Below are 72,089 nucleotides of genomic sequence, written 5' to 3'. Positions count from 1 at the left end.
GCCTCCGAACGAGTGGCAAACTCCACTTTCTACTGGATAAGTAAAGCCCAGGCCACTTCATCCCTTTGGTCTCGACCTTCATCCTAAGACCGGGACACCATCTTCATCCTCTCTTCCTCGAAGATCAAGTACCCTTCCTCGGGAAGGGCTGGGTTGATAGGAAGTCTGGGCACATCCGGAAGCTGCTGCGTGACAATCAGGCTCTCCCTAGAGGAGTGCTCCTCGACCAAGGAAAGATCCCTTGTGTTGATGCTCAAAATCTCATCAATAGAAAGTACGAAGCCGAGGCAAGGCCCTTAGGCCACCGATGTCCCAGGAAGCCATCGTGCCATCGCAACACAAGTCTGGGTTCGTTTCTCGTGGGGGCGATGCCGAGTGGCCCACGTTGGCAAGGCATAGATGCCAAGGCTCAGTAGCCTCATGAGACCCATCTCGCCCATGCACTCGGCCCCATTGCCTCGCGAGGCGCCTAGGCCACGCCTCCCAAAGTGGCCTCGCGAGATGCCTAGACCACGCCACCCAAGTGGCCTCGCGAGATGCCTAGGCCATGCCTCCCAAGTGGCCTTGCGAGTTGCCTAGGCCATGCCTCCCTAAGTGACCTCGCGAGATGCCTAGGCCATGCCACCCAAGTGGCCTCGCGAGTTGTCTAGGCCACACCTCCCAAAGTGGCCTCGCGAAATGCCTAGGCCATGCCTCCCAAGTTGCCTCGCGAGTTGCCTAGGCCATGCCTCCCTAAGTGGCCTCGCGAGATGCCTAGGCCATGCCACCCAAGTGGCCTCGCGAGATGCCTAGGCCATGCCACCCAAGTGGCCTCACGAGTTGCCTAGGCCACACCTCTCAAGTAGCCTCGCGAGACGCCTAAGCCACACCACCCAAGTGGCCTCGCGAGATGCCTAGGCCATGCCACCCAAGTGGCCTCGCGAGTTGCCTAGGCCACACCTCTCAAGTGGCCTCGCGAGACGCCTAGGGCACACCTCCCAAAGTGGCCTCGCGAGTTGCCTAGGCCATGCCTCCCAAAGTGGCCTCGTGAGTTGCCTAGGCCATGCCACCCAAGTGGCCTCGCGAGATGCCTAGGCCATGCCACCCAAGTGGCCTCACGAGTTACCTAGGCCACACCTCTCAAGTAGCCTCGCGAGACGCCTAAGCCACACCACCCAAGTGGCCTCGCGAGATGCCTAGGCCATGCCACCCAAGTGGCCTCGCGAGTTGCCTAGGCCACACCTCTCAAGTGGCCTCGCGAGACGCCTAAGCCACACCTCCCAAAGTGGCCTCGCGAGTTTCCTAGGCCATGCCTCCCAAAGTGGCCTCGCGAGTTGCCTAGGCCATGCCTCCCAAAGTGGCCTCGCGAGTTGCCTAGGCCACACCTCTCAAGTGGCCTCGCGAGACGCTTAGGCCACACCTCCCGAAGTGGCCTCGCAAGATGTCCAGACCACACCACGCCTCCCTAGACATCTATCAGGACCACATGCCTATCGCTCATACTCGTGAGTGACCTCAGGGGGCTTCGGATATCTCATACCAAGGACCCAGGATCTCCACCTCACTCCAAGGGTCCCATTCCTTACACCTTGAGATTCCTATGCTTAGGAGATCCAGTACGAGTCGAAGGGGACATACTTGTACGACCAAGTACTAAGTACAGATACTAGTGCCAGTGAGGCTGCTGGGGTAAGGATTATGGTCCGTACGTCTACGGCCGTAGGTCAGAGCCGACACCACTACCTCCTGCCCCACTACGCCTGCCACCATGCATCAGATACAGGTACAGATGAGTAGTGGAGACATCCTCCTGACACCTGCTCCTGTACAGGATGTACAACCACAACCTCTGAAGCCACTCCCCTAGTACAGTACGTATGTACCACTTGGTCCCCTGGACCACTATGTACCTAAGGCCATTAGAGCCTACTATAAAATGAAATCCAAGGCCACCTGAAAGGGGGTTGGAAATTTTACGGTAGCAGAAGCTTAAGTGTGAATGAAAGACTAAATTCTCCATTATTGATCCATCATTGTTCTTAAGTTTTTGTTCAAGTTTTTACAGCTTTCCGATTAGCGATCTTAATTTGATAATTTTTCCAACTTAACTTCGTTGATGAGTTCTCACCGTCAACACTTGGTCCTGGCCCTCTCGGGCCGCTTCGTGGACTTTGCGATGACCGATTCCTCCATCCTTCCACCTTCAGAGGGCTCCTGTTCCAAGTTAATAACTTGAAGAGGAGCAGATTGGGGAGAACTTGGTCTGATAGGTGCTATCGGAATGGAGCTCGCTGCCAGAACTCTCTCGAGATCCTCTGGGAATGGTTGTGAGCCCCCGAGGATCAGCTCTATGACTTTCTTCTTGACCGGGCCCTTGACGACCCTCTTCGCCGAAGCCTTGGCTGCGACTTCCCTGGCCTCGATCACTTGAGATAGACAGAATAAAGAAACTAATCAATAAAATATATGAATGGGGATAGAAGTCAAAAAATAGAGAAATACTATTCTAAAGTCCTCCAGGACGAACCCTTATCTAAAGAATGAGCACGACTTAACGCCCCTAGTGCGAGAGCATGAATTCGATCCCCCATGTCATTCGGGTCTAAAAAACTAACATAATGAAGGATCCAGGATGAATGCACGAGGGACAAAAGATCCACGACAATGGGGCAAGGAAGCCCCATGTCGCTAAAAGTCCCGGACAGATAATGGTGATATTGTTGCATATTCCTAGCTAAGCCCTCAAGGCGAGGGGAATAAGTAAAAATTAGAGGCATTTTAACTTTCCCGAAATTCTAGCTCTGGGAGCCCTAGTGTTAGGCTGCCTCCCCTTGAGAAGGGCGTCCAGGTCTTCAGACTCAGCCCTCTCTTCCTGACGGGCCTGCTCTCTCTTTGCCTTCTCCGCATCCGCCTTGGCTGCAGCCTCCACAGCCTCGATGTGGATGAGGGCCAGCTCCTCCCTCAGGGGAGGATCCCTCTCACATTGCAACCCTTGGAAGCTAGGGGCGTTTATCGACTGGTTGGCGACAAGTATCCCAACCACTCGAAGGTTGTCCATGGTCACAAAGCCCCCCATGTCCAGTTCCTGGGCGCTAAGGGTAGCATAGTATTTCTTGCTGTCAAGGATGGATTTGGTGAGCTAAGTCTGGGCGTACAGACCTATTTTCCAGGAACATGAGTGTGCGGAAAACAAAACTAAGGATCTAAGTGAACAAGGAAGAAAAATGACTTACCCACGTGCTGGAAGTCTAACACCAATGTGGGGTTCTTCTCCAAGAAGAACTCGGATGTCATAAACCAATAATGTCTTACATCTGGGGGGTGCTTCCAAGTGCTGAATGGAGCCAAATGGATACCATGGTATTTCAGTCTATAAAACTCGTTCCGCGTCTTGTCCTTAGAATTAAGTTGTGGCTCCAGCTTGTAAAAATAAAACACCTCCATGAGAGTAGGCACCGAGATCTCCTTCGATGCGCAGAATATGCGCCATCCTGTGAGTAACTTGTACGCTTGGGGTAGAAGTAGGAACGACTCGATCCCCATGAATTTAAGGAACCGCGCGAAGTAATAATGGAGTGGGAGAGTAGCTCCCACACTGATGTGGCCTATGCTGCAGGCCCCGAACTTGCCCACGTCAGTATGAGCCTTCTCCTTCTTCTGGGCCAATCTGTTGTAAAAGGCCCTGGAGTTGGCTCCACTCCTAGGTGTTTCTCCAGGGCATCCAACATTCGGTAGTTCCAGAACTCATTCTTCTCCCTGTCCATTTCCCATGTATTACCAGTGGGAAGACTGTGCCCTTCCAGGACTATGGGGCCCGATTGAACAAAGTCTTTCAAATGAAGAGTCATGCTGCGACATATGATCAGGGACCTGGAAGCGACAAAGAAAACGAGAACCAAGCACCTAGCACCGAAATCGAAGAAAATTGGTTAAGGTACGGGGGTTCTCCTAAAACTTCTTGGAGAAGTCCCCTCCGGACCCAGATCTGAGATCAATAAAGATCCCAAGATCTTTAGTCGGGAACTAAAAATCAAAGGTTTTTCTAACTCGACCAAAACAATCTGGGGGCGTCCGAATTGATCTGGGACAACCAGACTAATAGGAGTTATTGTTGGTTTCTATAGATCAAATCAGAGATTATACGCAGCGGAACAACAATCAAAATTGTTAATCTAACCCCACAAGATTTCTAGATCTACTTGTTCACATACATATATATATATTGAATCAAAGAGATGAATAGAAAAAGTACCTCAAGTCCTTCCTTGTTGCTATCTTTTTGTACGACAAAATCCTTGAGATCTCACACCAAGATCTTCCAAAATATTCTCAACACACAAAGAACAAGTGTAGGCTTGTTATACAAAACAACAGGCAAGATCTATTTATCAGATGTTCTCAACACATTAGATCTGATAAAGTTTAGACCTAAATTTGTGAAGAACAGTGACCTATGCTTGTAGCACTGTTCTATTTCTCTCAGGGAGATTTCACGATATATTTTCTATCTCTGAAAAGTATCGCTCTAGAAAAACCGATCTCCTATATTTAATACATCCAATATATTTTAAAATAAATAATATTAGTTATTTTAAACAATTTAAAAACAACTAATCAATTATTAGATTTTTGTTTAAATAATAATATTTTAATCATATTAAAATATTTCATTATTTATTTAATATTTAAATAACTAAAATTGTCGAACCAAGATTCTTCTAGAATCTTCTTGTGCGTGTAGCATAGTGTCTGTGCACTGTGCTACACACCCAACCCATGCCAGGGAGGGCATGTGATTTTCCCAATTTTTTCATCATTATTTAAATACCAAAATTCCCAAAAATAAATTAATTCAAAATTAATTATATTTTTGTTAAATCAAATAATTAATTAAATCTCATTTAATTAATTACACATAATTATACAATAATTATGTTTAGTGCATAGAAAAATATTTTACTTATCAAATAAGTTATTTTCCCCATTTTTGTATTTATCTTTGTCAGTGTTTGTTTGAGTCATTTTGGGGACTATGAACCTATAACATTAAGCTCCAATACATTAAAGCTAAATAATCAAACTCTTTAATCATAATAATTAATTTATTAATTATGATATTTCTCTACTATAAATTCAGAATTGAACTCTTTATGTTATAGATATACTTTTAGAGAAATATTATTTTAAGTTGTCCATTGATATAATCATCTTACAATAGTTCAACCCTCTAATTAATTGGTTCATAAATTAGAATGGAAGAATTACCATTTTACCTTTCTAATTTACTTCTTATTCCTTAAGTACCATTAATTCACTAGTGAATAATTAATCTATAATCTAATTATAGATTTGAGCTCAAAATCATTCAATCCCAGAATTAACCCTTAAGGGAACCAATATACGATTTGTTAGGAAAGATTAGACTTAGTATTGTTGATACATGTTCCCAGCCATCCATGATATTAAATCTCCAAAACAAAAGTCATTAGCCTCATTCTATGAAGAGACCTTAATGAATGAATCAAAAGATTTAATAAACATAAACAGGAGTTCATGAACACTCAGGATTTAGGTTGATCTATAAATGATCATCAGTTATGATATGAATTACAAATATTTATTATTAAATAGTTTTTGGATAAAGACTTTTATTCATATCGGTCCTTGTCATATATAATCATATTATATAAATCACATTTACCGAGATGTCTTACCACATCAATAATCTGAATCTAGATTATTTGTATCAACATGATACTCAGTAAACCGTACTTACAACCCTAATTAATGAATTCCATAACTTCAATTTGTTGTTGACTATTTTTATTCATTCATGTGATCTTAATTTTCTCGTACTAATACAAGATCACATTCTCAATAATGAATATGGAATTTTTCTGATATTTACAAAGAAAATTATTCAAACAATAATTTAATAATCTAAATATAACAATAATAGACCATTGTATTTATTTATTCATTGGAATAATAAATATCTTTTACATGCTTTTAGGACATGCTCCTAATAGTTATCACCTAGAAAATCTACAATTCAGGCCTACCACTATCCTACCTAGAACTACCCTACACGGTGGTCACGACCCTAACCGTTTTATGGTGAGCAGTAATAGCATTATAGTGAAAAAGACTAAAAATAGGGAATAAACAGAGAAGAAAACGACCTGGAACTTACTGAGAGGTAATGGATTTGAAATTAGAAAAGTCTCAAGCGACAAAGTCGGTAGAATCTCAGCCTTAAATATAAGAAGATGATGCAGCAGTTCGTCCGTTGGTTGAACTAGGACAAAGCTATCTGATGGCTGAACGGAAAGAGGTCTGGTCGGAAACAGATGGACACAAAGGTGAACTAATCATCGGAGAATCTCGTCGGCAAATTGAAACATAAAAAGCTCTCTTTTCTGCTCTAAATATATAGAATATGTAAATTTTGAAATGAGCCTGTCGAAGTATTTATAGGGTAGAAATTCACTTGTTGATCCAATGGTCCACAATGGGGATCCCAAGATTATCCTCCGACAGTCCCGGATGACGCATAGGCTTTAATTGGCCTAGTCAAACACTGAATCGTGGATTCGTCAATCCACCATCCACACCTACCTCATCCAATGATCCATGTTGAAAATCCCAAGGCTCTCCCCATCCAACGGTTCTAGATGGTGCAGAGACATTAAACAACCCACTCGAGTACCTGATAAACCTTTTTCGTACAGACGGGAAGCCTTGAGAATTACGCTAACACCCATCTGTCACTTGAACAATCAAAAGATTCTTTCCAGATCTTTAACGTGTGAGTGGCACAGAAACACCATCAACCTGGATACACGTGTCTGAAACATCGAGAATGTGAAAGGACGAGGACCGCCCAAATGGTCCCCAAGTAAATGAACTCGACTTCTGGAAAACGAACTGGGGTATTTGGATTTGATCTGGGAGAGTAAGGCAAGTCTCCACCATGCAAACATGGCTGAAGACTTGGGGGTAAATGTTATCCCTATTTTCCACTTATGACATGTGGCATGAATCAATGGGCCCGTGAGCCCTCTTAGAAAGGTCCGGGCCCATCCTGAGCCTAATGAACAGGGAAGGAAGAAGTCCTGATAGCCCAATTGTCATCGAGCCCAACAACATTCAATGGGCGCGATCATAACAAGGGAACATGGATTAAGATGCAGGCTCGACTCATCTTCCCGGTCCTAACCTACCTGTATCCTCCGGGATGCCAATAGAAGTGGCATACTAACTAGTCGATGGAAATAGACCTGGTCAAGAATCCAGGGGAGATATTTAGTGTCACAATGTCCTTCTTGGAAAATGAACCCGAGTTCTGGTAAACGAACCAGGACTCCGGTAAATAAACCGGGACATTAGTAAATGAACCCGAACAAGACATCCGGATAAGATAAGCCTGATCTTCCCTGACGCTGACATGTCTCCAAGAAACACAGAAGTTGGTCTCCTTAACTAACTTGCAGAAGAGGGTACACTCGGAACGTACGCTGTTCCTAGGAAATAGTACTGCCACCGCTCTGATAGATCCTGTCCCCAGGATCTCCTTAGAAGCCCACGCGGACCAGTCCGAGCTAACGTACTATGGTCAGCTGTAAGGCTTGGCCATGTCCAAGCTGGCCCAATGGGCTCAGATTGCTACATTTTATTATATAACATTCTTTGTATTATGACTCCATTAGTGAGTAAACTGTGATTATATCCCTACTGGGCCTGGATTAGTTCAGCCCAAGCCCACTGCACTTGACTGCCTATAAATAGGGTCAATTGTGCACTGTAGCGGGGATCCCCAGATTTTCTCTTGTAAGTAATTAATCTGCAAAAACTTGTAGAAAAATCCATTGTCAAAAGCTCTCTAAAGTTTAATACAATAGGCCCGTGGACTAAGGCTCATTAACGTCCCAACCACGTAAAAACTCGATTTTTTTACTTTTATCCTTTCTTTCCAGCTCTTATTTCTTAATCTATTTCTAGTTTCTAAAAAACTCAGTAAACAATTTATATATGTGCATATCTATGTGAATCAATACCCTATAAACTTGACAGCCTCACACCCTCTTCCATTTGGAATGAGATTGAAGCACATTGTTACTAATGATTTTGGGTATGGTAGCTTGTGGTGTCCAATTTTGTTCGACTATTAAAGTTTGGGTTATTTGCGTCATAAATACCTAATATTTTCAGTTTTATACACTTATATACTACATCTTTTTTTCGACGGATTAAATACCAAATGTTATGATTTGGAAAATTTCATCACTACCACTCCGTTAAATACTATACTGGTTGATTAGGATGACATGTGTCATGATCTTATTAGTCCATATTATATTAATTTTTTAAAAAATAATTTCAACATTATTTAAAATAAAAAAAATAATTAAAAATATGTTTTAAATTATAAAAATTAAAATTTATCAAAAAAATTATTAAAAATAATTTAATTAAATTTAAAAATAAGTTTAATTAGTTTTAAATTACCATATCAACACATTTAAAATAAAAATTAAACCATATTATATATTTTACAATAATTTAATAAAGTTAAAAAAAAATTAATTTTATTTTATTTTCCTCCTTCCACTACGATTAGTCTTCATCATCATTTCAAATTCCCAGTTTCAAGCGCACCCCAAACAGATCCAAATGCAAACAATTGAAAGACACACACCTAAATATTTCCAAAATTCATATCCTAAATCAATTTATCAACATCAATCCCATTTTATAAATCAAACCTAGATATGCCAAGATCAAACCAAAAAATCACAAATCCCAAATCAATCTTAGATATCCCAAAGCCACAAATCAAATCTCAGATCAATCCTAGATTTCGTTCGACCCAAAAAAGTCATCCTTGTCCCAAGGTACCATTTATGGTGAGAAGCTCTACCCTTCGCCTGAAGCCAAGATTGTCGAAAACTTCGTCGACTATGCCTACAACCAAACCCTAGATTTGCCTCCATGTTAGAAGTCGTGCCCACTTGTTTCAACATAGGGAAGAAGAAGTAGAATAGATGAAGAAGATGAAGAAGGGAGAAGAAAGACCTGGAAGAAGATGAAGAAGAAGGGAGAAGAGAGAGAGAGACAGGAAGAAGAGAGAGAGAGAGGAAGAGAGGAAGGAGAGAGAGAGAGAGAGAGCGAAATATCAGGGAGAGTAGGGAAAAAATATCAGAAAAGTCAGTTTTGATATTTTTAACTGATTTATTTTTTTTAATTTAGTTTTTTATTATTTGAAAATCAATTAATATTTTTTTTTGGGTAAAATATACCCCTTTGATTTTAAGTTTTTTATTAGGAATTGTTTTAGTTTTATGTTTTAATTTTGTTTTATAAGTTTTTGACAAAAAATATTGTGTTTTTTATTGAGAGTCTTACATGTGTCTTTTTTTCCTAGGTAACGGAATGGTAGTGATGGAATTGCCCAAATCATAACGTTTGATATTTAATCCGTCGAAAAAAAAGATGTGGTACATAAGTGTATAGAACTGAATACATGTGGTTATTTATGCTGCAAATACCCCTTAAGGATTTGTAGTACATATATTTTGTCTTTGGCTAGAGTACTTTTGTTTCACACTAATCATAATATAGTGTATGTATGGTGGTTCAATCATGTTACTACATTATAATTACTATGCTATAAAACTATCACAATCAGTAGAATAAAACGCATTGGTTTACGGTGCAACAAAGAAAGAAGAACTAGAGATAAATATATTTACAATTGTGATTACTTGGTAGGTTTGGTATTGCACGATTAATGAGATTGATCGAAAATCAAATTCCAACTCCTTTGACTCTGATAGATATATTGCAGATTATAAGAATACAGTTGTTGCCAACAATAATTGGGAGCCTCCAGATAATAGACATGCTGCTGGTTTTTGTGATTTTGATATTTTTATTCAGCAACTTAGAACTTTAATTTCTTATATTGAACATATCAGGGGAACTTCTATGTGTTGGTATGGAGGGGTTCCCTCTAAATGTAATGAAAAGTTGCTTTGCAAAATGCACTAATGGTGGACATTTCCATATATGAAGAATGTTACAAAATTTTCTCATTTGTTGTTGGAGAAAAGGGAACTAGAAGTGTAGTTAACACGTATTAGTTTATGGTAGAACGCAATATTTGTTAGTAAATTAAATTTAACATCATACAATATTTGTAAATTAAAATATAATATTATAAATTATTTGTTAAAAAATATATTAAAGTAAAATAGTTTTTAAATTTAGCTCACTCAATCACATATTATGTTTATGTTATATTTTTATATTTTTTACTAACCACAGATTCAATTTTTTAAAATCCAGAAACTGTTTATAAATGGTGAACCAATCACATTTTCAATTAATAAATTCAAATTTTTATTTCAGAATCACACTTTTTTTACAATAAAGTTTTCTAATCTCGAACCAATATGTTACTTTTGCTAAACTAAGAAAAAAATGTTTTGATCTTTATTGATTGTATATTTCAGAAAACAAAGTACAATGCCTTTTGAGAAGACATTTTTATAATGGAGCACAGCTATGTATACAGCTGTCACAAGCTGTAACAAAAAGTCAAAGAAAACAAAATAGAAAAAACAACTAAAAACTAACTAAACCTGTTATAATATACTAACTAATTGAATATTTAATAGGTCCCTTCAAGATGGAGTGTATATGTTTTTGACACCCATCTTGGATACAATATCATGAAAATGAGTGGGGAATAAGGCTTTAGTGAATACATCAGCTAAGTTTGTTTTTTAGGAAACATGTATCATCTTGATGGTGCCATTTGAGACATTTTCACGAACTAAGTGATAGTCTATTTCGACATGCTTGGTCCTTTCATGATAAAGTGGATTTTTGGAGATGTGAATTGCGGCATTGTTGTCGCAATAAAGAAAAGCCGGAAGAGATAATTCTTGCTGAAAGTCTTTGATGACGGCAGTTAGCCATAGTAATTCACATGTTGCATTTGCCATAGCTCGATATTCAGCTTCAGCTGAAGAGCGAGAGATTGTTTGTTGCTTCTCCGACTTCCATGAGATGAGAGATTGGCCAAGAAAGACACAATACCCAAAAATGGAATGACGAGTGTCAACACATGTACCCCAATCTTGCCTCAACAAACACTTTTAGTTGTAGAGGAACATTAGTGTTAGCGTAAAAATATAAACCTTAACCCAGAGTGCCTTTAAGGTATTGTAGGATTCTATAAGTTGCTGTTAAATGTGGTTTCCAAAGAGAATGGAGGTATTGACTTAGCCTATTTACAGCGTAAATGATGTCAGATCTTGTAATAGTGAGGTATATCAGCTTGCCAATAAGACTTCTATAGCTTGTGGGGTCTGAAAGGAGAGTACCCTCATCAGAACTCAGCTTTAGATTTGGCTCCATTGGTGTTGAGGTAGGTTTTGAGCCAAGATATCCTGTTTCTTGTAAAAGATGCAATGTGAATGGCCTTTGGGAAACAAAAATTCCTTTGTTAGAGTAGCCTATTTCAAGTCCAAGAAAGAAATGTAAACAACCACTGTCTAGGGGCTTGTTTTAAGCCATATAAGCTCTTGTTTAATTTGCATACGACATTGATAGGAAGCTTCCCTTTAGGGCTATATCCTTGAGGTAGTTTCATGTAAACATCCTCATTTAGTTCACCATGTAGAAATGCATTATTAATATACATGGGATGCAAGTGCCATTAATTAATGGCAGCAAGAGCAATGAGTAATTTAAGAGTATTAAATTTAGCTACTGGTGCAAAAGTATCAAAATAGTCGATGCCTTGTTGTTGAGTATCTCCTTTAGCAACTAGTCGTACTTTGTACCTTTCAATGTCACCATTGGGATTGTATTTGATTCGGTAAACCCATTTGTTTCCTATGGCATGTTGATTGGAAGGGAGTGTGGTAATTTTCCAAGTGTTGTTTTGCTCCAAAGTTGCAAGTTCAGTCAGCATAGCCTGTTTCCATTTGTTGTCTTTACATGCCTTAGAGTAACTTGTGGTTTCCATATTTGTGTTGGCTGCCAAAAAACAGCTTGGAATGTTGTAGATAATCTTTTGTAAGAAAGGTGATTAGTGATAGGATGAGCTGTAGATGAAGAAAGTTGAACATAATCACATAAATAATCATTTAAGTGAGTTCGTATAGTGATGGTTCAGCCTGCTCTTGTTTGAATAGTAGGCAGTGTGTGAGTTGTGGATGATGGTTTTGTGATGAAGGCAGGGACATCCAAGGCACCTGGAATAGAGGAATGTGTAGATTCTATTTGTTGACCTTGAGATAATGTACCTGCAGTATAATCATTAGTAGTACTAGGCAACATAGAAGTGTGATAGAAAGAGTCAATATTGCGGATGCGATTGGAATCTTGAAATGGATATATATTCTCATGAAAGATAGTATCTCTTGAGTAAAAATTTTGATTTGTTTGTAAATCATGTATGCCTTCATGTTTGCAGGGTAACCTATGAATACACAAGCATGAGACCATGGTGAAAATTTGTGTCTTTTGGAATCTAAAGTACAAGCATAAGTAAGGCAGCCATAGTTTCTTAAATGATCATAAGAGGGTTGTTTATTATACAAAATTTCAAAAGGTGTTTTTTCATGTAATAGAATAGAGGGAGTTCTATTAATTAAGTAGACTGTAGTTTGTGTTATATAACTCCAATAACACAATGGTAAATGTGATTGAAAAGCTAGAGCTCTAGCAACATTAAGAATATGTTGGTGTTTTCATTCAACCACAAAGTTTTGTTGTGGTCTATCCACACAAGAATGATAGTGAATGACACCTTTGGTTGCATAAAAAGTAGCAAGATTAAGCTCTTTTGCATTGTTAGTTCGAACTGATTTTATGCATGCTTTGTATTGAGTGTAGATGAGAGTGAATTTTTTTTGAATGACAATAGAAGCATCAGATTTGAGTTTTAACATATATATCCAAGTATATCTAGACTTGTCATAAACTATTGTGAGAAAATATCGGTATCCTTCAATGCTCAAGGTTTGATATGGACCCCAAATATCCACGTGTATTAGGTCAAACACAGCAGATGCAAACTTATTGTTTGAAATAAAAGGCAACTTTTTTTGCTTAGCTAAATGACAGATTGAATAATGAAAAGGAGCAAAAATATCATGGGAAGAATGCAATATTTTATTGATTTTATTGGTAATAAAAAAAGAGGAATGACCAAGGCATGTATGCCATTGGTTTTTGTTACAATGAACATTACAAGAAGCATGTGTAATAGAAGATCTTGAAGGAGGAAAAAGTCTTGGCTGAGATAGTATAGACTACCAAAACTTTTAGCAATCCCAATCTTCGAAGTAATTGAATGTTCTTGTAGGAAACATGTATTTTCAGTGAATGTAATGCTATGGGAAGAATCTCTAAGAGAAGAGCTCACAGATAGAAGATTAAATTGGAATTATGGCACAAAAAGAACATTGTATTAGGTTAATGTAGAGTTGATTGTAACAGTTCCTATTTGTTCAATTTGAACAGTTTTTCCATTTGGTAAAAACACATGTTTGGCAGGAATATGATCATGAAAGGAAGAGAAACATTTAATATCACAACATACATGGTGTGTTGCTCCATTGTCTATAATCCATTGATTAGAAGAGAAAGGTAAGATTTTACCAGTAAAGTTTGTTGTGATAGGTTGCTCAGAAGATGAAGATGGAACATCTTTGTGGAATTGTTGGCTCAATAGTGAGATGAGTTGTTGGCAATGTGGTGTGATCGAAGATGTAGTCGATTTTGCAGAGTCTTGGAGTTACTGAGAAGTGGCAGCAACTAGTTTTTTGAGGTGTTTCTTCCAAACATGTTGGCTAGGAGTTTCAATAGTGGGCTTCCGAGTACCATATCCAGGAGGAAACCCATGTAGAAAATAACATTTGTCCTTGAGATGGCTTGGCTTGTGACAGTGGGAGCTAGTGGGTCGAATCTTCTTGTTTCTTGAACTTTGGTTGTGGTTGAAATTTGGTGCTAAATTTGAAGCAGCCATTGGAGTAGTGTTGTAGGAAGGACCAAGTTTTCATTGTCTTTCTTCTTGAGCAACCATAGAGAATAATATGGGCAAGCATGGGAAGGGATCAATGAGCAATATTTGCGCTCGAACAGCATGGAAATACTCATTTAGACTAGTTAGAAATTGTAAAACTTGATATTGATTGTGAAAAGTAAGAGAATCAGCCAAAGCTGCACAGGTACAGGGTGTACGGGGGTGGAGTTCAACAATTTCATCCCAAATGACCTTCAGTTTTGTGAAATAAGCACTTACAGAGTCATGGCCTTGGTGAAGGGTGATGAGAGTTTCATTCATTCCGAATATTCTTGGTCCATTTCCTTGATCAAATATATGATTGAGTTCACTCCACATTGCAGTAGCTGAGTCTAGATACATGGTGTTGCTTTTGATTTCTTCAGAAACAGAGTGGAGAATCCATGACATTACTATTTGGTTGCAGCGGAGCCAAGAATTGAGCAGAGGATCGTCTGGTCCTAGCTGAGGAAGAGCTCCAGTGAGGAAGGTTGTTTTGTTTTTGGCTCCAATGGAAATCTTGAAGTCGCATCTCCATGCTTGAAAATTCTTGCCGGTCAGGGGAGGAGAAGTTAGGACGAGCCTTGGATGGTCAATATTGCTGAGGAAGTAGGGACTGGTGATATCCTCATGAACAAGGCGTTCCTATGTTTGTAGAGCAACAAAATGATTTGAAGAGGAAGGGTTTTGACCATTGACAATTGAGCTTCGAGGTGGGGGAGTTTCAACGTTTGTTGCTGGTATGTTTGGTATTTCCGAAACTGGAGCTTCTGCGTTTGGAGCTGAGGTTCTTGTTCATGGTCTTGCCATGGTCATCAATGGTCAGTTAGGGTTTTCTCTGATACCATGTTACTTTTGCTAAACCAAGAAAAAAATGTTTTCATCTTTATTGATTATATATTTTAGAATACAGAGTACAATGCCTTTTGAGAAGACATTTTTATAATGGAGCACAACTGTGTATACAACTGTCATGAGCTGTAACAAAAAGTCAAAGAAAAAAAAACAAAAAAAACAACTAACTAAAAACTAACTAAGACTGTTATAATATATACTAACTAATTGAATATTTAATACAATCAAATTTAAAGAATTTAAAGTTGTTATAACAAATTGTGATAGTGTCAAAACAACTCAAAAGAAAATAGGCTTTCTACAATAAGCCTCTAGGTAATATTGTGTAACGACCCAAATTTACTAATAAGGCTTAAGGGCCTTGATTAGTGTGCCGGGAGGGCATAACTGGAATATATGTGATTTAATGATTTAAAGCATGTTATATGGCTATTTGAATATTTTAGATGCATGACTATGTGTATAAGTATGCATGTAGGCCCTGAATAGGTTAGAAGGGCATAATCGTAATTTCGGCCCGTTGTGGGCATAAATGTATATATATATATGCGATAATTGTTGAGACCACATTATTATGTGGATATATCTGTGATCTGTGATTCGAGATGATCCTAGTGAGCAGATCAGCGAAAAAGCCACAGCGGGGATTTATACCCGGCTCGGGGCGAGCCTGGGGGTATAAATGGGAATTTCGAGAATATATTGGGGTATATTCTGACATCGAGGAGTATAACTGGTGATTAATTAGGTATCGGGAAGTAAGCGGAAAATATTAGAGACACTTGAGGAATTAGCAAGAATTGGGTAAAATGACCAAAATGCTCCTAAGTGGATTAAAAGACTTAGGATTAAAGGGGAGGGCATTATGGTCATTTATCTTTTAAGAGATAGGTATTGCTAAGGCTTTATGTTTAGTGGAAGTTGTAGAATAAGGTGGAAGTCTGAGAAAAGAAGGGAAAAGAAAGAAAAAGAAAGGGAAGAAAGCAGGGCATATCTCCAAGGGTCGGTTTATGCTTTCCTTCATCATTTTCTTGTGTTGTCTTCGAGCAAAGCTCAGAGGGGAGTTAGGGTAGGCTGAGCAACAAGAATTCTGAGCTAGGCTTGAAGGATTGGAAAGGGCTTAGCAAGAACACACTATCACTTAAGGTAAGACTTTGGAGTTTTCAGTTTCTGGTTTGGATTGCTTGAACTATGGTGTCTAAGCTGAAATGATGGGAACTTTAGGGGAATTCAAGCCAAGGATTGAGGAAGAGCAAGTTAAGGAGGTCTAGAGGCTAGCTTAAAGTCGAATCTCCATCAAAGGTATAAAATTCTAAGCTTTAAGCTTTAAACTTTGAAGTTTTGATTGTTTTGTTGAGTTTCTGAAGTCTAGGAGCAATTATGGTGAATTTTGGGATTAGGGGTGCATGTGGCTAGGTTTTGTATGATTGTGATGCTTGGGATGAGTGGAATATGTTAATAAGCTTGTTTTTAAGTTTGGTTGAGGATTGGAAGAGTTTTGGTAAGGGTTGGCTCGGGGAAATTGCAGGAAGGGAAAATGCAGTGTTTCTTGTTTATGACTAGCATTACAGCGCTAGCCTTTGGGCGTTGTAGCGCTAGGCCATGCATGCTGAGGGTGTTATGGTTCTGCTTGTAGCGCTGTAGCGCCTCCTTAGAGTGTTGTAGTGCTACCCTATCTCCAGAAAGGGGTTTTTGAGTTATTTTCAAGGGTATTTGCCTGGGGGTCGGGGTTTGATTCCACCACCCCGCTTGGTGGATTTGGAGCTTCCCGAGGGCTCAGGATTGGTCCCGAGGCTAGGGTTCGGACTTGAGGTTTGGTGATGATTTTGATCTATGGTTGTGATTAGGTGAGCGTTAGGGCTCAAAGGGGGATCGTTCTCAAGGATCACAGCGAACAAAGCTAGCAAATCCAAAGGTAAGAAAACTGCACCCGGTTATATGTTTGTGATGGGACCAAGAGCTCCCAATATCTGTATAATGTCAATGATGGTATTGTGCCATGGTACATGTGATAGCGGCCTAAGGGTGTCGTACACAATATTTGTGCACAGGGCGCGGCTTGGCCACTGGTAGCCAAGGACAACTTTATATTCACTGAGCTCGGCTTAAGCGGGCCTGAGTCAGTGGGATAACGGAGGGCCTTAGTTATTATTTGTGATATGGTGTATGATATGAGTTGATATGTTTAGTATGCTGAATACTTGGTTATTCTGAATATTTATATGGTTGAGAACATGTTTATGAAATATTGGATTGCCTGTTGATTGCTTATGCTCTGTTATTATGTTTTCTTGCTGGGCCTTAGCTCACAGGTGCTACGTGGTGCAGGTAAAGGCAAAGGCAAGTTAGACCAGTCCTGAGATGTAGAGCTGCGGGGCTGAATGTACATAGTCAGCTGTTCGGTCGCCATGGCAGAGGAGTGGATTAGGACAGAGATTGCCTAACTGTCTATTTTTCCTTAATATGGCTAATATCGAATTTAATTCTCGAATCCTTTGTAAATGGTTTTAATTCTATTGTTTTTGGGATCCCGTGTAAACGGAAAATGTTATCTATAAGAAACACGACTTTTAAGACCAAAATCTTTTAACCCTAGTTCCAATATAGTTTCAGTAACACGTTTTTTAAAATTAAATGACTTGTTTAGCAAGTCTAGCACTTTTATAAACACACAGTGTAGCGGTCTTGGCTATCCAGAGCGTTACATATTGAGTAAGAGCTCACTAAAAGGAAATGACAAATGGCATAGGCAGAAAATAACCATATATGAGCGAATTGCATCATTTCCCACAAGAAAAGCTGACATCATAAAAGTATGACCGCATCCTTGGAAATCACATCGTAATACTGTAGTGTATCAGATGCCACTACCTGACCACCTCTACCTTTATAGAACTTGCAATTCGATTGTGATGACAAATAAAATAGCATGTTTAATTAGGGTTGCACACGGGTCGGGTTTTCGGGTTTCGGGTGCATCGGATTCAGGTTTTGTGGGTTTCGGGTGGAGGAAAGTGGTATCGAATCCGGTCCAAAATTTTCGAGTTTTTGGGTGATTTCAGATTTCAGGTTTCGTGTTTGGTCGGGTCGGGTTTGGTCGGGTTTCGGGTGGGATTGGTCCAAAAATGGGCTTTGGGTCGTAAATGGGCCTTGGCAAAAAAAATTCAAAAATACCATTTTTTGACACTTTTTAAATTTTTTTTGTTTTTTAATAATTCAAATCCTTAACAATTAAAATTTGAAATAAACAACCTGGATTGTGACATGTGTCACACATCAATTGTTGTGCAAGCATACTGCCTAGGCGTATGGCACACATGTGCCTCCTCAATTTTATCTCATTTATTTATTCAATTAACAAGACAATATATTTATGCATCAAAACAATATAATATATCACAAATGCATAAATATCAGTTAATTCAAAATTTAAATAATTTATTATCATATAATAAATTAATATTTTTCTCTCTTATTATTAATTACAACTAATATATAGTTTTTAAATAAAACGTATTAGTTTATTTAATTAATTAAGTACACATAATTATCACACAATTACAACTTAGCCCGAGAAAATTAATTCCTTGACAACTAATGTAACATCCCAAAATTTCTAATAAGGTTTAGCACCTTGATTACTATGCCAAGAGGGCATCATTGGATGTTATGTGTTAGTACGAGTTCATTTTGATTATATATGTGAATTCTATGAGTTATATTATGATATGGCTATTAATGCATGTTTAAATGTATTAAATGTGCTTATAGGCTCGATTCTGTTAAAAAAGGCAATTTGGTAATTTTGGACCCATTGATGGTATATTTGTATTATACATGATTTATGAGTGAGATCGCATTATTATGTGGATATGTTTGAGATGTGTGGTCCTAGGCGATCCTAGTGAGAAATTTGGCAGAAAAGTCACATTAAAGATTAATACTCAGTTCGGGGTGAGCCTAGGGGTATTTTAGTAACTTAGTACATTACTGGGGTTTACCCGGGGATTGAGAATTTATTTGGTGATTATTTGGGTATGTCAGGATTCTAGGTATAATTTAAGGTTTAGTGGGAATTAGTGTCAAATTACTAAAATGCCCTTGGGGGCTTTGAGGAGAGGCTTAGTAGATAGGGGTATTTTAGTCTTTTACTAGGGCATGGTTTAAGACTTAACCACTAGAATTCTGTAGAAGCTAAGGAAGGAAACATAACAAAAAACAAAAACTCAGTGAGCTCTGTTTCTCTCTCTAGCTCGTTTCCCTCTTTCTCTCTTGAAGACTTGGATTCTTTGAATTTTTGGAGGAAATAGGATTGGAAATCTAAGGAACTTGGAGCTAGGATTGGTTTAAAGGCAGCTTAGGTTCGAAATTCATAGCTAAGGTAAGAAATCGTACTCTCTGTTTTGATGAAATTAAAGTTTGGTTGAGCTTTAAACTTTAGCTTGGGTTTTGAGTTTTGGTAAGGATTTGGTTTAGTTTTTGGGGCGTTTATGATACTTATGTTGTGTTATTGAGAGTCATAGACTCAATTGAGACTTAGGTTCAACTTTGAGACTGTGTTTTGGAGGAAATGGTTGGAAAAAAGTTAGAAAAATCTAGGTTCGCGGGGTCACGTCTCGACGCTGTTCTTGGAGCACCGCGGCCCGCATGAACTCAGGGGATATAGCAGTTCTCTAAATCGTCTTGGCATCACGGCGCCGGGTGGGCTATGCCACGGTGCACGTCTAGGGAAACAAGGGAGTTGGCTTTTTGACTTGTAGAGAGTTGCGGTGCTTGTGAGGGGCATTGCGACTCAAATTGGGGATTTTGGCCAGATAGGGTTTTTAAGCACGGGAACTCAAACCTAAAGGATCGGGAAGGATTCTACTACCCAGTTTAGTAGAATTCGATTTCCCAGAGGTTAGGAATTAATCTTGAAGTTTTTAATTAGATTAGTTCTTGACAATTACCTGTTATTATGTTGTGACTAGGTTACACTGTTAGGTTTGAGAGTAAGGATCGTCATCGGGGTCGCCATATACTATCTGGTCGGGACTCAAGGTAAGAAAATTGGTATATGCACATAGAGCTATGGGTTGGTATGCTCATTAGCCTTGAATTGATATGCTTATTAGCCTTGAATTGATATGCTTATTAGCTTTGAATTGGTATGCTTATTAGCTTTGAATTGGTATGCTTATTAGCCTTGAATTACTTGTGAATGTATGAAATGACTGATGCTTGGCTGTCACATTTAGTGTGAGGCTTATCGGAAAAGCATTCGGAACACTGGTCTGAAAGACAAGTTCATTTGGGGTTGTGGCCCCTACTTTCCAAGCATGAACCATGAGTTAAGTGCCTGCGTACACACAATGTGCTTATGAGTTATGTGATTGGAATGATTGCATCTGTTATTTGTGAAACACGCGATTCCTGCTTTGAATATTTGTATTATTGTTATACTCTGTGCGATTTTCTTGCTGGGTCTCGGCTCACGAGTGCTCTATGGTGTAGGTAAGGGCAAGAGTAAGTTGTACCATCCATGAGTTTGAGAGCTTTAGGGGAGGTGTGTACATATGCAGCCTGCTTGACCGCCACGACCGAAATTTCTTGGGAGGAACTAGTGTTGAACCCTGTTTTGCCCCTTAAGACTGCTAGTTTTTATTTAATTTGTCTTTTATCAGTCTGTAAACTCTTTTTGGTATCTCGTATGTAAACTAAACACTTTTAATGAAAAATGTTTACTTCATTGACCAAAATCTTTTAATACCTAACCGTGGTTTAGTTTTTAATTACACATTTATGTCCAAATGATTCGCTTAGAGTGTTAAGCACCATTTTAAACACATAGTGTAACGGTCTTTGCCACCCAGGGCGTTACAACTTGGTATCAGAGTGGTCTAGGGTTGAGGATTTTTGAAGACTGGGTGGAATGTACACTCGCCACTAAAGATAAACTCGACTCACGGTTTGGTATTTAATAACGTGATTATGTGCTTAATTGCTGAATTGGACATATGTGCTTTGTAACGTCCCAAAAATTACCTAATAAGGCTTAGGGCCTTGATTAGGGGGTCGGGATGGCAATATATGGAATTACGTGTTTAATTGCTATATTAATTGTAATTACATGGATAATGTGATAATATGATTAAATGCACATATTTAGGGATATTAAATATGCATGTGGGCCCGCTTCTTATAAGAAGGGCGATTTTGTAATTTGGCCCGTTACGGGAATAAATGTGTATTTGTGTGCATATATGTGATATATATGAGAGACCACATTATTATGTGGGTTTATTTGGGTTACTCGGCATGAGGCGATCCTAGGGAGCAAGTTATTGGGAAAGTCACAACGGGATCCGATACCCGACTTGGGGCGAGTCAAGGGGGTGTTAGATATTTAATTGATTATCGAGTTATGAAAATAAAAATTTGGAGATATATTTGGAATTAGAGTGTTTAGGAGGGAATATTGGGGAAATTTACTATTTTGCCCTCGGGGACGTTTTTGGTACCCCGAGCCTTGGGATAAGCTTAAGTTAGTCAAGTTAAATAAGACAAGAGGTAGGAAACACATAGAGCTTTCTCAAAACCAACTCTTTTCCTTCTCTTTCACTTTTGGAGCACTCTAGACTTTTCAAAGACAAACCATTGATGATCTAAGGGAGATTTTGGCTAGGAATCTCAGAATTAAAGTCTAAATCTTGGGGATTAACTCAGTAGCAACATGGGGATTTAATCTTCAGTGGAGGAAAGCCTTGAATTATTGTTTTGGGCAGTTAAATTCTGTGTTTCTTGGCTGGTTTTTAAGTGTTCTTGAGCCTTTGAAGTTCAAAGATTGAAGGTGTGGTTTTGATGAGTTTTAAGACTAAGTTTTGTTGAGTATTGTTGCTGGGAACATGTTAGTATTGTTGGGATGATTGAATTATGATATTAGGGTGATTTTGGTATGGTTAGAATTGGATTTGGCTGCTGAAAAGGGAGGATTTTCTGGGTTCGAGGGGCCAAGTCCCGACTTTGTTCTTGATAAGTCGTGACTCGGCTTGAACCAGGTGCCTTGAGAGGCCTCTGCTTGGGGGGCGCACCGCAACTTGATAGGCCAAGTCGCAGCCCGTGCCTCTAGATAGAAAGGAAGATAAGGCTGGACAGGAGGGCCCGCCATGACCGCAGGGGGGCAAGTTGCGGCCCGCTTGGGAAATTTTGCCTTGGGATTTTGTTTCCAAAATAGAACTTTTTCCTTAGGGCACAGGATTGTTTACATTATTTGGTTTGGTGGAACCCGAGGCCCCGGAGGCTAGGACTTGGTCCGGAAGCCTTTGATCTCTCGATATTGATAGAATCCTATTTTATGGTTGTGACTTAGGGTATCGCTAAGGGCTCGGAACCAGGATCGTGCTCAAGGGTCGTTCTTATTTACACTTGCTTAGACCTAAGGTAAGAAAACTGCACCCAGAACGTGTTGTGTGTGAATAAGGCTCGACCCGTTCATTATATGTTATTATGATTAGGGCTTGGCCCGTCTATTATAGTTGATTATGGTTAGGGCTTGGGCCCTTGGTTTGGTTATGTTGGGCTATTGTTTTAAATGCTTGATGATGAATGCATAAGTGCTTATATTCATTGTATGAATTCTATGATTAGAGCATGTGGCTCCGTTATGTGAATATGTTTAATATTATGGAAATGATTACCCAATGGCATTAAATGATTAGCATGAATAAGTGCTTAATTTTCGGAATGTGCTTATCCACATCTGTTCCTTATAAGCAAGGTATGTAATCCTAGATCAGGGCTTGACTTATGAGTCAAGGATGGCAATAGCACACTGTGCGCTGGTCGAAAGGCATTGGCCTAAACCAGCAACGTACTATTATGTTGATCGACTCTAAGGTCGAAGGTGAACCACAGGGGTTTGGCTAGCTCTATGGCTAGTGAGACTGAACTAAGGGCAAGGCCCTAGGTGACTCTATGGCCACGTAGCTAGGGCATAGGCCCGAGAGTTGGCTTAAAAGCCAACTGAATAGGGTGACGGCCCCAGATTGATCCAATGATCATGTGATTGAACTTAAATGATATTGGGTATGAATTAATGTTATTGGTTATTTTAAAGTTATATTTTCTGTTGTCGCATGTTCTATTTTCTTGCAGAGCCTCGGCTCACAGGTGCTTTGTGGTGCAGGTAAGGGAAAGGGAAATCTTGACCAGCCATCAGTTGGAGAGCTTCGGTGGCGGTGTGTACATATGCGGCTGCTCGACCATCACAGCTGGGGTTTATCTTAGAGGAACTAGAGTTATAGCCCTATTTTGCCGCTTAGGCCGACTAATGTAACTTTTGTTATGTGTTTGTCCTTTTTAACAGTTTTGTGTAATATTTTGGGATCCCATGTTATATAAACCTTTTAGAATAAAATTCAATGATTCTTTGACCAAAATTTTTAACACTAACCCTTGTCACTAACCTTAGTTACACGTTTTAAGCCAAATGAACTGATTAGCAGGTCTGACACAATTTTAAGTACACAGTGTAACGACCCTGGATTAGGAGGGCGTTACATGCTTTATCTGCATGCTAGAATAGCGAGCATGACCTGTATATATATATCTTGTGGGAGTAAGGTATATTAATTGATGCATGAATGTTATAGACCTATGTTCTGGTATGAATACTGTATGTGGTTGTTGTGTTGTTTGGTTCTGTTCGTGGGATAGTTCTAGATATGATTATCATGCTTGATAAGTTAAGTCATTGACTGCAGACATATTCGGAAGTTTTGTTCCCAATGGCAGTGTTAATATCGAGGCTTCAAATGGTAGTCGGGGCCAGAACCTGCCATCTGCCCCTGGAATTGGCAAAAGATGTTTACTGGCATGTAAGCAAGATTGAAAAGGCAAGAGGAAGAGACTAAGTGGCTGAGACAGCGGGTTTCGCCAGGGAATGCTGCTTTGTTTGTTTTGCTAATAGAGGCATCAGTTTCAGCTCAACCTGAGGATGGGAACAGATGGGAACTACTGTATGAAAGATTCCGGAAACATTATCCTCCAGCTTTTGAGGGAGGCCCAGATCTGTTTAAAGCTGAACAATGGATGGGCATGATTAGCTCCATCCTTGACTATACAGGAGTGGTAAGCAATGATAGAGTGGTTTGTGCCACGTACATGTTACGGGAAGATGCCCGAACGTAGTGGGAAGTAGTATCCCAGACTCGGGATGTTGTCATGATGGGTTGGGAAGAATTCAGAAAATTGTTCAATGAGAGGTATTACTGTAATGCAGTTCGAATTGCGAAGACCAACGAGTTTATGAACTTGGTTCAGGGTAGTAAGATAGTGATAGAACATGCCAATGAATTTGATGGGTTGGCCAAATTCGCTTTTGATTTGGTACCAATAGACGTGGCCTAGAAGGAGCGATTCATTCAAGGATTGAACGCTGGGGTAGCCCAGAGCGTTAGGATCGCTCCAGCACACGAGATTTCTACCTACGCTCAGGCGGTATGGAGGGCCGTTGCTATCAAGGGTCCAAGGGATGAGATATGTAATGAGAGCATCGTAGGGAAGAAGCTTAGACAATGGTACCCTTATTTGTAGGATATAGTAAGGGCGGAGGCCCTAGTGACCAGAAAATAAAGACCCCTAATAGTTCTACTACTCCTGGTATTGACATGAGGGGTCATGGTACTCAGAGTGGCTGCCAGGGCGGCAACAAGGTCTGCCGAAGTTATCCAGTATGCGCCAGGTGCAGGAGACGCCAACTGGGAGAATGCTGAGCGAAGGTATGTGTTTCTATGTGGAATAGTTGGGTACTTCTAGAAGGATTGCCCGAGATCAAAGAAGGAAGAACCAAGGAGTGCAGATAGTTTGACTCCAGCTCGAGTGTCCGTCTCGATGCAGTCATAGCCTGAGGCTGGTCCCTCAGAGGCAACATGTTGGCTTTCTAGTTCTTGATCTTTTATATTGTGCTGATTGAGTCTGGTACTAAGTATCTCTTAGTAGAGGAATAGATATGTTGTACATACTATGTGATTATTACGCTATGGGGCTTAAGATTTTAGTGCATGCCGAGGGAAATTGGTAATTTTCAAGAGATGGGTCATAGTACTACTGGAAGAGAGTTAACCGAAGTTGATTGAGCTGGTTATAGGAGACTTTGGTATGAATTTGAGTATAGCTTAGTTTTCCAAGTAAAGGACAACCATGGATTGTAAGAAAAGATGATGACTACTGAGTTTAAAGGGAAATGACCCGTTTCCTTTCATGAGATTCCTAGCTATTGTGGTGGGTACCACCAAGGTTATATCAATTAGACAAGAGGGAAACTAGATTGGCCAGTGAGGTTTCAGATGGGTGTCCCAAGGATTTGCTGGGAATGTTGTCGTGTCTAAGGATTGAGTGTGCTATGGGACTAATGCAGGGATAGAACCGGTGTTCGAGGCATCATACAAAGTGGCACCAACTGAGTGGAAAGAATTAAAGGTTCAGTCAAAGGAGTTACTTAGCTTGGGAAGTGATTAGACAGAGCTTCTCACCATGGGATATGTCAATAGAATTTGTTGAGAAGAAGGATAAGCCTGTAAGAACGTGTGCCGTATTTGGATAACAGAATAAAGTAATTGTCAAGAATATGTATCCATTTGCAAGGGTGGATGATTCATTTGTCAGGTTGCAAGGTAAGACATTTCTCTTAGGAATTGACCCTCAATCTGTTTATTACCAACTAAGGATCAAGGAAAGAGACATTTCAAGAATTACCTCTCGCACCAGACATGATATGATGGATGTTCAGTGAAGGATTTTAAGCTGACCAATGCTCCAGCGGCCCATGTAAATCCAACAAATAGAGAGTACATGGATGATTTGGACAAGTCATATTTTGATCGACCGAGAATGTTTTCGACTACTTCCAATTAGAACCAGAACAATAGTAACATTTTTGTTGATATTAAAGAGGCTGAAGAAGCGGGGATTATAGGTAAGGTTCTGAAAGGGATGAGTTCCGATTTCTCCATGTGATTTTCAAGGTCACATTATGAGAAGTGATGGGAGCATGCATGATTTAGATAAGATAAAAGTAGTAAAGAATTGGCCAAAGGAACGTTTTAGAGGTTATAAGTATTGTGGGACTAGCAAAACACATCGACCTTTACTTGAAGCATCTTCAAGGACTACCATACCCTTGATTGAAGTAATGTAAGGACCTAAAGTTTGTCTGAATGGATAGTTGCATACCGGATTCTCAAAAGTTGAAATAAGGGTTGACCATCACGCCATGGTATTAGTATAAGCATGTAGTGGACTGATATATAAGAACGGTATGGTGGATACTGTCCTTGTTGTTTAAAAACGAGGAGTTCATAGAGTAGCACGTCAGGGGCTAGGGTGTGCCCGTATTTAGACTAGAAAGGCGATTGCTCATGCTTCACAGTGGTTAAAGGAATAAGAACATAGATGCTTTACACGGAACTTTGAGTTGACAGTATTGCCAAACAGCCGCAGTTAGGGTGAGGTGACAACACTTATGGGGAAAGAAGTGCATACACTAGCATAAAAGTTAAAGCATTTTGTCACCCATTAGGGGTTGAACATGAGATAAAGGTATTGGTCAGAACATATCAAGGATTGACAGTGAAATCCATTATTACTCAAGGAAAACTAATGTTGAGGCTGATGCCTTGAGTTGGAAGGGTCCATGCAGTAGTATGATTCGTAACAGATTGCAGAGTTAGTATGCATGGATATAATTATAGACCTTATGGATGGATCACCTTAGAATGCGGGTAAAATGATTTGGTATGAGAAGTTGTGTGTAACGCCCTAGATAGCCAAGACCGCTACACTGTGTACTTATAAAGGTGCAAGACTTGCTAATCAAGTCATCAATTTGAAATCGTGTCGCTAAACATGTAAGAGCTAAGGTTAAAAAGGGTTTGGTCTCAAAAGACTCATTTAGCATATATAAACTGTAGTAACATGGGATCCCATACAAAAACGAAGTTAAAGAAAGTTTACAGACTCCCAAAAATACATGAGGAACCACTAGCCATACTAAGGCCAAAACAGACAGTCTTGAGGTTCCATGTCCTTGCTTAGATCTCAACCGTGGTGACCAAGCACCTGGCTATGTACATTCCGCTCACTGAGCTCTCTAGTCAGGGCTGATCTAACTTGCCCTTGCCTTTACCTGCACCACGTAGCACCCGTGAGCCAAGGCCCAGCAAGAAAGCATCATAGATAACTCAAACAATAACAACAGGCAAATAGCTCAGTAAGCATGTATACTTATCAGATATTCCACAATAGATAATCAGCATATACAATTCAATCCAAGACACATTCTATTTCATATAACGTTCGTATCACATAATATTCAGGGCCGACGACTTAGGCCGCACCCTCTGTTTAACCCACTGACTCTGGCCCGCTTAAACCAAGCTCAGTGCATAATAAGCTATCCTCGGATACCAGTATCTGAGCCGCACCCTGTGCGCTAGTGAGACCCTTGGCACCCTTAGGCCGTTGGTTCACTAAATGGCTTGCATGGCATAATACCATCTTTTCAAGCATCTACAATAGGGAGCCCTTAGTCCCATCACATATATATTCAACCGGGTGCAGTTTTCTTACCTTTAGTTTGTACGATTATCGAATTACGAGCAACGCCCCTCAAGCACGATTCGTTCCTGAGCCTAAGCTTTTATCACCTAGCCACAACCAAAGCATAGGGTTTTATAAATAATCAAATATAGGTTCCCAATTACAAAACTAACTCCCGGGACTCCTAATTCCACCAAGCACGGTGGTGAAACCAAACCCGAGCACCCAAGACCACTCTCCCATGCTAAAAACCCTCCAAATCCCAAGTGTGAAACCAAGGGCTGCGGCCCCCAAAGCCTAGCCACGGCCCTTCCTCAAAACAGAGCCTATTCCCTCACTGAACCACACACGCGCTGCGGCCCTTGCCTTGGGCGCCGCGGCACGCCCCCTTGGCCGAACCTCCTTGTCTTCTTTGCATGCTAGGGCCGCGCCGCTCTAGAACAGAGCCGCGGACCTCCCCTACGAACCTAGTTTTTTCACCATTTTAAAGCTCAAATCAAAACCTTACCTTAAACCATCCCAAAACTTCCCAACTCTTAATGTAACGCCCTACTACCTTAGAGCCGTTACTAAGTGAGTTTTAAGACGAAACAGTGTGCAATGAACTCGCCAACCGAGGTTTTGAAAAAAAAAGTGTGACTAATTAAAAGTTAAGGCTGTAATCTTAGAAAAACGCGTTGTTTCAATAAAGCTTCTAGTATTAAGCATTTGGGATCCCAAAATAAGGTTCGAAAACTATTTACCTCTTAAAATAAGTTTACAGTTGATCAGTTATAAAAATCATAGATTATTACAGCCATTTTCAAATAAACCCCCAACCAAAGCAGTCGGACAAGCCAAACATGTACGCGTCGCTTCACGCTCTCCGTACTCATGGTTGGTTGACTCAGTCTTTGCCCTTACCTGCAACACGGAGCACCCGTGAGCCAAAGCCTAGCAAGAAAACTCATGCAGAACATAACATATGCAATTTATACAGTTTATCATAACAGATAATCCACAGATAAACAAGTCAACCGTTAGACTAAGCAAACACGACCATGCCGCCCCGGAAGCCTTACCGAAGCCTAGGGTCTCGGTCCTCACCGTAAGGATACCACATGTATCCACCGGGCCCTGCCCTGACTATAAGCATCCCATATGCTAAGTGTTACTTCTGGCTCCGCTGCCGTACCCGGCCTACGCCGCACTCGGCCTTTGCCGTTCATTTCATTATAATCATATATAGCATAAATCAAACAACATTCAAACAAATGCCAATTTATTTAAATCTGCACCCTAACATGTAATGCAATATAGGGACATGCCCGGCAATCATCTCATCATGCAACATGCAATATAGGGCCGTGCCCCGCAATCACACTATGGGCCCATGCCCCATCCTACGGGTGTTATAGTTTTCTTACCTGTCCATTCAGTAGCTTAGATCACCTGACTCCTTGAGCACGATCCCACCCGAGCCTTAGCGCACACCTAGGAACAAACAGAGGTCAAAGTCAACACCGAACCCCAAGTTCGAATACCTAGCCTCGGGACCAATCCCGAGCCCCCGGGAAGTCCTAAATCCCCAAAACAAAGTGGCGGAATCAAGCCCCAAACCCTAGGTCAAAATCCCTCATCAAAAACCCAAAAATTCACCTCTGTGAACAGTGCAGCGCTACAGCGCTCTAAAGAGGGCACTGTAGCGCTACAAGCAGAACATCCCTCCAGAAACAGGGACTAGCGCTACAGCGCCCACTGACTAGCGCTGTAGCGCTAGTTGCAGCCCAGAAAACCCAAAATCGCATTTCTGCGATTTCTTCCAACCAATCTCAACCCAAACTTCCCCAAATCTTTACCAAACTCAAAATCAAGCTTATGAACACTCTCCATTCATCCCAAGCATCCCAAATCCTCAAATCCCAAGAACATTTATCCCAAATCTCAAAATCTACCATGAACAACCCTAAACCAGAAATTCATGCAAACCACAAAGATAGAGTCTTAGAAATCATACCATTAATGCAATTTCGACCTTGATTCAACCCTAGGACTCCTTAGCTTGTTCATCATCAAAGCTTGTCCAGAAATTCCCTAAAATTCCCATCAACTCAGCTCAAAACACAGCTCAAACCATCAAAACCCTAAAACAGAAATCTCCAAGAACTTACCTCAAAAGTTGATGTGTTCTTTGCCAAATCTTCAAGCCGAACCCAAGATCCTTGATGCTCAGCCTACCATTTCTCTCCACTAAGCTTTGCTCCAAGAAAAATGGAGCGGAATGGTGCAAAAATGCACAAACCGACCCTTGTGAAAACCCCTCTGTTTTCCCCCTTTTCTTTCTTTCCCTTTTCTTTCTCTCCACAGCCAACACTCTCTAAAATCCCCCTAAGTGTAAAACCTCATAAATCAATCTCTAAAAGCCAAATGACCAAAATGCCCTTCCCATTAATTCTAAATCCTTTTGTCCAAGTAGGGCCATTTTAGTCATTTTACCCAATTCCCGCTAATCCTCAAGTGTCTCTAATATTTTCCCGTTGCTTTCAACACCTGATAAATCACCAAATAATATTCCTCGGTATCAAGAATAAACGCCAATAAACTCAACAGATCCTATTTATACCCCAGGCTCGCCCCGAGCCGAGTACAAATTCCCGTCATGACTTTCCGCTAGCCTGCTCACTGAGATCGTCTCGAGTCACAAATCACAGATACGCCCACATACCACTGTGGTCTCAACAATCATCACATATCAATACCGTTATGCCCAACATGGCCAAATTACAATTATGCCCTTCTAACACAGTCCGGACCTACATGCATACTAATATACATAGTCAAGCATCTCAGATAAACAAATAGTCATATAACATGCTTTAAATTGTAACCATGCATTTAACTCATAAAATCACACATAAATCCCAACCTGCCCTCCTGGCACACTAATCAAGGCCCTTAAGCCTTAATAGTAATTTTGGGTCGTTACAACTATCCCCTCCTCATAAGAATTTTGTCCTCGAAATTTATCCAAACACATCAGTCAGTAAACCCGCAACTCTGACCATAATTTCCAAGGCCCACCGCCTTTACTTTACTTTTCGACAACACTCTTACAAGAGTAACAATCTTGCCCCTCAAGACTTTGTCTAATAGCCAAACTCTCGATAGTTTCTTGTTTACACCGCAACCCTGCTGAAGCCTCAGGGTCTGCCTAGATTACAATGACCAATTCATTGTCTTATTCCTGATTCTAGAGATACTCAAAATCATCACCTCTGCTAGGTGGGATCAGCTTGTAGGCCCCGCTGGCGTAACCCTTAGTACAACTTCAGTAAATGTTGAATTAAGAGTCAGAACTCTCCCTTCTTTCTCTGAACACCTTACAGATCCTCGTCTGTTACCACGCAGAGATGCAGCTCTTTCTTCCCGGAACTTTATTTCCTCATAACTTAGCAATTTACCAGCTCTTTATTCTTTCACATAGGCAGACACTCCTGCCTTAAGAGGTTTCAACGACCTTCTTGGCTTTCTCTCTGAACTAAAGCCAAACTGTAGTATTCAACGACCTGTCCACATAATAATGAGGTTCTCACATATATCACATATCCTATTACCACATATTATAATCAATTATCATATAAACATTATCAGACATATAATTACACATTAAATCACAATTATTCCATTAATGCCCTCCTGGCACACTAATCAAGGCCCTTAAGCCTTATTAGTGAATTTGGGTCGTTACATTGTGACTCGACATATTAAGTTGATACACTTTTGTTTGTGTGAGTGAGTTATTATAAGAATGAATATATGCAAAAGGAGATTGTATGTCTCCATAGGGCATCAGAGTCGATAATGTTGGATTGAAACCCTTTATTTATTTTTCCCAAGTTCTGGAAATGGCATAGAGGGCGATGAGTATAAGATTGGGATTTTGAATTATTGGTTACCTTCGGACAGATTGACAATCTGAGAGAACAACTCAAACTTTAAGCATTATTGTAATGCTCTGGTTAGCCAAGATTGTTACACTGTGTACTAAGCCAATTAAGTGAGTGGGTATTTAGGAGAAAATACCACACTGATGGCACTATCCAAACCTTTAAACCTAGATTAGTAGCTAAAGGGTTTAGGCAAAAAGAGGGTATGTTCATCAAATGGATGTCAAAACAACATTCCTTAATAGTGACCTCAATGAGGAGGTCTATATGGAACAACCCGAAGGGTTTGTCCTACCAAAATATGAACATAAAGTATGTAGACTAGTAAAATCCTTATATGGATTGAAACAAACTCCTAAGCAATGGCATGAGAATTTTGATCAAGCCATCATGTCTAATGGCTTTAGACATAACAATGGAGACAAGTGTTTGTATTCCAAAACATGTAAGGGATATGTGATCATTGTTTGCTTATATGTGGATCACATGCTTATTCTAATTAATAGCATGAAAGGGATAGAAGAAACGAAGAGGTTTCTATCATCAACCTTCAAGATGAAAGATCTTGGAGAAGTTGACACCATACTTAGTATCAAAGTAAAGAAACATAGTGGGGGGTTTTGCATTAGGGAAAGCCCACTATGTTGAGAACGTATTGAACACATTTAACCATCTCAAGGTTAAAGATGTCAATACTCCATTCGATCATAGTGTAAAACTAGAGAAGAATGAAGGAACAACGGTTGCTCAATTGGAGTACACTAGTGCTATAGGCAGTCTAATGTATGTTGCCCAATGTACAAGACCTGACATAGCATTTTCAGTAAGTAAACTTAGTAGGTTTACAAGTAATCCAAGTATGGATCATTGGAAGGCAATTGGAAGAGTCCTAGGTTATCTCAAGAAAACCAAAGGACTAAGCCTTCACTACTCAAAATTTCCTTCAATTTTAGAAGGATATACAGATGCAAGTTGGATATCCAATCTTGGGGACAACTTGTGCACAACTGGTTGGGTATTTACACTTGGTGGATGTGCAATTTCTTGGGGTTCCAAGAAACAAAACTGTATATCTCATTCCACTATGGAGACAGAATTTATAGCTCTAGCTGCTACCGGCAAAGAGATCGAATGGTTAAAGGATCTGTTGATATAGATTCCCCTAATCAAAGAGAATGTATCTACTATATCGATACATTGTGATAGCCAAACGACATTGGCTAGAGCATATAGTGGAGTGTATAATGGGAAGTCTAGACATATTAGTCTAAGACATGGATATGTAAGAGAATTGATTCAAAGAGGAGTCATCTCAATATCCTATGTGAGAACAAGTGAAAATCTGGCGGATCCTTTCACTAAGACACTAACGAGGGATTTAGTGGCTACATCATCTCGAGGGATGGGACTTAAACTCCCTAAAGATATTCACGATTGATGGTAACCTATCTTAACACTAGTTATTCAACTAGTGTTAGGTTCAATAGGTAACAACAAGTCAATCAAGTGAATATTAGTTGTACTCAAAACAAGTCACATCTAAGATATTGAGTACTTGTGTGTTATCAAAGTTGAGGGTTAAAACCGAAAGCTTTTTTAATAGAATTCAGTCTTGTGAAGACAAGTATTTTTAGTAACAAAATATTGTAAGAAATGTACCTATATGGACCTAGAGGTGGTGCCGCCTCTCATCAGAATTGGGAGTATTCTCAAGAACGTCCATGAATGGAAAGTGCACATGGCTATTAACGGTGCAAAGCGAGACATAGAGGTCTCAAGTGAACATCGCAAAGGTGTGTGTGTTATCACCGATTTGTTACCATGAAAAGATGGTTCAATGCCTAGTCCAACCAAATTTTCGAAAAATTTTGTGATAATTACACTATAGTAAAGTTCAAGTTTAAACATACTTTACTGTATGCACTAATGCAATGACTCCTATAAGAGAGAGTTCTTATTTAATCAAGTGGGGGATATTGTTATATTTTTAAATATAATGATTGATCAAATAAGTGGTACAATATGATAACTATTTAATCTAGTGGGGGAATGCTATATTTTTTTATATTATAATGTAATATTATATTATAATATAATGTTTTAGATTAAATAAATATGACAAAGAGTGTCACACATTGTAACATATAATAGAGAGTTACAATATTTAGATATATGTGATATATCCAAATATGTAACATATTTGGTGTTACAAATTTGTATCTTCCAAATATTATCCTTTATTGTGTAAATTTGGTGTTACACAATATTGAGATGAATTTCATAAAACCATATGTGAAATGGCTGTTAGAGATATGATTTTAACCCCAATAATGTGTTTTGGGGATTACAAAATCAATTGGGAGGGTTTAGAACCGTTTGGAAAAACATCACAAAAATGTGTGCTAAAAATGGTCAGTGGCCACGGCTTGTGGGACAGAGAGCAGTGGTCGCGACCACTGATGTCCCTGGCCGCGGCCACATGTGCATTTCAGGCACTTTTTTCAGTTTTTTCAATCATCGTTGAACAGCTCAAAAAACCCAAATAACTCCCAAATCTCAATTTTAATTCCATATTAATCCAATTAAACATTGGTAACAACCATGAGGGTTGGTGGAATTTGAAATTCAAAGTGTATCTCTAAACTCTATAAATAGGAGCATATAGCTCACTTGAAAGACACAACATTTCTATCCATTAGAGCACTTGGCTAGAAACACCTTGAGGCTTGATAATTCCAGAAAGCTTTTCCAATATCTGAGAGAGACCCCTTAGTGCATGAGTTAGGGGGATCCCCAACCCTCTTCACTTAGGTTGTGTAAGTGAGAGTTTCCTTTTGTTTTGTTCTTACATTTTTCTCTATTTCTTTTCTTCTTATTTTCTTATTCTATTCACTTGTAACTTTTGTTTAGAGTTGTAATCTTCTTTTCTTTTGTTTCAAACACCTTTACTATACTTGTAATCTTTTGCACAGAGTTGTATCTTTCACTATTATCTTATTCTTCTTCTTCTTCTTCTTTTCATTGTTTATTTGTATTTTTCAGTTATAGAGTTGAAACACTTTATTTAATCAATATATATTTATTTGTAATATTATTGCATAGAGTTGTACTTTCTTACCATTTCCATTGAGGCAAATACTATTTTTCCTAACATTCAAAAGCTTATCCCTTGTTTGTTTCAATGGAAGGTGAGGCCATCAAGTTAATGAATCAAGACCTAGTGAGGTTGGATAGATTTGATGGGTCCAATTTTGCTAGGTGGCAAGACAAGGTGAGATTCCTTTTGACCACTCTCAAAATTGCCTACATTCTAGAATCCACTCTAGAACCTCTCCCAACGCCATCCGACAAGGACACTCCGGAGGAGGTGGAGAAAAGAAGGAAGAGGGAGGAGGACAATCTCCTTTGTAGGGGTCATATCCTCAACGCTCTTTCCGATAGGCTCTATGACCTCTACACCGAGACCAAATCGGCCAAGGAGATATGGGATGCACTTGAGACAAAGTTCAAGGCGAAATAGGAAGGTACCAAAAAGTTTTTGATATCTCAATACTTTGATTTCAAATTTTTTGGTGATAAACCTATTCTTCCTCAAATTCATGAATTGCAAATAGTTGTTAACAAATTGAAAGTGTTAAAGATTGAGCTTTCCGAGGCCTTTCAAGTTGGTGCTACAGTGGCTAAATTACCACTAACTTGGAAGAGCTATAGGAAATGAATCCTTCATAAAAATGAGGATTATTCTTTGGAGGAAATCCAAAAGCATATTCGAATCGAAGAGGAATCGATACCAAAGCAAATGCGGTGTCACAACCAAAACATCCCAAAAACAAAGGGAAAAAGGGCAACGAGAAACCTTTGGGTCCAAAAACCAACCCAAACAAGTTTAAGGGCGAGAAAGGTCCTCGCTTTGTGTGTGGGAAAAAGGGTCACTATGCTAGAGAGTGTAGGCATAGAAATACCAACAAGGACCTAAGGTGAATGCAACTTAAGAGGAAAACATAGTTGCTATCCTTAGTGAGGTGAATGCGGTCCAAGGCAAGGTGAAATGGTGGTGGTATGATACATCTGCCACCGTCCATGTCACCTATGAAAAATCATTGTTCAAGACCTTTGAAGAGTCAAAGGGAAACCATGAGATTCAAATGGGCAATGAGGGCAAATCCAAGGTACTTGGCAAAGGTGCCATTGAAGTCTTTTTCACCTTCAGCAAGAAAGTTACATTAGTGAATGTACTTTATGTTCCCAAAATGAGAAGAAACTTGGTAAGTGGTGATTTGCTTGAAAAGCCCGACATTAAAGCCATTTTTGAGTCCGGTAAACTTATACTTACCAAATCAAATGTATTTTTGGGAAAAGGGTACTCTTGTGAGGGTATGGTTAAATTGTGCACCAATGATGTAACTTTCAATGTTATCAATAAAAATGCTAATTCCGCCTATATTGTTGAGTATGATTCTTTATTTTTGTGGCATCTTAGACTATCGCATATAGATTTTTCAACCATGAAAAGAGTAGTAAAATATGGTATGATTGCATGGAATATTAAACACTATGGTAATTGTGAAACATGTGTTAAGACAAATATGATTAAGAAACCATTTCCTAGTGTAGAAAGATCATCTAATTTACTAGATTTAATCCATAGTGATCTTTGTGAATTAAATGATGTTTTAACTAGAGGTGGTAAAAGGTATTTTCTTACTTTCATAGATGATTTTAGTAGATATACCTATGTGTTTCTTTTAAAGCATAAAGATCAAACTTTTGATGCTCTTAAATTGTATAAATTAGAAGTTGAAAATCAACTAAATAAAAAGATTAAGGTGCTAAGAAGTGATAGATGGGGAGAGTACTTCTCTAATGAATTCAATACATTTTGTGAAGAAAATGGTATAATTCATGAGTGCATAGCACCTTATCCACCACAACACAATGGTGTTGCCGAAAGGAAAAATAGGACTTATCTAGAGATAATAAATTCTATGTTGGTGTTTTCTAAGTTGAACTTCAACTTATGGGGTGAAGCGTTATTAACCGCTTGTCACATTCTTAATCGAATACCGATGAAGAAAAATGAGATATCTCCATATGAGTTATGGAAAGGAAGAAAACCCAAAATAGGGTACTTCAAAGTGTGGGGGTGTCTTGCATATTGCAAGAAAAATGAACCCAATAGAACAAATTTAGGTTCAAGAGCCATAAAGTGTGCTTTTGTTGGTTATGCCAACAATAGTAAAGCTTATAGGCCATTAGACTTAGAGTCTAATATTGTGATTCAATCTAGAGAAGTTGAATTTTTTGAGAATATGTTATGTGACAACAATTCTCAAGCTTTAGCATCTCTAAAGGAGAATTTGTTATATGAGAACAATTCACAAGCTTCTACATCCAATGTTGATTCTCAAGAGGAGAATTCTCAAAAGAATGTGAAGCAACCCTTTGAGCTTAGAAGAAGTCAAAGGCTTAAAAATCATAAAAGTCTAGTAGTGGATGAGATAGATTCTCAACGAATTTCATTCTACATGGTAGAAGGAAATAGAGAGGAAGTCATTAGGAAAATTCCTACTGTACTTCTCGTTGAGGATGGTCCTAAGACTTATAGAGAAGCTATGTAATCGAGAGATAGTGCATTTTGGAAAGAAGCCATCAATGATGTGATGGATTCCATTCTTTCCAACAACACTTGGGAATTGATAGATCTTCCACCAGGGTCTAAGCCAATTGGGTGTAAGTGGGTATTTAGGAGAAAATACCACACTGACGGCACTATCCAAATATTTAAAGCTAGATTAGTAGCTGAAAGGTTTAGGCAAAAAGAGGGTATCGATTATTTCGATACCTATGCGCCTATTGCAAGAACTACTTCTATAATAATTTTGTTCGCTTTAGCTTCTATACACAACTTGTATGTTCATAAAATGAATGTCAAAATGACATTCCTTAATGGTGACCTCAATGAGGAGGTCTATATGGAACAACCTGAAGGGTTTGTCCTACCAAAATATGAACATAAAGTATGTAGACTTGTAAAATCCTTATATGGATTAAAACAAGCTCCTAAGCAATGGCATGAGAAATTTGATCAAGCCATCATGTATAATGGGTTTGGACAGAACAATGGAGACAAGTGTTTGTATTCCAAAACTTGTAAGGGATATGAGATAATTGTTTGCTCATATGTGGATGACATGCTTATTCTAAGTAATAACATGAAAGGGATAGAAGAAACCAAGAGGTTTCTATCATCTAACTTCAAGATGAAAAATCTTGGAGAAGTTGATACCATACTTGGTATCAAAGTAAAGAAACATAGTGTGGGTTTCTCGTTAGGGCAAGCCCACTATGTTGAGAAAGTATTGAACAAATTTAACCATCTCAAGGTTAAATATGCCAATACTCCATTCGATCATAGTGTAAAACTAGAGAAGAATGAAGGAAGAGCGGTGGCTTAATTAGAGTACGCTAGTGCTATAGGGAGTCTAATGTACGCTGTCCAATGTTCTAGACCTGATATAGCATTTGCGGTAAGTAAACTTAGTAGGTTTACAAGTAATCCAGGTGTGGATCACTGGAAGTCAATTGGAAGAGTCCTAGGTTATCTCAAGAATACCAAAGGACTAAGCCTTCACTACTCCAAATTTCCTTCAATTTTAGAAGGATATACAAATGCAAGTTGGATATCCAATCTTGGGGACAACTTGTCCACAACTGGTTGGGTATTTACACTTGGTGGAGGTGCAATTTCTTGGGGTTCCAAGAAACAAACCTGTATATCTCATTCCACTATGGAAGCAGAGTTTATAGCTCTAGCCGCAACCGACAAAGTGGTCGAATGGCTAAGGGATCTGTTGATAGAGATTCCCCCAATCAAAGAGAATGTATCTACTATATCGATACATTGTGTTAGCCAAGCGATATTGGCTAAAGCATACAACGGAGTGTATAATGGGAAGTCTAGACCTATTAGTCTAACACATGGATATGTAAGAGAATTGATTCAAAGAGGAGTCATCTCAATATCCTATGTGAGAACAAGTGAAAATCTGGCAGTTCCTTTCACTAAGACACTAACAAAGGATTTAGTGGCTGCATCATCTCGAGGGATTGGACTTAAACTCCCTCAAGAGATTCACGATTGATGGTAACCTATCTTAAAACTAGTGTTTGGTTCAATAGGTAACAACAAGTCAATCAAGTGAATATTAGTTGTACTCAAAAAAAGTCCCATCTGAGATATTGAGTACTTGTGTGTTACCAAAGTTGAGGTTTAAAACCGAAAGGGTTTTTAATAGAATTCAGTCATGTGAAGACAAGTATTTTTAGTAACAAAATATTGTAAGAAATGTACCTATATGGACCTAGAGGTGGTGCCGCCTATCATCAGAATTGGGAGTATTCTCAAGAACGTCCATGGATGGAAAGTGCACATGGCCATTAACGGTGCAAAGCGAGACATAGAGGTCTCAAGTGAACATCGCAAAGGTGTGTGTGTTATCACCGATTTGTTATCATGAAAAGATGGTTCAATGCCTAGTGCAACCAAATTTTTGACAAATTTTGTGATAATTACACTATAGTAAAGTTCAAGTTGAAACATACTCTACTGTATGCACTAATGCAATGACTCCTATAAGAGAGAGTTCTTATTTAATCAAGTGGGGGATATTGTTATATTTTTAAATATAATGATTGATCAAATAAGTGGTACAATATGATAACTATTTAATCTAGTGTGGGAATGCTATATTTTTTTTATATTATAATGTAATATTATATTATATTATAATATAATGTTTTAGATTAAATAAATATGACAAAGAGTGTCACACATTGTAACATATAATAGAGAGTTACAATCACTACAACAATTTTCACTTTTAATGACTATCTATGATGACTTACACCAATTTGTAAGACATTAAAATTAATCAGGGATATTTAAAGTCTAAGTGTGCAAGTCATCAAAAGTTATTGTTTATGACTAAGTGTGTAAGTCATTAAAAGTAGTGGGAGACGTTATTTATAATTAATTAAAAATCGAAATAAAATAATTAAATCTGACAATTTTAGGCTTCTAACGTCTCCCCAGGGAAGACGTGTACACTTCCAACGTCTCCCCTGGGAAGACGTACACACTTCCAACGTCTCCCCTGGGAAGACGTACACACTTCCAACGTCTCCCTTGGGAAGACGTGCACACTTCCAACGTCTCCCCTGGGAAGACGTCCGATGTGGCACGTCTTCCCAGGGGAGACGTTGGAAGTGTGCACGTCTTCCCAGGGGAGACGTTGGAGGCTTCCCTTTTATATAACCTCTTCACTCTTCTTCTTCCCCGAGCACACGAACCAGAGGCGGAAAGAGGCGATTTCAAGGCGATTTTGGGCGATTTTGGCTTCCGTTTTTGGTTGATTTTCATCAACAAAAATTACTTTTAGGTATGTTTTTAAGATTTAATTACTGTATAATAGTAAGAATAATATTTTTTATTTATTTTCTTTAAATATAGTGGGTTAATGATGGGATTTTAGGGTATTTGTGAATAGTGCGGTTTTGGGTAATTTTAGGATATTAGAAATATTTATTTAAAGTTTGAAAAATAATTTTAGTGAAAATTTGACATTAAGAATTGTGATATTGATATTATACCACATTATTTACTGTTTTTTAATTTTTTTTACTATTTAATCCGAAAATTGTAGATTTTTTAATTAATTTTTTAGGTTGATTAAGTATTAATATATATATATATCTAAAATAAGGAAAATAATTTAATTTTAATTTACATACTAAATTGCATGTATAGATATAAGTAATTCAAATATTTATGTTTATGATTTTTTTAATTTATATTATTATTTAATTAAAAAATTATATATATTTGTATAAATATATTTTAAATATTTTATTAACATTGAAGTAGGTTGATTATATATATTATGTTTTTTTATTTATTTAGTAATATTCTATTTATTAATTAATTTAATTTTGTAGGTTGTGGTTTTAACTAGAGAGATTTTTGCCTCAAAATTTCTATTTCAATAACACATTTGAGGTTTTTAAGTTTCTAAAATTGCAAGAATAAGTTATTGTTAATCCAATTATTTAGTGATATTTGTTTAGTAATTTCTTATTTATTAATTAATTCAATTTTGTTGGTTGTGAATTTAATAGCAAAGTGCATTGCAAAGTGAACTAAATTTTCTAGCTAGGACTATTAATTGCAAGAGGTACGTACATTATCTTATCTCTCGTTTTAGTATTATTAAATTTTTGTTAGAGGAGTTTGAATATCTTAAATATTCATCCATAGTGAAGTAGGTTCTGAGATTAAAATTGTGTGTTGCGGTGATAACAGAAGGTTGAGAACTGTGTGTTTTAGTGAAGTAGGTTCTGGAAAATTTGTTTGTGTGCTGTGGAGCTATAAGGAAGAAACTTATTGTGTGCTATTTGAATTGTTTGACTTGTTGTTAACAGATGGTTAGATCAATATTATAGGGGAAATGCTGTCCGATTTTGTCTAGAATTATGTATTCTAATATTATATTTGAATTGTGTTGTGCTTATTTGATTGGATTTGATAAGATTGACTGATGGCTAGGTTGCTAATATAGAAGAAATGCTGCCCAATTTTTCATACACTCGACCATGTGCTTATATAGTTTTTATTGTTTAATTTTTCATAGACATAGGAGAAGATATGGATAGAAAATGGATGTCAGTGAATAGGTTATCCGTGGAATATAAAAACGAGGTCGATTTATTCTTAAGATTTTGTTCGGAGAATGTGAAAGACCTAAAATTTACTCGTTGCCCATGTATTAAGTGTGGAAATGTAAGGAAAATGGATCTTAGTAAGATCAAACAACACTTATTTTTCAATGGAATCGACAAAAGTTACACGGTTTGGTATATGCATGGGGAGAGAATGCATGTCGCGCCAACTCCACCAAGTAGACCCAATGAAGTAAGGAGGAATATAGTAGAGGAGAATTGCGATGCATTAGATGATATGATTGATGACGCACATTATGGATCCGGAGGCTCCTCAACCTTTAAATGGGAGTGAAGTACTTGAGAAGATGTCTAAAATCATGTTTAAGTTAGGTAAACCTAAAGTTCGTACACCTACAAAGCGGAAGGGTCGTGGGAAGGCTAAGGTTGTGGAAGAGCACAAAAGTTGTTATAAAAAGAAATCTATTTTTTTCGAGCTTGAATATTGGCAATTCTTACTTGTACGCCATAATTTAGATGTTATGCACATAGAGAAAAATGTATGTGATAGTTTGATTGGAACTTTGTTGAATATTCCTGGGAAAACTAAGGACGGAATTAAGGCTAGACAAGACTTGGCTGCAATGGGTATACGTAAAGGATTAACTCCGAAAATAGATAAGAGACGAACATACTTGCCTCCTGCTGCTTACACCCTCACTAAAGATGAAAGGAAGGAAGTTTGTTCAAGCGCTGTCGTCAATTAAGATCAAGTGAGCAACTTATGATTGTCCCCTGGAACCATGGGTAAGTTCAAAAATTTGTTACTGCCAAATACTTAGTCCTTATAACATTTGCGTTGGAGACTTATACCAAATATTGTTTTTCTTGTGCAGTGATCATTGGATGTTGATTATATTGGCCCCATATGCATATTACATTTGTTGTTGTGATCCGGTGAACTCAGAACTGGAAAACCGTGAAGAAATTGTGGCAGTAATAGTCAATGCTTTCAACCTTTTTCTGACCAGTCTACCAAAACCTCCCGAGATTCCAAATAATATAGAAATTGTGCAACCGAAAGTAAGTAACTACGACTTTAATTATACTTGAATTTTACTGATATTTTTTATATTAATTGCTTGATATTTTATTTAAATATTAGTGTCCGCACCAACCAGACAATGTGGCATGTGGATATTATGTGATGAGAATGTTCAAGGATTACATTGAACATTCACGACCTGGACGTTACTTGAAGAAAGAGGTATGTACATAAATTTATACAAAATTAACAATTTATTTATTATTAAATTATATATAATCAAATAATTGATTAACTAATATATTTTAATTTGTATTTTTTGTAGCTAAACACTACGCCATATACACAAGCACAGATTAATGAAATGCGACAACACTGGGCGAACCATATGCTACCGATAATTCAAAGTCATCGTCCAACATATTAGGTTTTTGTCATTTACTTTTACTTTTTCTTTCTTATTATATGTTTAGCTAGCTAGTGTAATATTTGTTAATTTTGTATGTTTAACAACAAATATTACAATTTTGTATATTTAGCTAGCAAAAACATATTAGATATACACATTTCGGTTTTATTAATGAAAATTCAAAATTTAAATTTGTATATAATTTAGATTTTTTAATTAATATATTTAATTCTATTTCAAAAAAAAATTAATATATTTAATTCTATTAATTAATATACTGAAAATAATTATTTAATTTTTTAAAAAAAAAATACAAAAACATATGACGTCTCCCATGGGGAGACGTTGAAAGTCTACAAAGTCTCCCCATGGGAGACGTTGTAGGTACCTATGACGTCTCCCATGGGGAGACTTTGTAGACTTTCAACGTCTCCCCATGGGAGACGTCATAGGGCCACTTTAGATGGCCCCTGCAACAACGTCTCCCCTGGGGGGAGACATCAAATGTCTACAATGTCTCCCCCATATAGCCATTAAATGCCTATTTTGTTGTAGTGAATATTTAGATATATGTGATATATCCAAATATGTAACATATTTGGTGTTACAAATTTGTATCTTCCAAATATTACCCTTTATTATGTAAATTTGGTTTTACACAATATTGAGATGAATTTCATAAAGCCATATGTGAAATGGCTGTTAGAGATATGATTTTAACCCCAATAATGTGTTTTGGGGGTTACAAAATCAATTGGGAGGGTTTAGAACGTTTTGAAAAACAGTATAAAAATGTGTGTTGAAAATGGTCAGTGGCTGCAGCCACAAGAAGTTGGTGGCCGCAGCCTGTGGGACAGAGAACAGTGGCCACGGCCATTGATGTCCCTGGCCGCGGCCACAGGTGCATTTCAGGCCATTTTTTCAGTTTTTTCAATCATCGTTGAACGGCTCAAAAAACCCAAATAACTCCCAAATCTCAATTTTAATTCCATAATAATCCAATTAAACATTGGTAACAGCCATGGGAGTTGGTGGAATTTGAAATTCAAAGAGTGTCTCTAAACTCTATAAATAGGAGCCTATAGCTCACTTGAAAGACACAACATTTCTATCCATTAGAGCACTTGGCTAGAAACACCTTGAGGCTTGATAATTCCATTAAGCTTTTCCAATATCTGAGAGAGATCCCTTAGTGTTTGAGTTCTAGGGAAATAAGCTTTTGGACAAAGGTTTTAAACCTTGTTTAAGTTGGTGATCCCCAACCCTCTTCACTTAGGTTGTGTAAGTGAGAGTTTCCTTTTGTTTTGTTCTTATTTTCTTATTCTATTTACTTGTAACTTTTTTTTAGAGTTGTAATCTTCTTTTCTTTTGTTTCAAACACCTTTTCTATACTTGTAATCTTTTGCATAGAGTTGTATCTTTCACTATTCTCTTCTTCTTCTTTTCATTGTTTATTTGTATTTTTCAGTTGTAGAGTGGTAACACTTTATTTAATCAATCAATATTTATTTGTAATATTATTGCATAGAGTTGTACTTTCTTACCATTTCCATTGAGGCAAATACTATTTTTCCTAACAGTAATTACAACTCAAAAATTACAACCAATCGACCTAAGCAGAAAAATACAGTTTAACCTTAGTTCCTTTGAGAAACCCTAACTGTGGTGGTCGAGCAGACACATATGTACTCGTCTCCACCGAAGCTCTCCAACTCATGGCTGGTCCAACTTCCCTTTCCCTTTACATGCACTACATAGCACCCGTGAGCCAAGGCTCGGCAAGAAAACTTAAACATGCTCATAAGTAGTTAATAACATGTTATCAAATCATAATAATCATGTCTAGCAGTAATAACCCTACTCATACATGCATACCATTCATATAAATCACTACAACATCATATGGGGCCAGCTGCCCTAATGAAATGATTAATGAATCATACTGGGGCATGTTGCCCTAATTACATGAATAATGAATCTCATTGGGGGCCCAGCCCTAGGATATGATGCTAATAAGTCACCTTGGGGCCCATTGCCCTATCCTCTATATAACCAGCCTTGGAGCTAGCCCTGCGTACTTGACTCTTAATTTTTAAATGGTCTTGCATACTAAAATAAAAGAAAGTTTAATATACTTCAAAGCAAAACATCAATTTTCTCCTCTATCTCTCTTAAATATACATTGTCTTATTTATATATATATATATATTTGGATCATGGATCACCCTAAATAGTGTTAGTAATTTATAACGCTCTGGATAGCCAAGACCACTACACTGTGTGTTTATAAAGGTGCAGGACTTGCTAATCAAGCCAACCAGTTAAAAACGTGATTGCTAAAGTCATTAATGTGCTAGGGATAAAAGGTTTTGGTCTCAAAAGATACTTTTCATATAATTAAACATTTTACACATGGGATCCCAAAAGAAATAACATTTAAAAGTCTGTTTACGAAATTTCCGGTGTACAGACAACCACCAGCCTTTCTAAAGGCAAAACAGATGTTTATGGTTCTCCTGTCCCTGTCTCCCCTCAACAGTGACGGCTGAGCAGCTGTTCATGTACATTCTGCTCTCAGAGCCCTCCGAGTTAGGGCTGGTCAATCTTGCCCTTGCCTTTACCTGCACCACGAAGCACCCGTGAGCCAAGGCCCAGCAAGAAAACATAACATCATATAACGAGCAATGATAACAGTTGAATAACCCTTTAAGCATAATCATATATCACATTAATCACATAGCACGCAGATACAATCAAAGATTCAGCCAATCAACACTTAACTTATACAATACGACTAATTCACCAACCAATAACAACAATCAAATCACATATCAGTCAGGGTCGACACCTTAGGTCGCACCCTCGATTTACTCCACTGACTCCGGCCTGCTTAAACTGAGCTCAGTGCATAATAAGTTGTCCTCAGCTACCAGTGGCCGAGCCCACCCTGTGCACTAGTGTAAACCTCGACACTCTTAGTTCGTTTGTTTACTATTTGTATGGCATAATACCATCCTCTAAAGAGAATACAGATCAGGGAACCCTTAGTCCCATAATAAATCCACAACTGGGTGCAGTTTTCTTACCTTTAATTTCCAAGTTTACTGATTACGAGCGATGCCTATCGAGCACGATCTGCTTCCTGAGCCCTAGCTCTTACCTAGTCACAAACAAGATAAGGGATTCCATTAATATTCAAGCAAAGGTTTCTAGGTGAAGTTCTAGCTTCTAAGACATCGAATTCCACCAAGCACGGTGGTGGAACTGATCCCGAGCACCCTAGGTTAGATTCTCGAGCTTAAAACCTTCAAATAACCAAAAATATTGTAAAGGGCCGCGGCCCACCCCTGACACAGAGGCTAGGCCTCTCTGAAGATAGACACGTGCCGTGGCCCTACCCTATGGCGCCGCATCGCTTCCCCACTGCAGAGCCTCCTTGGCTCTTCTTTGCTTCGCAGGGCCGTGACACTCTAGAACAGAGCTGCAGCCCAGCCCTTCATGCCCAGAAAATCCACCATGTCTAACATCCTAACCTTGCTCAAAACCACCCCCAAGCACCCTAATTCCAAAACCCATTGATCACAAGACTTCTAACCTGATTCTAGCAACACAATCCAACAAAAACCTAGCTTAAAAACTCATTAAAATCCAATTTTGATTTCTAAAATCCATTAGCTCAAGAACTCTAGAACCAGTCATGCAAACTCAGAATTTAAACTCTAAATTACGAAGTGAAGCTTACCTTCTTTGATGAACCATTTCCTTAACAATTTCTGAGTTAAAACCCAAGCTTTCCAGCTTCAATTCAGTCCTTAAACATTAAAACCATAAACACTTTTAAAAAACTAGCCAAAACATAGAATTTTAATGATCAAGATTGTAATTCAGTTCTTACCTTAGTCCTGGTTAAATTCCCTTAGTTAGAACTGAGCTAATCCCTCAAAACTTCAGCTCAAATCACAGAATTTCCTGCGGAGTTCCTTAGATTCTAGTGGTTTTCCTTGAAAAAGAAGAGGAAAGAAGGAGAGAGAGAGAGGGGAGGGTCGGTTCCTCTATTTCCACCAAGTTCTAAGGTTTTACTTAGTCTATCCTTAGGTAATTAAGTTAATCCCGGGGCTCGGGGTGCCGGAAACGTCCCCGAGGGCAAAATGGTAAAATTCCCCCAGTATTCCCACCTAGACTTCCTAACCTCAAATATATCTCCAATTATTTATTTCCGTAACCCGACAACCTAAATAGCCATCCAATGCCTGAAATACCCCTTTACTTGCCCCAAGTCAAGTATTAAGTCCTTTTGTAACTTTCCCGCAAACTAGCTCCCTAGGATCGCCTCAAGTCGCATGCTGTAGATTTACCCACATGATAATGTGGTCCTCACAGTTATAGCATATAATCACATTTACATTCATATAACCATACAACCATGCTTATCATATAATCAAATCATGCATTAAACTAATAAATTCACACACAAACCAATTATGCCCTCTTGGCACACTAATCAAGGCCCTTAAGCCATATTAGTGATTTTGGGTCGTTACATAATTAGTTTTTAAAAAGATTTCTATATTACAAAAAGAAAACAACAACAATAACCAGGTCAGGTCATGATCGACCCACTTCAATTGCTAGTGGGTCGGGTCGGATCTCGTCCCGTCTTGTTTTTGCCCCGCTTATATCTGGATCAGGGGTCGCCCCATCGAATCAGGTCTCTGACCCGCCCGATCCACCGGGTTTTTTTGCCATCCCTAAAATAGGGCCTCTTCTTTCACATTTGAAATGTAATTTTTGGGTAGCAAAACTCTACCAAATTTTAGTCTCATTTCTCATATTTTCTCTCTAGAATTTTATGAGAATGTCTAGCATAATAGGCTAACCTTCTTAGGAAGGTTAGGATGATCCTATATGCACTATGACTTTGTTTGGTATTTTTGATTCACCGTGTGCTTAAAGTTTATATATTTGACTGGATTCTTTTCTTTCATCTCTATTTCTTCATCTTATTATCTTTATTTATGTTTACTAAACGTTAAAGATTTTGTCATTCACTTTCTATGTATTATCAAATTAGTGAAAAATAATATAGATAATATCTTTATCATTTTCTCCATCTCATTCATATATATATTTACTTTTGCTAAATCTATATAGAATTAGTCATGCTCTTTCTACGTACTTTATAATTAGTAAAAATAATATTTGTGTTAGGTTTTATGTCTAATATTTTATTTCATTATTGCCAATAGTATAATGTCATTTTTAGATTTCTCATAAGAATTATCTCATCCTTCCATGGTAAAGAATATTAATCACTTGAATGCATTTTTGTGAAATATATTTGTGCTTCAATGCTAAATCTTCCAAATGAATAGTTGGGATGTGAACTATTCATTTGTGTAATTTTTGTGAATCAAAGATCCAAATAGATAAGTATGCATATTGGTAACTCTTGATCCTTTCCACTTGTTACCTTTTGTTACATCACACTTTTATCCTATCTTTATTTATAATCTTTAAATCTAAAAAACACAAAAATATCACTTGTTCTAAGTTTCTCACATTATTTATTTCTAAACTTCATTTATTGATTAACTTTATTTCTTTGCCTCCTTGTGGAATTGACCGCCCGATCTATACTACAACTACTGCTTAGTGGATGCATGTTTTGGGCGTTAATCAAATTTTGGCGTCGTTGTCAAGGAGGTAATAGTGAAAAAAAAGTTTTGTAATAAATTTTGCAAAAGAGGTAAGTAATTCTATCATTTTCTTTTTGTGTATATTTCTCTAGGATTTCTTTTTTTAGAATTATCTTATCTACTCTTAAAAAAAATTACTATCATTATTTTTTTTATTGTTCCTTTTTAATTAGTTTTTCATTTTTTTTGTCATTGTTGTGCTAAAAGAAAAAAAATTGCTATCCTTTATTTTCTAGGATTTGTTAGTTTTTTTCTTAGTTTATTTTGTTATTATTTTTCTTTTGTTAGTTTTCTTTTTCTCTCTTTTTATTTATTATTGTTGTAAAAATAAAAAAAAGCTTGTTGTGTGTGTATTTAGTTTTTTTTTTCTCTTGTTAATTTATTTTTGGTAGCTTATTATATTATTTTCTTTTTTTTTATTATAGTAAATAAATAATTAAAAAAATAAAAAATAAGTTGGTTGCTTATATTTTGTTAGGTTAATTTTAATTTATTTCTTTTATTTTTTCTTGATTTTAATTATTTGTGTTTAGACTTTCTTACATTTTTTTTTTCTATACCTTACTTTTGTGCTATTTTTCTTTTTGTGTTTGTAGGATTACTTTAGTTTCTTGTTTACTTAGTTAGTTTTTTGTTAGGTTAATTATTTGTTACTTTCTTAGAAATTTTTTTAACCCTTTTTTATTTATTTGTGTTTTTCTTTTCCTATAATTTTTTTAGGTTTTGTGAGCATCTTATTTCTTTTGTTTAGATCATCTTTTATTTATTTATTATTGTTAGATTTGTCTCTTTATTTATTTTTTATTTTTTTGTTATTATTTTTTTAAAAAAATTTTTAGGTCTTAATTCTTAAAAAAAATCATAAAATCATAAGCAATTTTGCTTAAAGGTCAATTTGAGTAAAGTTTTCATCCATGCTTACTTAGTAACCTCAGTGAGTTCTAGTACGTGTTGATTGTAAGAGGACCAGTTTTGTGAATTGTGACCCCTCCACAATTGTCTATGAACCTCGGGGAGTTCTATATAAAGTGTGGTTCTTCAATGGAACCGTTCTAAAAACCTCAAATCAACTTGGAAACAAGTAAAAAAAAATCAATCAAAAATTAAAAAAAATAATCACAAAAGCAAAATAAATTAAACAAAATAATAATGAATGAAGAAGAAAAGAAACGTTTTGAGATGTATTTTCCAATGTATTATTCTTCATTCGGAAACAATCATAATTCTAGTGCTACCGAGGATACTAGCTGTTTTAGAGGTGCATGCAAACTTAGTGTAAGAGAGTACCGAGAACTTGAGGTCTTAGAAACTAAGTTTGATAGAGAAAGTTACGAGGTTCCCGAGGTAGATTATGATGAACGTTATTGTGACTTTGCAAGAGTCGACCATAGAAATCATAATTCTTGTTGGACCAACCCCGTAGATTTTAGTTGGAAGCCTGGGTACAACTACCATGCACTGCCTCACATGAATTTTGAGCACGATTTTTCTAACTTCCCCCATGAACATCAATATAATGTTTGGACTAATAGGAATTCCTTAGAGGACAATTTACACACATTTATAGAGGAGAAAAAAGAGTTAAATAGACAATTTGTGGAAGATTTTAGGAAAACTAGTACTCAACTTTCAGAATTGACCAATGCTATTAATGCACATACTCTAAGTCAATTACCTTCTCAGCCTGAGACCATAGTGCCATCATTTACTCCCATTCCTAAACCTGATGAGGATGATGATATTACCATTTGGAGTGAAATTCTTTCCCATACATAAATTCTTCCAACCACTCCAAATAAAAATGAGAGCTATCATACTAATGTGATCGACTTAATCGTCTAGGAAATCATAAACATATTTGCAATGAAACATTCACCCAATTTCCTCCATGATTTTGAAACAAACATTTTCTTTATCCTGAAAATGTTACTAACACTTTGATTTTTGAGACGCAGGATAAAAGAAAATTCATTTTTGATACATGATAGTACGCAAACCTATAGTTGGTAGACTTACCTGAGAGCAATGCTTTTGTCTACCAAAGATTGATCAGGTTTTATCTTTCTTTTTAATGTGCTTTATTTTAATTTGTCTTTATTTTATGTTGTGAATTTTACTTTTTTGGGGTTTCATTTTTTTTTTGTTGGTTATCATTTGCTCCCACAACGTGCATAACACATAATGTTGGACAATGTCTCATTTTGAAATATATTTTGATTACCATTTTGAAATTTTGAGTTAAATTTTTGGAAAAATCATGACAAAAAAAATTTGTGAGATAGTTTTTTCTATTTTTTATTATTAGGAAGTAAGTTTTTTAGAGTAATTTCATGCACAACAAACCATGTGAATTTTTTTTAACACATTCAGTTGAGAAAAATCCTAAACTTTAAAGCATTTAATTTTTTGTGAGTTGTGAGAATGAGAAAACAACTTTGAAAACTTTTATTGATCATTTGAGTTGGTAAAATTCATTTTTGGGAATTTAAAACACGACATTTACTAGAGGGATAATTTTTGTTTTAAAGAGCCTTTGTTGTATTTTATTGTAATTTTCCTTTTAATTTCTTGTATTTTTTTCTCTATTCTTATGTTGTCTCTTGTAAAAAAAAATATAAATTGTTACACCCAGATTTCAAGATAAGAGGTTATGACTCTGAAAACTGGGCTCATCAGGTGTGAGCTCGAAATGTATGAAAAAATCATATGGTCCAGCTGTATAACCCTCTGAAGTAAAGCAACAACCTCGAAGATGTGTAACCTTGGATATTCTCTGAGCTCGCGATGGGCAATGACACGACACTTGAATATATCTTTTACCGAGTGTCCTCATGCGAGATAGTTCGAGCTAGGGAGGTATAAGCTCGGTGACGACAACCTCAACAATACCTACCTACCATGAGCCTAGCGTAAAGTTGGGTGGCAAGTTCGTGATTGATCCATAAGTCCTGACAGACTCAATGCTAATCACTGATCTTGAAGACCTGATGAATCGCCTGGGATAGCCCCTTACGTGTGAACATATTTATTGCTGTGTAATTCCAATATTTAAGGGATGCCATTAATCTGTTGTCCATTCCCGATCTTCATGGAACGTTCCATGTATATAGGAGATAATGCATTTAATATCATTATTTCAATTGATTTACAGAATATCTTCCCGAAATATGTGGGAATGAATTCTACATCCTTCTCTATAAATAGAGAAGAAATCACCACTTGTAGAAGACTGATTCCTGATTTCTGGAGAAAAAGCTCTGGGGAATTCATCTCTGAAGAATTTCCAGAAAACTCCAAGTCTTAATAACATGGACTCGTGGACTAGGCAGAATTAACTGCTGAAACACGTAAAAACCTTCTTGTCTTCCTCTTTAAATTCATTTGCTCCATTTTTCATTTGTTTATTTGCTCTACTATTTAAGTTGACGAAAAATGGCGTCAACCGTTTGGTGCTTTCGTTGAGAGAATTAAGCAGTACGTGTGTGAGTCTAGTCAAAAAGCCTCCCTGAATCAACAATGGCAGCCAATGATCCCAACGTTCCTGAGGAGGAAATTTTAGATGAAGCTGACTACCCCGACTCCTTAGAAAGTAGCTTATGGTGAATTCGGACCCTAATGATAGAAGTGGGTCATCCGACTCTCGGGGACCACCAGCCCCCAGGAACGATGAGGACATGTATTATAATCCTGAACAATATGTCCCAATAGTGGAGCTCAAAAATCGTCAACTGCGAAAGAAGTTGGCAGAGGCCAAGAAACGTAATGAAGAGATGGCATGACTGGCTGTTGAGGCACATGCGGCTCAGGCCCCACCTCCGTTAGAGGCCCAAGCTCTATCTCCACGGGACGTTCATGTTCCACCACGCAAGCCTCGTGGGCGACCGCGCAAAAACTCTGCCACCCGGAGAATGGAGCAACCTTCGCCGCCAGCAGAAAAACCTGCTCCATCAAGGCCCTAGAGAAGTAACCAGGCTGGAGCTCCTGCCAACTCAATTGTGGAGGTACTGGCCGGGATAGGGAATAAACGAGCCCCCACGGAGGCTCGGACCCAAAATCATGAGCGTTCCTGAACCAGTTCAAGCAACCTCGGGGCCTTCTAGGCCCCGTAATGGATGGCAGCCACCATCACCCATAAGGCACCCACCATCTCCAATAAGGTATCCCTCACCTACTCGGAGAAACACGCAACTGACTCAGGATGATAGGGAAAGGTGAGCTGGGCAGAGATGTGGAAATGGGGAGACCACTAAGGGGCATAGAGGTACCCAACACACTACTGAGATGAGGCAATCGACAAGGAACCCATCTCGAAACAACCGTGCAATGAGCCATGTCAGTGAAGGCTCGGGAGACACTAGGTCAGTCAGTATGTATGACATGGGACGCAGAAATACTGGGAATCGAAGGGATCGCCCAGATTTACAAGAACACCTGAACCATAATCGGTGTAATGATAACCCCTCGAATCCAAATCTGAGGGATCATCTAAATGGACGCAAGAACCCTTTGCATAGGCGTGAAATTGGGGTTGTGATCAACGATAGCAGGTTTCAAGTCAGACCCCCCGTGGATCCAGTCCAAGAAAGGATTGAACAACTAGAAAGAGCATTCAGGCTCTTACAGAATGAACAAGGTCGGGAACGGGACAAAGAGGTCGACGAAGAACTCGAGCCCTTCGCCCCTCATATTTCCAACACCCCGTTTCCTCAGGGATTTCGAATTCCTCATGTCCCACCATTTGATGGGAATTCTGACCCATGCATTCATTTGAGTACGTTCAATACAATCATGCAAGCGAGTAATGTGGGCTACGAGCTCAGATGCATGCTGTTTCCAGCATCGCTCACAGGGCCAGCAAAAAACAGGTTTGAGAAGTATAAGAGACATTTGATCGCTTCTTGGGATCAATTTTCTAGAGATTTCAAAAAGCAATTCAAAGCCATGGTCGGAATTAGGCCCGAGGCATCTGTCTTGACCAATGTCTGATAGCAGCCGAATGAAACATTGAAAAGTTACCTAACAAGGTTTAATTTGGAAGTTTCCCGAGCTCGTGACGTAGACGATAGCGACCATTTAATGGCTATCTGAGTCGGAGTAGTGCCTAAAATTCCTCTCTAGGAGGACATGCAGAGGAAGCTCATAAGGTCCTTAACCGAGTTCAATCGACGAGCTCAGAGGTTTGTTAATGTAGAAGAGGCGAGGTCAGCATTGAATATGACCTCTCAGCCCATAACTACAACAACAAACGCAAACTTTGTTTTGACCTCGGTGGGTCCTGCGACCTCAAAACCCCCTAGGGACAACCCTTCTAAAAGGAAGAAGAATGAAGGGAGTAATCCCGAGGCAGAAGGGGGAAATAAGAAGAAAGGGGAAAGATATTTCTCCGTATACAAAGTGTATACCAAGCTCAATGAGTCTCGGGAGAATATCTACCTGGCTAATGAAAACTAGGTCCCTTTTAGACATCTGGACCCCATGAGAAACCAGAAAGCGAAAAGAGACTCCAAAAAGTACTACAGATTCCGTAGAGATATCAGACATACAACCGATGAATATAAGAAATTAAAAGATGAGATCGAAGGCCTGATCTCGAGAGGATATTTCACGCAATATGTTAGAAATCAAAATCCCAATCAGGCTTCTACCAGCCAGAGGGCAGCAACAGCACCACCTGCCCAGAACAACAACTCCCGAGCAAGGGAGGACGAACGACCCCCTCCAATTGATGGATACAATGTCATAACCATCTCGGGGGGACCACATATTGCAGGATTGGGCATGAACGCCCAGAAACAATATGTGAATGAGCTGAAAATAGGTGACTGGTCTCCTTACGAACTCGAGCCTAGAGCTCCAAAACATCAAATGGTTGAATCTCAACCCATAACATTTATTGAGGATGATACGTCTCATGTATAATTCCCTCACAACGACCCATTGGTCATCACCCTTTAGCTCGCGAATAAGAGGGTACACAGAGTCCTGATTGATAACGGGAGCTTAGTAAATATCCTTTATAAGGCCACCTTAGAAAAGATGGGACTCACGCTTTGTGACCTAAAGGCCTGTGCAACGACGTTGTACAGTTTTTCAGGAGAAGGGATTGCCTGTGTGGGATCCATTGAACTCCCCGTGACCTTGGGAGACTTCCTAGTCTCGACAACCAAGATGATGGAGTTTGTAGTAGTGGATCTTCCATCAGCCTACAACATACTACTCGGGAGACCCGCCCTAGTAGGGCTGGGGGCAGTATCGTCTGTTAGGCACCTGGCCATCAAGTTCCCGACTTCTAGTGGCATCGGGACGCTAAAAGGATACCAGCTCGCGGGAAGGGAATGTTACAACATTTCCATTAGAGGAAAGAAACAAACAAGTGCACAAACACTTGTCATAATTTAGAATAAGGATGGGACAGTCTTTGAGATAGACGAAGAAATTGATCCAAGAATAGAGGAAATAGCTGATCTCAAGCCATTAAAATAGCTCGAAGAGGTCAAGCTCAAAGAAGTAGACCCCCCGAAAACAGTGAAGGTAGGAAAAAACCTTCCAGATGAAACAAAATAGCAATTAATTTGCTTTTTGAAGAAGAACTAGGATATTTTCGCGTGGTCACATTCGGACATGGTAGAGATAAGCCCGAATGTGATAAGCCACGCCCTTAATATTGACAAACGCTTCCCCCCGAAGCAGCAAAAATGAAGACTCCTGGATGATGACATGAAGAGAGCCCTGAAGGAAGAGGTCGATAGGTTAAAGGCAAATTGATTCATACAAGATGCCTTTTACCCAGATTGGGTCGCTAACCTGGTGCTAGTTTGGAAACCTAACGGAACATGGAGAACTTGTATTGATTACTTTGACCTCAATAAAGCATGTCCTAAGGACTGCTTCCCCTACCTTGGATTGACATGCTCGTAGATGCCACAGCTGGGCATGGACTTATGTCGTTCATGGACGCCTATTCTGGATATAACCAGATTGCCATGCATGCCCCGGACCAAGAGCATACGAGTTTTGTAACAGACAAAGGACTGTATTGCTACAATGTCATGCCGTTCGGGCTCAAGAATGCTGGAGCCACATACCAACAACTCGTAAATATGATGTTCTCTGAACAGATAGGAAATAACATGGAAGTTTATGTTGATGATATCTTGGTCAAATCTAAACATAACAATAACCATGTGGATGACCTTGAAGAATGCTTCACCGTGCTTCAGAAATACGACATGAAGCTCAACCCCCAGAAATGCTCCTTTGGAGTATCGTCGAGAAAGTTCCTCGTTTTCATCGTAAACACACGGGGAATAGAGGCTAATCCTGACAAGATCCAGGCATTAATTGGCATGCCCTCACCTTGAAAGCATAAAGATGTCTAGAGTTTGAGTGGACGGATGGCGACATTAAGTAGGTTTATCTCAAAGTCTACAGACCGCTGCCTACCATTTTTTAATCATTTGAGAGGGGGCAAAAAGTTCGAATGGTCAAAGGAATGCGAGCTAGCATTTCAGGAGCTCAAGAAGCATCTTGCAGAGACACCTATATTGTCGAAACCTATCACAGGAGAAATTTTGTATCTATATCTCGCTACAACCGAACACGCCATTAGCGCCGTGCTCGTCCGGGAGGACCAAAAGGTGCAAAGGCCAGTATATTATGTCAGCAAAAGGTTACTGGGGGCACAATCAAGCTACCCCTTAATGGAGAAATTGGCTTTCAGCCTAATTCACTCATCTCGAAAGCTCCGACCTTACTTCAAGCACACCCCTTCCATGTGTTGACTGACCAACCACTACGACAAGTCTTATCAAAGCTAGAAGCCTCGGGCCGAGTATTAAAATGGGCTGTTGAGCTCGAACAATTCGAGGTTACTTATCATCCAAGGACAACCATCAGAGGACAAGCCCTGGCAGACTTCATAGTGGAATGTACTAGAATGACTAACGATGAAGTTATAACCCCAGCCCATGAGCTGTGGAAACTTTATGTCGATGGGTCTTCCAACAAAAATGGATCGGGGGCAAGAATCATATTGATCACTCCGACCGGTAGCCGATTTCACTCCGCCTTGAGATTCGACTTCGAAGCATCCAATAACGAGGATGAATATGAAGCTTTGCTGGTAGGACTTCGAATAGCCAAGGAACTCAAGGCTAAGGTGATACATTGCTACAGTGACTCGCAGTTGGTGGTCAATCAAATTTTAGGGGAATACCAGGCTCGTGGGACAAAAATTGCTGCATATTTGGAAAAAGCAAAAGCAGCTCTCAAACACTTTGAGTTCAACATAATAGAGTAGGTTCCCCGAGAGCAAAAATAGAACGCAGACGCCCTAGCCAAGCTCGCCGCATCCACCGAGGTCGACGAGCTGAATATTGTACCAATCGAGCACCTGTCGGCACCCAGTATAAGTGAACCTGAAAATGGGGACGTTTGCATGATTGAGTCCGAGCCAACCTGGATGTCCCCAATAGTTGAATACCTTGAAACCGCAGAACGGAACAAGGCTCAAAAACTGATGTATCAGATCCCCATATACACTATTGTGGAAGGAAGGCTATATCGGAGAGGATATTCTATGCCACTGCTCCGATGTGTGACTCCACCCGAGGCCAAGAAGATCTTAGAAGAGATACATGAAGGATTCTATGGGGACCACACTGGGGGGAATAACTTATCAAAGAAAATTATATGCCAAGGATACTCTTGGCCCACCATCAAAACAGATTCATTTGATTACGTCAAAAGATGCGATAAGTGTCAACAGTTCACAACAATCCTACGAGCTCCACCTTCCAAGCTAACTATGATGACCTCCCCATGGCCATTTGCGGTCTGGGGAATTGATCTCATAGGCTCGTTACTAACAGGCAAGGGCGGAGTTAAATACGTTGTAGTCGCGGTAGATTACTTTACAAAATGGACTGAGGTCGAACCCCTAGCAACAATTACCTCAAAGAAAGTCTTGGAGTTTGTGCTAAAATATATAATCTGCCGATATGGAATGCCAAGGAAGATAGTATCGGATAATGGTACTTAGTTCGATAGTAAACTGTTTACTAATTTTTGTGAGAAAAATGGGATACTAAAGAGCTTCTCCTCTGTGGCTCATCCCAAAGAGAATGGCCAAGTCGAAGCTGTGAATAAAACCCTGAAGAGCTCTATGAAGAAAAAATTGGAAGAAGCCAAGGGAAAATGGCCCGAAGAGCTACCCCAGGTCTTATGGGCTTATCGGACCACAACTCGTACTTCAACAGGTCTTACGCCTTTTTATTTGGCATATGGATGCGAGGCTATGTTACCAATCGAGGTCAAAATACCCACCGTTCGTAGCAATGCTTATGACCAAGCCTCGAACCAATCCCAGCTCGAAGTAAGTCTGGACCTGGTCTAAGAAAGAAGGGACAGCGCTCAACTAAAAAATGTTGCATACCAACAGCGAGCTACCCGGTATTTCAATAAAAAGGTTCGAGACAGAAAATTCAGTCTGGGAGATTTGGTGCTAAGGCATGTGTTCTTGGCTACACGGGACCCGGCTGCTGGCGTGCTTGGGCCTAATTGGGAAGGACCTTATCAGATCGAATCGGCTATCCGACCTAACGTCTACAAATTAGCCAGATTGAATGGGGATTTGGTACCACGGGCATGGAATTGCAAACACTTACGACCTTACTATCAATAGTGTAGGAACAATGTCACTTGTATCCATGCTTGTTTATCTTTACTACACTTCTGTTAATAAATTGTTCAATTCCGAATAAAGTTCACGTTCGTTCCAATATGCTGTATTTTTTGCAAACTCTCTTGATTTAATAACCTATGGTCACACTCATAGGATATTAAGGGGGCATTAGTGGTATATATATCGTTAGCTTGAAAAAATAAAATAGCATATACGAAAAAAATTTAAGTATTTGGAAATAACCAAATACGCGAGCTAAGATAGTTTTGACATAAGAAAATTATTAACAAATACGTGTTTGGAAACAACCGAATACGCGAGCTAAGATAGTTTGGATATAACCAAATGTGCGAGGCAAAATAATTTGGATAAAACCAAATGCGCGATCTAGACATAACTAGATCAAAAATATTTGTGTATGGATTACGAACCAACAGCAAGAACTAAATAGGTTTGGAACCAAACCAGCTAAAATTAATCGACAGAAGATTGGAATATAAATAAACCTACTTCAAGTTAAGTTGAGATCGAGGCTGGAGTATCTCGCAAAAAGATAGTTTCGACCTCATAACCTTGGGGAGCTACTCGAGGATGAGGAAAAGTAACTAGAAAAGCAGGATATAACTAAACCACCTACATTACACGCCATAGAAGTACTTTTGAGTGCATGGTAACAGTAAGTTCCAACCTTGATAAGTAACGAGATCGGATACGGATACATCGGGTAAACTGTGCATGAATGCATTGAATATCGAGCTTAAAATCCACCACGTGTTTGTATGAATAAATAGACATATCTCAACTTGAGAAATGTAAAGCAAGAATATTAAAGTAAAGTCAAATACGGTATTATAAATACCATAAGAAAATAGCTCTTTCACGAGCTATAAATTGTCTTAGCCCCATGGGCATAAAAAAAAAGATAAAAAAAAACTATTACAAGAAGTTCAAAGGGACGCAGCCCCAGGTCAGGATTTAGGAGGAAGGAACGCCCTCCTTAGCCTTCTCAGCATCCTCCTTAGCCTTCTCAGCATCCTCCTTGGCCCTCTCTGCCTCCTCCCGAGCAGCCTCCTCCGCGTCGAGCCGAGCCTGCCATTTCGCCAAGAGTTCTTCCTCAAAAGAGCCTAGGAAGCTGGTATCAAGATCGGCATTACTGGCCCATATCCTATACAAGGCCAGATCGACTGGACGATCCTTCTTCTCCTTGAACTCTGCGAGAAGACGGGCCTTTTCACCCTCCATTATCTCGAAAGTGGCTGCTTTCTCCTCCTCAAGCTTGGCATTGATCCTCTCAAGCTTCACGAGCTTGGCATTCACCTTCTCAAGCTCAGTTGTCTTGGCCTTCATCTGCTCAACTTCAGCCTCCATCTTTGCCTTTGCGGCCTTGAGCTCGTCAGTAAGCTTAAGTTGAAGATTCTTTGACTCTTGGGCATAGGACATGCTCGAGTGGACTTCATTGTTCAACTTATAGTTAAGCTGAGCAACGACAGCAAGAGACTGAAACACAAACAAATCTAGTTAGAACACATGCTAAGCATAAATACAACAAATGGTAAAGTAAGTGAAGTTACCGCGGCAGCGAGCTCGACACTCTTGTCATAAAGGGTGTTGCAGTCTCGAGCATTGTTAAAAACCTGCCACTGGGGAGCCTCGAAGCTACTGATGCTCTGGCCTACCCGGGATAGAATGTCTGAGCCAAGTGTAGCCCCACGGGGCCCGACAGCATTGTTGTTTACATACTCATCAACATGAGTAGAAATCGACAACATGCATGTTTTGGAGGCCAAGGGATTTTTCAGAGGTGGACCGAGCATTGAGCGAACCATGATCGGAGAAGGCAAAGGAGGAACAACTGTGGTGGATGTTTTGACCTGAGGAGTCAGATCCACGACTGGGCTTGTAATAGTGGGAGCTAGAGGAGGAGGAGTCTTCTCAGTCCTCTAAATGACCTTGGCGGGTCAATCTGAATTTTGCCAGCCTCTCGGGCGCTTACTCCTCTGAGCCCCCTCGCCACTGGCGAGCACAGTGTCGAGATCAGAGTCCATAGAACCTACACAATTGCACCACATTATAAGAAATTCTAGGATAGAAAAGTTGCACAATGCAGACAGGCAAGAAATAAAGGACAGGTAAAGAGGAAACTAACTGGAACTCTCCCCCGAGCTCGTGCTCGGTGACCATGTAATTCCCCCATCTTCAGAAGAGGCAGTGGGAGTCCCTTCCCTATATGTAGAAGTCAACCTCGAAAGGTCCCTATAATCATTTGTCCTGCATTGAACGGATATTCCATTCCATACCTCGTTCAGACTATACATAGTATCATATTTCCCTAGCCAACTATCAAACCTATGAACCCTCTCATCTACCCTGGACCATACATAAAGTGATCCCTATCATTTTCACACAAGACTAATCTGTTAGGCTTATGTTTAAGTAGCGAGGGAGACCATAAGTCTGAGCTAAGGATGACCGTACCTCTGTTGCTCGAGCTCGAGGCCTCGTCATTGGCCTCGTTCCCTGATTGCGGACTCCTGCGATGTCGAGCTGGGGATTGTGGCTTAGAGTTGCGCCTCAGAGGAAGGCTGCCGGTTGGGAGAGGCACAAACTCCCCCTTGGTGTATTTCTTATTGGACCAGTCATTTGTGGACTGATCCTTTTCCAAGAGACCGTAAGCTTGAAGTCTATCTTTGTGAAGAAGATAGGAAAGGGAACGCCTACCGTAAGGGAATTGGAGCAAGGCCTCCTTGTGCTCCTTCATCTTATCAGAGGGAGTAGGTCGATGAAAATTGGTTGGAGAAATAAACATATCATGAGTGATTCAAGCCTAAGAAAAAAATTCGCACAAAAAGAAGAGATTTTTTATACTTACGGATTCATCTGAACGAATAATATCAAGAAGGAGCCAGGTCGTCCGTCCAAAAGAAAGCCTTCTTGAAATCGGGGGGATGGTTGGGTAAATCCTCAAAGATTTTCTTCTCCTTGGGATAGCTCAAAACGTAGTAGAAGCCGTCCCCTCCCCGAGCTCGGGAGGGATTGCTTTTCAAGCAAAAGAGATACAGGATCTCCTGTGGTGAAGGTCCTTCCCACTTTAGCTCATTGTAAAGAGACTTAGGGCTGACAAAACCCTGTAAGAGTTGGTGTTGAGCTGGAAAGGAGCAAGCCCAAAAAAATCAAAGAAGTCCTTGAAAAAGGAATTTAAGGACAATAAGGCCCCTTCCTTCATGTGCTCTTGGCTCCAAACTGCATATCTTAACTTGTTGTCGGGATTACCATCTCCCGAGGCGCGGCAGCTTCGCTCGTGGGAGGTCGGAGCTCGACAACTTAGCGAGACCAACAGTCCAATATTGTGGACGGCCAAGATTTCAGAGATCTTCCCCAATGAAGAAATTGAGCTTCAGTAGTGCTCGGCCTCGAAAAATTCTTTATTCGAGTTGGAAATGGAGGTTGGCTATGAGGTATATGGGGGATTTGATGGTTCTCCCATCAGTGAAAATTAGAGATCGCCTGGCTTGAAGGCAATTGTCACTTTAAGTGTGGTATCAATGGGGATTAGTCTAGGCTCGGGGTTTGGATCTGGGTAGATGGCGACCCTAAGTCTCTTCCTTTTCCTCTCTTCAACCTCATCAATTTGACATCGAAAGTGAGCTCGGATATTTTCTTGCTCACGTCTTAGTTGGTGCTCCCAAATCAAACGTTGATTCCGAGTAAAAGGTGACTGTGGGCGCAGAGTTTTTGGTGAGTAAGGAATTGCGAGCTTTGACCCCCACCGCTTTTTTGAGTTCTGCGACATCTAGCAAGAGAGTAAAAGGGTGAAGGCCAGACGAACAAGAAATTAAGAATAAAAATTAAGACGGCCTAAGCTCGAATGATCGAGAATGTGGAGTAAGCTCGATCCAAATAACGAGATCAGACTCGGAGATTATATTCCACGGAAAGGGGGAAAGTGGATTTATTTTCGAAGATCCCAGATTTTCAGGGAAAAAAGTTGGCGGTTACTCACAAAGTGATATTTTTGAGAAACGTGCAATTTATAAACCCTAATCTAATACCCGTTTCTTGGTCTACACGATATGATATTCAAAATCAAGAAAACCCATTGAAAGAGCCTTATTTGCAACATTCATGTAAAATCTGGGTTTGGAAATCCATAATCTCAGAAGAACCTAAGAACTACATGATATTGGCTAAAATATCCTAGTGCTAAACCTGTGTTAAAAAATGCTACTGCAACAATAAACATGTATGGAAAAACAAAATATATATATGAACATACGAGGATCAATAATGAACACTTACACAATGTAGATGGTGGAAACAAAGAGATCGAAGATTGAAGGATTGGCTGCAAGAACGATCTCACAGAGTCAAATGGACCAGCGGTGTTTTGCTTCCTCGACTTAGAGAACATGAAAGGACCAAAGTTTTTTAAGTTATGGTTTCCTTTGATCTTCTCTCCTTTCTAAAAGCACAATGTTAAAATGAGGAAGATGATGACATATTTACAGGCCCCAGAGGATACAAAGTGATCTGGACCATTGGCCAATCTCAATACTAGATCAAATGGCTAGGGACAAACGGAAGACTGGCACCATAAAGGTGGTAGGCGGATGGACGTGCGTGTGGTATGAAAAGCACTCAAGTACTCTGATTGAGCAACCTATGGCTGACACATGTCCATACTCGAGTGCAATTGATGGTACAGTTTCCAAGAGGGGAAGTTCAAAAGTTTCCTTCTCATAGGATTCGAACTGATACTTTTGAGGGGGAAAAATGTTATACCCAGATTTCGAGATAAGAGGTTATGACTCTGAAAACTGGGCTCGTCAGGTGTGAGCTCGAAATGTATGAAAACATCATATGGTCCAGCCGTAGAACCTTCTGAAGTAAAGCAACGACCTCGAAGATGTGTAACCTCAGATATTCTCTGAGCTCGAGATGGGCAATGACACGACACTTGAATATATCTTTTACTGAGTGTCCTCAGGCGAGATAGTTTGAGCTCGGGAGGTATAAGCTCAGTGATGACAACCTTGACACTACCTACCTATCGCGAGCGTAGTGTGAAGTTGGGTGGCAAGTTCGTGATTGATCCATAAGTCCTGACAGACTCAATGTCAATTGCTGATCTCGAAGACCTGATGAATCGCCTGGGATAGCCCCTTACGTGTGAACATATTTATTGTTGTGTAATCTCAATATTTAAGGGATATCATTTAATCTATTGTTTGTTCCCGATCTTCATGGGACGTTTCCATGTATATAGGAGATAATGCATTTAATATCATTATTTCAATTGATTTACAGAATATCTTCCCGAAATATGGGGGAATGAATTCTACATCCTTCTCCATAAATAGAGAAGGAATCACCACTTATAGAAGACTGATTCTTGATTTCTGGAGAAAAAGCTATGGAGAATTCATCTCTGAAGAATTTCTAGAAAACTCCAAGTCATAATAACATGGACTCGTGGACTAGGCAGAATTAACTGCTGAACCACGTAAAAAACCTTCTTGTCTTCCTCTTTAAATTCATTTGTTTAATTGCTCTACTATTTAAGTTGACGAAAAACAGTGTCAATATATATATATATAAAAGAAAAAATATATATAAAAAATGAATGAAAAAAAAGAACAAGAGCAACATTTTTCATCTTCACCTTTTGTAGTTTGGTTGAAGAAAAACAAATTGTCAAATAAAAAAAAATTCAACATTACTACATTTGTTTTCAATTTATGTCATAAAAAAAGAAGAAAGAAAAGAAAAGTTTGTGTATTTTTTTATCTAATTTTGTTTAGTTCTTTATTTTGGCTCTTAATATCATTTTGTAAAATCCCGAAGGTTCGTATGTCATTTGGATTCAAATTGATTGATTAGCCTATCTTTTGATCAATATTCGTTAACATTGTTTGTCTTAAAATGATAACATCCATTTTTGAGTGTTAATTGATAAATTTCCAATTCCAATAGTGTCAATCATCTCCCATAAAAATACTTTCGATACCTTTGTGAGGGTTTGGAGTTGAGACTTTATTCTTTGGAGATTTTTCAATATTGTTTGTGTTGTAAATTTTGAAAAGAACGATATGGTTTGGTGCACACACACAAAGCTCTTGAATTACAACTTTGATAGTTTTAGCATTTTCTAAATTCTGACTAAACATTTTGTTAATTTTTTTTGTTTTTTGAGTATTTATTGTTGGAAAAACTTATACATAATCTTTATTTATTTTCATGTAGATCTAATATTAAACAAATTAATATGAGATAACCTAGAACATGTTTCTAAAATTGAATTAAAAGAGAAATAATGACTAGAATACTTACATTATACGCAGCGGAATGAATGCGTCATTCCTTCAGTTTCTCTAACCCTTGTATCCTTTATGACACAGAGTATTACCAAGAAACTGAACCGATCTTCAATTTTCTTCACAGCCTTCCAAAGTATCCTTAGAACCACCTAGATTAGAGTGTGCAATTCTCAACACATGAGATAGATACAGAGAGAAGAAAAGAAAAGAACAATAAGGCTTAGAAAATGACTTATGTTTAGAGAGAATCTAAAACCTATCAGAAACTTATGTTTCAGAAATCTGAACTTGTGTTTTGACTTATGTTTTCAACTCTCTCTTAGGATTCCTTTTATAGACTTATTTAGGTCATTTATATAATTAAAAAATCAATAAAATAATAGCTAATAATCAGCCCTAGGTCGAAATTATCATGGGCTTTAGGCCTGTAAAATTTCCCATTAATCAAGGCGTGTATTATTTTCTACTGATTTAATTATTTAAATCTTTATCAAATTAATTATTTATAATTTTAACCTTGATTTAAACTTATTTATTAATTTAGATATCAATTTATCTTAATTAATAAACCTTCCCTAATTTCTCTTTTCTTCTCTAAATTACATAACTCTGTGAAACTATCAAATATTGAATTGGTCAACTTTGGTAATTCTAATTGATAATTAAATCAATTAATTGACTATCTAGATGATTTTATCCAAGGTACAGTGGGGACCATGGGCCTATGAAATAAAGCTCCAATAAGTTATCATAAATCTAACAAATAAATTTACTAACTTATTAATTCCCCGTGACTCTACTAAAGACTCGGAATTGCACTCTTGAATTCATAGAATGCTCTATAACAAATATAGATACGCTATTAATTATCCATTATTACAACCATAATTGTCACTCAATCCTCTATACACGGTCTACAATGAGATGAGACTAAAATACCGTTTTACCCCTCATTGTATTTTATCCTTAAAATACTTAGTTCCTTGTAAATGATATTTCAGTAAACTAATATTAATTAATGAAATAAGATATCTATCATTTAACACCTTGAACCAAACTAAAAGGAAACCATCATTTCACTTCTTTATCAGAAGCTATAGATGTTCATATATATGATTAACACTCCCACTCAATTATACTACCGAGTTCCGAAGATGTAAGTATGGGCTAGTCCGTAGGGTAAGCTGGTAACGAACAAGTCAAAGAACTCAAATAATACAATCAGTTAGAATACTAACCACTAAAAATTGAGATTGAATTGACCTATGTTCAACTATATGATATGGCTAGAATAAATAATAACGGTATGTTTACTTATCCTATCAACAATTAATATCGGTCCAGTCCGATGTAACAAATACATCCGATCTTATCTACTTTGCTAATGTTCTGGAAAGAACATAACACTACAATGTGTAAGTAGATCATATCGTAGATTGGCAAGTCAGTGTAAATCCTGTGCACTGACTAATTTTAGGACTAACTTATTTTGAACATATAGTCATATTGATATTCCACTGTGATTACGTCACTATAAATACAATTAGCTATATGCTCGGGATTTAATAGAAGTTTATTTTAAACAAATAATCATGAAAATAAAACATGTGAGCAAAGTGATTGACCTAGTCAAAAAATGATTTCTATTCTTTTATTGATAATAAATGAGATTACAAAGAAATTGAGTTTTAATTAGGGCATAAAACCCTAACAATTATTTCATCTTGGTAACATTTTTGTCCGCTCAAATTGCTAGGGACTAGCAATAAGCTAGTTGGGGGTTGTGATTAGTGCCAAAAAATACACATTTATTGATTTTAATAGACAAAATAGATTAAATTTTAATTAATATTTTCATGTAATTAATATGATTTAATTTATAAATGAAAATATTTAATTTTAATTTAATTTCTTTTGTTTTGTAGGATTTAATTTGTATTTTTGGCACTTGGAAACAAAGAAAAAAAGAAAGAAGAAAGAAAGAAAATTGAGGAGAGAAAGAAAATTTGGCATTTTTGAAAAAAATACGCCCAATCGCATGCTCAGGCCCGCCTCCTCTCCAGCCCTTGCCTCTTTCCCCAGTTCGCCATGTGGCACCTTTACCTCGCGCCACATGTCTGCCTGGAGCCCCAGTGACCCGCCTACCCACGTGCCCGTGCCCCGACCCGACTCCCGCTTGCTGCCTCCTTTTCCCTGCTAACTGTCACGCCATGTGTCACTCTCCCATTGGCTGCGGCTGGGTCGAAACTTTAGCCTGCCACCAACCCATTTTCTTGTTCATTTTGGGCCTTGAACCTTCCATTTTGAGCTTTATTGTTGATGATTTAGAAAAATGGGCATGATGATTATTCACTAAAATAGCTAGGTTAATATTAATAATAAGATTTGATTTTTCAAAATCATATTTTATTATTAATATTTCAGATTTCTTTTGTAAACCTCATTTGTAGTTTAATTTTATTTTAGTAATTTTCTTCTTCTATAAATAGGGCATCTTCTTTCACATTTGAAATGTAATTTTTAGATAGCAAAATTCTACCAAATTTTAGTCTCATTTCTCATATTTTCTCTCTAGGATTTTATGAGAATGTCTAACATAATAAGCTAACCTTCTTAGGAAGGTTAGGACGATCCTATATGCACTATGACTCTGTTTGGTATTTTTGATTCACCATGTGTTTAAAGTTTATATATTTGAATGATTTCTTTTCTTTCATCTCTATTTCTTCATCTTATTATCTTTATTTATGTTTACTAAAAATATATAGATTTCGTCAAGCACTTTCTCTGTATTATCAAATTAGTGAACATAATATAGATAATATCTTTATCATTTTCTCCATATCATTCATATATAGTTACTTTTGCTAAATCTATATAGAATTAGTCATGCTCTTTCTATGTATTTTATTAATAGTAAAAGTAATATTTGTGTTAGGTTTTATGTCTAATATTTTATTGCATTATTGCCAATTGTATAATGTCATTTTTAGATTTCTCATAAGATTTATCTCAATCCTTCCATGGTAAAGAATATTAATCACTTGAATGCATTTTTGTGCAATATATTTATACTTCAATGCTAAATCTTCCAAATGAATAGTTAGGATGTGAACTATTAATTTATGTAATTTTTGTGAATCAAAGATGCAAATAGATAAGTATGCATATTTGTGACTCTTAATCCTTTACCTTTTGTTACATCACACTTTTATCCTATCTTTATTTTTAATCTTTAAATCTCAAAAACAAATAAATATCACTTGCTCTAATTTTCTCACATTATTTATTTCTTTGCCTCCTTGTGGAAACAATTACTCAATCTATACTACAACCACTGCTTAGTGGATGCATGTTTTGAGCGTTAAACAGAGATCTACCTCAAGCTCCAGATCCTCGTAACTCAATACATGAGTCACATTTGATACATATTTTTGAAGGGCTCAAATATGAAAAACATTGTGTACAACCGATAGTGCCGGAGGTAAGACCAATCTATAGGCCACCTGACCAATCTTCTCCAGGATCTCAAATGGTTCTAAAAATCTTGGGCTCAACTTGCCCTTCTTGCCAAATCTCCTCACCCCTTTCCATGGTGAGACTCTAAGGAAGACATAGTCTCCCACTTGGAACTCCACTTTCCTACATTTCAGATTAGCAAAACTCTTCTGTCTGCTTTGAGAAGCGAGCATCCGAGCTCTGATCTTCTCAATAGTCTCATTGGTCCTCTGACTGCCTTAGGACCCAAGTATTACCTTTCTCTTGTCTTATCCCAATGAATGGGCGGTCTACATTTCCTACTGTAAAATATCTCATAAGGAGTCACCCCAATGGTCGACTGATAATTGTTATTGTAGGAAAACTCTATCAAAGGAAAATACGTACTCCAGGGCCCTTCAAAGTCCTGTACACATGCTCGCAGCATGTCCTTTAATAGTTGTATCATCCTCTTAGATTGTCCATCTGTTTGAGGATGATAAGTTGTACTGAATTTCAACTATGTACCCATAGTCTTCTATAAACTTCCTCAAAACTTGGAAGTAAATGTGGGGTCCCGATCTGACACGATCGCCTCGGAGCCCCATGAAGGTGCACTATCTCTCTCACACAGAGATCTGTGTACTGGTCAACTGTATATGTTGTCCTCACTGGTAAGAAGTGAGCTAACTTGGTGTATCGATCCACGATAGCCCACACCGAATCGTGTTGACCCACGGTCCTGGGTAGCTCTACCATGAAATCCATCATGATGTCTTCCCATTTCCATTCTGGGATTTCCAGAGGCGGTAATTGCCCTGCTGGTCTCTGATGCTCAGCCTTGACCTATTGATATGTCAAGCACTTAGCCGTATATTCTATCACATCCTTTGTAACGCCCTGGATAACCAAGACCATTACACTGTGTGTTTTAAATAGTGCAAGACTTGCTAATCAAGTCATTTAGACAAAACGTGAATCCAACGTCATCAACGGATTAGGAATAAAATATTTTGGTCACGAATAGGCTATTTTCATTAAAAATGACAGTTTAATACATGGAAACTTAAAACAGGGTTTAGATGACTCAGTTACAGCAAATCTCAAAAGTTATAAATAACTCAAGCCACTCTAATGGAAAAATACACATTTTAGGTTTTCGTCCCTGTACAATTCCTCGACCTTGGCGGCCGAGCAGCTGACAATGTACACCTCGCCCCCAGCATACCCTCGCCTTTACTTGCCTTTACTTGCTCCACGTAGCACCCGTGAGCCGAGGCCTACCAAGAAACCATGATACCATGGCAAGATCAGCACCAATAATCAAATATTCCACAGTGCATAACAAGGAGTTCAACAATTCATAACATTTATTCAGTCAGTGATAACACTCAACAAATTAACAACTTGTCATCCAGACAATCAGCAAATCATATCCATAACACAATATTCACATTCATAATCAACCGTTTATCACATCCATCAAGTAATATTCAGGGTCGGCGCCCTTAGGTCGCACCCTCTATTTAACCCACTGTCTTCAGCTCACTTAGGCCACCCCCAGTGGAATACTCACTGACTCCGGCCAACTTAACCAAGCTCAGTGATAAATAAGCTGCCTCAGCTACCAGTGGCCGAGCCACGCCCTGTGCGCAAATGTTGATTCCGACACTCTTAGGCCGGTTATCGCATGTCCCATGGCATAATACCACCTCATGACATGATATACAAATATAGGGAGCTCTTAGTCCCATCGTATTCACATGTTTAATCACACTCACATAACATTGCATACAGACATAGGGAACACTTAGTCCTAACCTAACCACATAATCAGGTGCATCTTTCTTACCTTTAGATCTCGCTAGCTCGTTCAATTGATCCCCAAGCATGATCCCGTTTGAACCTTAGCGCGTACCTAGTCACAGCCATAGATCAGAATCACCACCAAACTTCAAATCCAAAACCTAGCCTCGAGACCAATCCCGAGCCCCCGGGAAGCCCTAATTCCACCAAATGGGGTGGTGGAATCAAACCTCGAGCCTCCGGGCAAAAACCCTAAAGAAAAACTCAAAACCCCCTTCCTGGAGATAGGGTAGCGCTACAGCGCTCTAAGGAGGGCGCTATAGCGCTACAGGCAGAACTAAAACACCCAAAAATCCCTAGCCTAGCGCTGTAGCGCCCAAAGGCTAGCGCTACAACGCTAGTCACAGACCAGCAGCACCCTGTTTTCCCTCTTTGACTTTCCTCGAACCAAAACCCCTTGGAACCCTTCCAACCCTCAATTACAAACCAAATTGAGTCTACCATCTCCTATATCTCACCCCATACAACTCAATAACACAAGACCTAACCACATGCAGCATCAAACTAGAAAAACAAACATTGAACTCAAGAACTGAAAGATTCAACCAGAAACTCAGATACTTAGAACATCAAAGCCAGAACTTGTTACCTTCTATGGAGGATTTTGACCTTAGGTTATTCCTAGCATCCAACCAGCCTCAAGCCCTTCAACTCCTCAGGTTCATATCCCTTTATTCCATCCAAAACTCAAACTTAGAAACCATCTCATTAAAACCCAGAAATCACACCAGGAAACCTTAAAACTTACCTCAATTGACTGGCTAAATCCTGCTAGTTCTTCAAGCTTCACCAAGGTCCTTAGCCCTAAGCTCCATCTTGAGCTTTCTCTGGAATTCCAGCTCCAAAACCCACAAGGAATAGTGAAGAGATGACCCAGCCGAATGAGAGAGAGAGATAACTCTAAGTGTCCTATTTTTCGTTCTTTCCTTCTTCTTTTCTTTTCCTTAAGCTTCTGAGTTAATCTACAACTTCTACTAATATCATAAAGCAGAATATAGTCTATCCTCTAATAAGCCAAATGACCACCTTGCCCTCCCAATAATAACTAAACCTTTAAATCATCCTAAGGGCATTTTGGTCATTGCTCCCAATTCCCACTAACTCCTCAAGTGTCCTAAATATTTACCACTTAATTCCCATCATATAATTAGTCACCAATTATATTTCCCAATACCAAATCATCTCCAATATATACTCTCTAAATTCCCAGATACATCCCCAGGCTCACACCGAGCCGGGTATAAATCCCCGCTGTGACTTTCCCGCTAAACCGCCTGTTAGGATCGCCTCGAGCCACAAGTTGCAAACATACCCACATAATAATGTGGTCTCAACATTAGCCTACCAAAATACACACAAGTATGCAATTACGCTCTCAATGAGCCAAATTACCAAAATACCCTCACAACAAAGTATATAACTCCATGCATGCCTTTATCATCACATAATAATATGACCCACATAATCATGCATATAATCATATAATGGCACAATAAATCAATTATGGCCCTCCTGGCCTCCTAATCAAGATCCTAAACCTTATTAGGAAATTTGGGTCATTACATCCTTATTCTGGATGAATCTCATACTACCCCTTACTCTTTGCATCCAGGAACAACGAAGATGTATCAAGATGTGAGATCACTATATTGGTGGCCTAGGATGAAGAGGGATGTGATCTCCCAGCCCAGCAATATAGTGATCTCACATCCTGATATATCTTCGTGGTTCCTAGATGCAAATAGTAAGGGGTAGTATGAGATTCATCCAAAATCTCTCGTGTGATAACAGTGTCCATCGGAACACAAATTCGACCCTTTTATATCAACAAGCCCATATCTGACATTGTATAGTCCCTAGCCATTCCAACTAGGACATCCACTCTAATCCTTGTCAGTTGTGGATCACCCAACTGACCTTCCTTTATCCTCTCCAACAATGTAGACTATAGCGTGATGTTGGTCAACTGGCCCACCAGTAACTCTATTCCAGCTCTAGTCATATCCTCTACCAACTCCCTGGATATTTGTCTCGCATTGTATAACTATCCCGGACCCTTCCGGCTTAAGGCGTCTGCGACCACGTTGGCCTTTCCTGGGTGATACGGGATTTCACAATCATAATCCTTCACCAACTCCAACCAACGCCTCTATCTCATGTTTAGGTCTTTCCGTGTGCAGAAGTACTTTAAACTCTTGTGGTCAGTGTATATCTCACACTTATCCCCATAAAGGTAATGCCTCCATACCTTTAATGCAAAGACCGCTGCTGCCAATTCCAGATCATGAGTAAGGTACCTTTGTTCATACTCTTTCAACTAACATGATGCATAGGAAATCACCTTCCCCGGATGCATAAGAACACAACCCAAACCTTGTTGTGAGGCGTCACAGTATACCACAAACTTCTCCTGATCTGTTGGAAGACTCAGAACTAGAGCTGTGATCAATCGTTGCTTCAACTCCTGGAA

The 72,089-nt window shown here is 38.7% G+C and overlaps 1 protein-coding gene across 1 annotated transcript; it reads right to left on the bottom strand.

Annotated features, from left to right (window-relative positions):
* Nucleotides 1-14,053: 14,053 nt before the first annotated feature.
* On the bottom strand, nt 14,054-59,402 carry LOC133814839 (uncharacterized). Its single transcript, XM_062247749.1, has 3 exons — nt 59,280-59,402; nt 14,978-15,037; nt 14,054-14,704 (listed from the first exon to the last, which is right to left on the bottom strand). The coding sequence occupies exons 1-3, from the start codon at nt 59,400-59,402 to the stop codon at nt 14,054-14,056; spliced, it is 834 nt and encodes a 277-aa protein (XP_062103733.1).
* Nucleotides 59,403-72,089: the final 12,687 nt, after the last annotated feature.

Source organism: Humulus lupulus, chromosome 2 (assembly GCF_963169125.1).
Source record: "Humulus lupulus chromosome 2, drHumLupu1.1, whole genome shotgun sequence".
Lineage (NCBI taxonomy): Eukaryota > Viridiplantae > Streptophyta > Magnoliopsida > Rosales > Cannabaceae > Humulus > Humulus lupulus.
Note: the sequence above shows the minus strand (reverse complement) of the source record. Positions and strands in the feature narration are given on the sequence as shown.

Coding starts and splice junctions, on each gene's coding strand:
- LOC133814839 (XM_062247749.1), bottom strand. CDS start 59,402: ATGTCCTATGCCCAAGAGTCAAAGAATCTTCAACTTAAGCTTACTGAC. Junction 15,038..59,279: donor AGACAACTGAGCTTGAGAAG/GTGAATGCCAAG, acceptor TTTTTGTTACAG/CTCATGACAGTTGTATACAC. Junction 14,705..14,977: donor ATGTCTTCTCAAAAGGCATT/GTACTCTGTATT, acceptor CTACAAACATAG/GAACGCCTTGTTCATGAGGA.